Source organism: Thrips palmi, unplaced genomic scaffold, assembly GCF_012932325.1.
Source record: "Thrips palmi isolate BJ-2018 unplaced genomic scaffold, TpBJ-2018v1 HiC_scaffold_12, whole genome shotgun sequence".
NCBI classification, from domain to species: Eukaryota; Metazoa; Arthropoda; class Insecta; order Thysanoptera; family Thripidae; genus Thrips; species Thrips palmi.
The window spans coordinates 4,600,450-4,656,450 of NW_023144623.1; the positions used below are offsets into that span (position 1 = coordinate 4,600,450).

A 56,001-nucleotide genomic window follows, 5' to 3' on the forward strand; every position below is an offset into this window, starting at 1 on the left:
TCAATTTAGCGGATTGATTTTCTTTTTGTTGTTTTTTTTTTCTCTCATCGGGGGCACTTTCTGCTTTATCAATGTCTCCACTCTCAGACTCATATTGACTTTTTTCTCTCCATTATTGACATTTTGTCCTTTGCTTACGTAGTTTTTTAAGCAGCAATAATATGTAGTATTTCCTTTGTAACCATGTACAATATTGTTCACTATAAAGACTAAATTGTCAGCAATTATTGACTATTTTTAAAGTCAATTGCGTATTGACTCTTTGTCAATAGCAAATTGACTTTATGTCAATAAAATGAACAAAATCCTACATAAATATTGAGGAAATAGTACTTTTTATTGCTGTGTAAAATACTCTTTAACAAAGGACAAAAAGTCAATAACAGTCTGAGAGTGTCTATTTCGTAAAGCTATACGTATTTTGCTTCCTGAAACGATTTTTTTTTTTGCCGTTCTCTATCAGCGCACGCAGCGTGGCTGTGTGGCTGGCGATAATGCATGCGATTCATGGGCCCGGGAATCTCAATGGGCCGAGACGGGGAGTCTTTTACGACGCAACGCAGCACCGCGCTGCACGCCTTGCCCTCTTGGCACCGTCCGTCCGTCCGTCTGTGTGTGTGTGTGTGTGTGTGTGTGTGTGTGTGTGTGTGTGTGTGTGTGCGCGCGCGCGCGCGTGCGTGTCTGTGTCAGCACATCGGACCAAATACCCCTTTGAATGGGGACGGTGTGTGCGTACAACTCGCGCGTTCACGAACACACACACACACTCTCTCCCTCTCTCTCTCTCTCTCTCTCTCTCTCTCTCTCTCTCTCTCTCTCTCTCTCTCTCTCACACACACACACACACATTTCGCAGAACAAAACAGCCCTCGCGGAAAATGAAAAGTTGCAGAGACCGTCGGCTCGCTGGCCACGGACCTCCGTTGTTTAGAGCAGCAGAAAATAAAACACGAAGCGCGGGCCGCTCTCTGCAGTCTGCAGTTTTGCGATAGTATTGCGATAGTATGCAAAACGAAATCGGCGAGGCGGACGGGATTGTTATTAGCAATATTGTTGCCAGAACTAAGTTTTTGGAGGTGCGGTTATTCTGTCTCTCTCGCTCTCTCGGCCGCTCGGAGCGGAAGGCGGTGATGGTAAACTCCTTGTTGCACGTGTGTGTGGCACACTGTGTGGCAGGCCTGCCGGGCCCTGCGGCTGCGAGGCTCTGCGGCGGCCGACTGATTCCGCTCAGCGCTTCGTCGCTCTGTCTCTCTCGCACCCCGACGGGCCGGCCCGCGAGTGCGAGAGAGACAGAGAGACTGTTTGGAATCGGGCCGTGCCACAGGCCGTGCCACAGAGGCCGGCACCGTCTTTGACCTACATCTCGATGCAGATGCTTGTCGCTTGTTTGCTTGACCTTCCCCCGAACGTCGGCTTCAGGTGGATAATCTGCTGCAAAGCTCGCAAAGCCCTTTCCTTCTCGGCCGGAAGACCGGCAAACACACTGTCGGTGTCACTCTCTGTCCATTTTGCACCTCAAAGTATTGTAATCAATTTTTGTTTTAATTTAAAAAAAAATAGCATTTTTCTTTTACAAAAAAAAATCTTTGGCCGCTCTGCAAACTGAAGTGTGTACATAGTACACTCTTATTAGAGCATGCTTCCAAGCACACTCTTATTTACAGCATACTTGCTAGGCGCACGATAGAAAAGAGTGTACATTGCATGTACACGCTTAATAAGAGTGTACCTGGCAAGTACACTTAAACTGGCCCATGCTTTTAGCTAGGACTAATCGAGTGTATATAAGCGTGTACTTGCAAGGTACACTCTTATTTAGCGTGTACATGCCAGGCACACTCTACTTTAGTGTGTGCCTGGCAATTATGCTGTAAATAAGATTGTGCTTGGAAGCATGCTCTAATAAGAGTGTACTATGTACACACTTCAGTTTGCAGAGCGTTTCAACGAACGTGGACATCTTGAGTGATCTCTACCACACTGCAGATCACATCCTCATTACAGTACCTAACTTAAACGTGCAACAAGTCTTGAAACTCTTCGTTAATTTTCCTAATTTTATTTAAAAAGAAAATATTTTCGTACTGTTGGTACCGGCGGCCGCCACTGCGTCTGGAGCGGCCGAATTTCGGCACCATTAGGAATGTGTTAAGTTGCGTCACGGTGGTGTGGTGGTTCGGACCGCAGTTATCGCGCACGGGCCATCTCGTGGGGAACTCCGCCGTGTCCGGACCGGCCAACTGTCGAAAAAAAATGTATAAAAAAGTTTACCGCAGAAATCTTGTGGCCGACGAAACTCAGCCCTGTTACTAACATGGGGGAAATAAGAGCACTGAATTCGTCCCGAGGGGGCAACCACTCCATAAGTCCTGTGTCCCCTGGAGCCCTAGAAATCTGTGGAAAATCTGAAATCTTTCCCGTAAAAGGCCAAAAACAGGCAGATTTTAGGCTTAAAATGGACAAAATCCGACGAAATTTCTTGATCTAAGAAACCTTGTGTCCCAAAACATCGTACGTGGTTGCCCCCTCAATTCGTCCGAATTCCGTATTGTAGCTTGGCAGTAAAGAGGTGTTTGATTTGTTTGTTTTGCTTTATTTCTGTCGCGTTGGTGTTGGAACAAGTTCCAATCCATTCACCCGATGTAACCGAGCGTCCCTTGCCAGGCGCGTTAATGATGTCCCCGGCTGCTTTTCGACCGGATTGTTGTTTTTGTTATTCTGGCCGTGAAGTGGCGCGCAAAGAAAATAGAAAATTAATAAGCGGGTGACTCACGTGGCCGGCGCGCCACGGCGTGCCAGAGACACCCCCGTTCCATTCCCTGGGTCGGAGCCAGGGCCGCGTCGTCAGAGGTGCTCCTTAAACCATCAAGGTTGCCGTTGTTTCTTAGAGGAAGGGAAAAGAGCACTGTGAGAAAAAAGTACGGAAAAAGTACGGAACATCTCTGGTCAATAATTTGCCTGGACCGTCCGTACTTGCCAACTACGGAACGTTCCGTACTTTTTTTACGTACCCATTTACATGTGTTCACATGGAGCAAGTACGGAACGTTCCGTACTTTTCTCTGTACTAAATTTTTCTGTACCATTTCCGTACAAAAGTACGGAATTTTTTACAGTGAGGGGAGACAAACTCGCCGAACTTAAACGTGCGGCACGCATTCTTGTCACAATGTCCTATTGAATTTTTGCAGGCATTATTGCGTGCAATACCGTCCGCATACAGCTTTGTCTAAATGCACGCTCCGCCAAAAAGACAAGAGTAAAAAGGGAGTTCCTCCCTCGTGTTGTTATTGTTTTTTTTTGGCTGCGAGGTGTGGCGTTGGTCCCGCATAATTGGAGCCTTTTTGACGACCCTTGTTAGTGTGACACGCAACCTTGGGGCCGCGCCATGCCGGCCGGGTCGGGCTAATCCAATGCCAGACAGGTGTCGGAACAGCTGTCGCTGGAAAGGCAGTGCAAGACAAGACGACGCCAAGCCGCAGGTGAGACTGGCGGGCCAAAGCCGCCCAACTGTTTATTTGGACGGCTAGTGCAGCACAGTAGGCCGGAAGACCGGTGGAGGCGGCCAAAACTCTAGACGCGTTTTGAACTCCAGAGTCGCTGAACAGGCCTCGAACCAAACATGTGACCCCACCAATGGATCCCTCGTTCGGAGAGGAATCCATTGGTGGAGTCACACGTTCGGTTCGGGTCCCATTTAGCGTCTCTGGAGCTCAAAACACGGACGGGATTTTGACCGCCTCCACCGGTCTTGGCCCACTGTTTTGAGCCAGCGGACCGATCCCGAGCGTCGTCTTCGTCGCTCTGTCTCTCTCGCACTCACGGCGCGGCCCGTACAGGTGCGAGAGAGACAGAGCGAAATGAGCCTCCTGGCTCGGCTCAAGTGGAAAGGAACAAATGGGACAAATCGGGCGGTATCGGGGCGCTGCTCTGGTGGCCGTCCTGGCCGTCTCGGAGCAAGGCCTTCGTCGCACCGTCGCTCCGCCACACCGTCGGGGCCATCGGGCCGCTGCACCGTCCAGGTGGAACGTTCTGCCCACTGGGCTGCGAGCTGCACCACTTTTGAACGACGTCAGCGACGTCAACACTGTGCAAGGTGGAAAGTCACATCGGCACTCTTCGTGCATTTTTGCGCGAGATCCGCACATTTTTTTAGCAGATGATACCTTTACTACTTCAATACATACTTAGAACAATACAAAGACACCACCGGAAACTTCTTGTACGACTTTGTTAAAGGCCGTGAGTTGGCGACGAATTTATTTTTTTCGGCCACAATTGTGTTGTTGTGTAGGATAAGTAAAGCCAAGAACGATTTTTTACTGCACTTGAAGTGTCGCCAGGTGCCCCACAACACTGAACCATGCGGCATTTTTCCGCCACACCTTGAGAGCCCGTTTCTGGACCCATAAGCGCAGACCGCCATGAACAACGCCATGAACAACAACTAGCCCTACTGTGGGTCAGAAGACAGGTGGAGGCGGTCAAAATCCCTTCCGTGTTTTGAGCTCCAGAGTCGCTAAATGGGACTCGAACCGAACGTGTGACCCCACTAATGGAAAGCTCTCCGAACGAGGAATCCATTGGTGGGATCACACACTCGGTTCGAGTCCTGTTCAGCGACTCTGGAGCTCAAAACGCGTCTAGAGTTTTGCCCGCCTCCACCGGTCTTCCGGCAAAGCCACTGCGCTCCGCTTCGTCTCTTTCCCGCTTCATCTTCGCTGATGTAGCGGCTAATTCGCGCCCTGTATTTTTCATGCTGGCGCATTGCGTGCTTCATTTGTCTCTCGACCGCCAGCCAGCCAGCCAGCCAGCCAGCCAGCCAGCCGGGCAGGTGAGGGAGGCGCCCAGAGACCCTGCAGGCCGATCCCGAGCCGTCCGTCTCCCTCGCACCCCCGCGAAACGCAGCCGCGAGTGCGAGGGAGACGGGGCGAGGCCGTTCGGAACGACTCTCCTGCCGCTGTCGGCGCCGCGACGGTTTAAAATACCGCCACCATAAATTTGCAGGCCGGGCCAGGCCGGGCCGGCCCGACAGCATACGGGGATGTCACAATCGCGACGGGTCACCGTCGCAAAAGTCGCACTCTGGCGGAAAACCTCGGATAGTTGACGTCACTTTTTGAAAAAGCCGCCCGAGAGAAACTCACTGCCCGAGTTTTTATCTAGCGCAGGCCGCCGGTTCGTGTGTCGTGATGTGACGTCCGCGGGGCTGTTTGGAGCCTCCAGCCAGCGGGCCGAGGCTGGCCGAGGCTGGCCCTCATTCGAACCTTGGTTCCAACAGCGGCGGCTCGCAGCGCGGCGCGCAACCTCGACGACCGTCTCTTCTTCCCTGGTGGAACGCGTCGTGTCTGCGATTGTGTGACGTTCGCGAAGAAAGAAAGAGAAGATCGTTTGTGCGTGCGCGCGAGCGGCGGATTGTATTCGCGTGCGTTTACGAGTGTCTGTTCGTGTGAGTGTGTCTGTGTGTGTGCGTCCGCGCGAGATGCACATTCAGACACACCCCTCGCGCCCTGACCTGCACGCCCGCACGCCCACTGCGTTACATAATGACACAGCTGGCCGCCTCGCCCCGCCCGGCCCCGCCCTCGTCGCGGAGGCCGCGCACTCTGTCTCCCCCCCTCTCTCTCTCTCTCCCTCTCCCTCTCTCCCTCTCTCTCTCTCCCTCTCTCTCTCTCCCTCTCTCTCTCCCTCTCTCTCTCTCTCTCTCTCTCTCTCTCTCTCTCTCTCTCTCTCTCTCTCTCTCTCTCTCTCTCTCTCTCTGTCTGTCTGTCTTCCCGGCCTCGACGGTGACATTGTCTCGCTGTCATTTGTTGGCGACGGTGGCGCTGCCGGCGGCTCTCGTTATAAGCTTTTGGCAGTGGCGCGGTCGCCGCGGATTTCAATCATTCAGTCTTTTCACCGCGAAACGAAAACAACAACCGAGTTGACGATGAAAGAAGGTGGGTGCGTGCGCGTGCCGCCGCCGTGCCTCCGTCGTGCCTCCGTGACCCGTTGGGTCGTCACGACGTCTCGGTGTGGCGTGACGCGGGCGTGACGCGGGCGTGACAGTCTGGGCGTGACGCGGGAGTGACGCGGGCGTGACGTGGTCGTGATGAGGGCGTGACGCCGGCGTGACGCGGGCGTGACAGTCTGGGCGTGACGGGCGTGCCCAGCAGTCCATTCATTGTCTTGCTCCCAGCTCAATTTTATCGTCTGCAGGCAAAAGCAGAAGCAGCGCCGGGGCCGCGCTGCTGGGTGGATGGATATACCGCCGCGTTAGCGCTCTAGCAAAAAAATGAACTTCAAAAAAATAGCATAAAAAATGACGAGTCTGCTATGAATTTTAGTTTTCTCCGGAATCTATCGACGGGAGTATGTATGCGATGCTGCCGCTACGCCGTCCCGTCGTCGCCGCCGCTCCACTGCGAGGAAGACAAAATCAACAAAATCGACGCGCGCGGAAATATGGGAAAGCTCCGGGAGAAAAAACAAAAACTAAAATAAGCTGACAGCGCCTCGTCGTGCGCGTCGCGCGTGTCGACGGTGATACAGTGTGCGAGGGATTTGGCGCGAAAAAGTCGAACGACGTCGAACGACGCGGATGTCGAGGGGAAAGGGGAAGGAGGGGGGTCTTGGTGTCGTGTGTCGTCACTTGTTGGCGCGGTGCTCGGCTGAAGGGAAAAGGGGGGGGGGGGCGAAGGCCGCTGCTACTCGCGGTGCGTTCACTTGCGGCCCGCTGCGTGCGGTGCATCGCGAGGGATCCTGAGGGATGCGTGAGCTGGTATTTGTCTTGTTTGCGGCCCTGGCCCGGTGGCCTGCTCTCGCGGCATGTGTGTGTGTGTGTGTGTGTGTGTGTGTGTGTGTGTGCGCGCGTGTGTAAGTGAGTGTGTGTGCCGTGTTGTTGATGACCGACGTTACTTGCACCGCGAGCTTACACAGGCCATTTTTTTGTGCGGTGGCAGGGCCCAGGGCCGTCGCAGACAGTGCGGTTCAGGACTGCTACACGCTAAAATTTTCAACTTAAATCAAACTCTCCCAAAAAAATATCTCATTTTGAGACTAAATTTTAGCTGTAATTTAAAATTGTTTGTGTTGCGTGTAGAGCGAGGACCACCACTGTCCTCTTCAGACATTATTCCTGAAATGCTCTGATTTGGTGTGGCGCGTGGGAGTCTGAGGCTGGTGCGACACTGCGAAAACGGCAGCAGCGACAATAACAACCTTTGCTGCGCTGCGCCCCTTATAGTCGGATTCGCGCCACGGCACTGACAGCCTCTCTCTCTCTCTCTCTCTCTCTCTCTCTCTCTCTCTCTCTCTCTCTCTCTCTCTCTCTCTCTCTCTCTCTCTCTCTCTCCCCCTCTGTCTCTCTCTCTCTCCGTCGCCCGGCGGCGACACTGACGCCCTGCGGCTGGCATTCCCCTGAAGACGTCGCGCATTCCGACGGATTTTCTCGCGCTGGAATTAAGGCTCTGGATGAAGCGTTTTTGGGGGTTTAATTTTGGTTGGCTGGTCCCGTTTAAATTGCAGCGTTTTACTTTAATTGGAGCTTCCCCCTTTTGTTGGAGCCGCTGGAGGCCAAATTTCTAGTTGGGATCGGCATTCCGAGAAACATGATGATTTTTGACAAATTTAAAATTGAACCTGCACATCCCCAACTACTGGCTTATAATTATTTAGCTTGATTAAACCCCCGTTGGGGGGGGGATTAACTTTAACAACTCTTGGGGTCTTGTTAAGTTTAGTTCGGTGTTTAATTTGAGTTTTGTTACGGATGTTCCTAAATTAAAGACTTCTTTGATTAAAGTGTACACTTGGCCTGGATTAAGTTAACGGATTATGTTATGATCTAATTTAATCATGTCAATAAGTTTAGAGGCTTGTCTTCGTGAACAGCGTGAATTGAACGGGACAAAAGCGAGGAAAGGGACTAGCTTCCATTAATTGAGCATCGACATCAAGCACGCGCTTTTCAAGGCAATACATACGATAGTGTTAAGTCAGTCCTATGAATGCAAGATTTAATTAAATTTAATAAAAACTTGTATGCCGCTAGATGGCGCTGCCGTCTACTTCAATCCCTTAGCTCGCGGAGTTTACTAGCATAGCCGCTAGCATAAGGTGCGAAGGCGGATCCTTCTTAACCAGTCGCGCTCAGAGGAGTCCGATCTCCTAATTTTTGACTTGGTTCCTCTAGGCAGGTGTCTAGGGGATCTGACCTGGTCTGAGGGTCTCTGTCGAACATCCATCCGAAATTATCGAACCAGTTCAAACGTTGCCCGATTTTAATCAAAACTTCTTTAATTAAATTACTTTAACTTTAACTAGGGATTTTATTAAAAGATTTTAATTAAAACCAAAAAATTGAATTAAAACTTGTTAATTTTAACAATATTTAACTAGTTTTTGTGAACGGAAAGAGCCTATGACGTGCTACCTGGATACATTATTGGCCTTATTAACGGGCCCTTAACAAAAGTCAATAAGAAACTTCGTTAAAGTTAATTAAATTTTATAAAACTGGTATTTGTTAAATATTAATGAAAACTTAATAAAGATTTAATATAACATTTATTAAATTTAATTAAGGCCATTTTACGAGGGGGATTTTCTCGCGCCTGGAATCTGGAAGGCTCTGGAGCGGCGCTGGAGAGCGTTGCTTTGGAGAGCGTTGCATCTTTCGGTGGCTGGTCTGGTTATCTGCGCAGCGTCTCTGGAGCTGTCGCTTTTGGAGCTCTCCCCTCTGGACCAGCTTGCCTCTGGAGCGCCGCTGGAGGCCCAGGTTGTCTAGTTGGCCGCCACGGTGCGGCGGCATGGCGCCCTGGCGCGGAGAGACGGACTGGACTGATAAGGACAAATTGGATGCAAACTTGCAGCGGGCGCGCCATGGCGCTGCGCACCTGCGCGGGGCCGAACTACTGGCTCTATTAATTATTTAGCCGATAGCAGGGACCGCCTGGGCGTGGCGGGGCGGGGCGTGGCGGGGCGGGGCGGGGCTGTCTGGCTGCGGGTCGGTGACCCTCTCTGGGGTGCCCCACCTTCACCGTGAGCGCTGGAGCACGGTCGCTGTGTTCCAAATTCTGTTTCTGGTCGGCGGTACTGCAGTTCAACGCAATCAAAAGTATCTTGGCTTAAATGATGATGGATGATGATGGATGATGATGGATGATGATGGAGATGATGGAGATGCTGGATGATGGTGATTATGATGGATGGTGATTTTGATGATGATGCTGATTTTGATGATGATGGTGATTTTGATGATGATGGTGATTATGATGGATGGTGATTTTGATGATGATGGTGATTTTGATGATGATGGTGATTTTGATGATGATGGTGATTTTGATGATGATGGTGATTTTGATGATGATGGTGATTTTGATGATGATGGTGATTTTGATGATGATGGTGATTTTGATGATGATGGTGATTCTGGTGATGATGTTGGTGATTTTGATGGTGATGGTGATTTGGATAGTGATGGTGATTTGGATAGTGATGGTGATTTGGATAGTGATCTTGATGATGACGATGATGACAATGATGATGATGATGATGATGATGATGATGATGACGATGATGACGATGATGACGATGATGACGATGATGACGATGATGACGATGATGACGATGATGACGATGATGATGATGATGATGATGATGATGATCTCTACACCCTAAAAAGGCGTTTCTTGAACCAAGATTTGCCATAAGTAAATTTACTTGACGCATCCAAGAAAATTCACATGTCAAGTATATTATCTAGGTTCAAGAAACGCCTTTTTTGGGTGCATTTTAAAGTAGGATTTCCATCAAACACTTGACTTTTCGCGTCTACAACAACCACAACGTTCGAACACGGACTTTTCGCGCCGCTCACTAAATCGCGACGGGCTTTGTGCGCGGCTCGTTCGCGATCGTCGTTCGGTCCTTATCGAGGCGATTCTGTCCGGACAAAAGCCGCGGCCAAGTGACGACGCCTCGTACGCACCGCACTGCTAACGCCACTGCTAACGCCACTGCTAACGCCACGCCACTGCCAACGCGTCGTTTGTTTTTCAGCACCGTATAAATCGCGTTATCGGATGGTTTACCTCGGCCAGGAGCGCGCCGTGCGGCGCCGTGCCTCGACTCTAATGCGCCTGTCTCACTCGCACTCGCGGCGCGTCCCGCTGCGGTGCGAGAGAGACAGACAGACCCTCTTTCTTTTTCCCACGCTCTGACGCCATTGTGTTTTGTGATTGCAGGTGAGTGCGGAGCGCGGCGGTGCACCGGGCGACTGCGTGAGTGTGAGTCAGGCGGAGCGGGACAGACGGGCTCGTCCTCACGGCAGCAGGAATTGACGGGACGAAGAGAGAGAGAGAGAGAGAGAGAGAGAGAGAGAGAGAGAGAGAGAGAGAGAGAGAGAGAGAGAGAGAGAGGAGCGAATCGGGTCCCCCGAAGGAAGGCCGCAGAGTGGTCCTTAATTACCCAGCACTTAGGGTGTCCCAGAAAGCGTAACCGCCGTGGCGGGCACAGCATCGCCCTGGCATCGCCCTGGCGTCGCCACGCCACTGGCAGGGCTAGGCAGGGCGAGGGGGCCCTCCCCGCTCCCGATATCACCCCGCCACATGCTGGCCCCCGCCGCCCCCGCCTCACGGCGCCCCGCCCCGCGCCCCACCGCCACGCCTGCGTCCCGGCCTGGACATGCCCCTCCCCCGGGGCCCCCGCGGGGGCTGCTCTGACGTCATGGCGGGGAAATAGGTCGTGTCTGGGCCCCGCGCTGCCCCGCCCCACCCCGCGCTATCATGTGGAGTGCCCCCTCCAGACGCCGAGCCAGCTTCGCGGTCCAGGCCTTCCAGGCCATCGGCGTACACGTAAAAAAAGAATTTGTTGTGACACGAAAATGTATGTTGTTTTGGGATAGCAAAAAAAAGTTGTTGGGCTACTACCAATTTGTGTCGAACGAACATTTCGTTCTGACAACGAACTATATCGTCAGGAGTACTAAACACAATAAAAGGTGAATGTTTGTACTCCTGACGAATATTTGTCGTGAGAGCAAAGTGTTCGTTCTCACAACAAATTTAGTACGTCTAACAACTGTTTTTTTGCTATCCCAAAATCAACATACATTTTCGTTGTCACAACAAATTCTTTTGTTCCGTGTAGCCATGCTGCCAATACGGCCTCCAGTGGCGTAGCGCGGCGTGCCCCGAGGAAAGGCCTTGAACGCGGTGGCCCACTGTGTGGCGTGGCGGGCGAGGCGCGGCCCCAAACACGGACCGCGTAGCGGCGGAGCGGCGGAGCCCTTTGCTCTGTGGAAAGAGGGAAAACAGGCGATGGCTGCCGCGCTGCCTCGATCCACGCAAAACGGCCCCGCGCGGTCTTTGCCGTAATGATCCTTGTTTGAATTGGATCCAAGTGGCGGCCGCCCCACCGCCCCCGCCGGCCCCGCCGCCGCTGTCCACGCCCTCAAAGGCTGCTCCGCGCCGCTCCACCACGGCGTCGTCGCCCCTTTGCCGCAGTCCCGAGTGTCGTCGGCGAGGTCCTTTTCCTCCTCCCCCCCCCCTCTCCCGTTTGCGGCGGCCGAAGTCCCGGGTCGGGATGGCACGCGCGGTATCGAAGCGGGGCTTACAATAGATTCCCGAAAATTGAAGGTGCGCTCTGAGCCACCCCATCCTCCACGGCATCCTCTACGGCATCCTCTCCGAAGTGGCCGGGCTCGGCGCTGGCACGTCCTAAGCCCCCGTGCGCCCTGGGGCCCTGGGGGCGCGCCCTCGCCCCGCCCCGCCCCGCCCCGCTGCAAGCACGCCGAGACGCACGCCCAGCACCTTTCATTACTGGGGGATTAAGGGGTCGCTCGGGGACCGCCAGTAAAGCAGGACGTCGCCGAGGATTCAGCCGTGGGGACCTGGCTAGCTGGAGCGCCTGCAGTGCTGCGAGCTTTGCCTATCGGCGCCTCGTAGCGAGGGAGGGGCAGCACAGTGGGCCAGAAGACCGGTGGAGGCGGCCAAAACTCTAGACGTGTTTTGAGCTCCAGAGTCGGTAAACAGGACTCGAACCGATCGTGTGACCCCATCAATGGATTCCTCGTTCGGAGAGCAATCCATTGGTGGGGTCACACGTTCGGTTCGAGGCCCATTTAGCGACTCTGGAGCTCAAAACGCGTCTAGAGTTTTGGCCGCCCCCACCGGTCTTCTGGCCCACTGAGGGCAGGGCGCGACACTCCCTGGGGAAAAGACAAGAAGGAGAAGGCCCCTGGCCCGACGGCATGCTGCCTTTGGAAGGCACTCCCCAGCGTGCGTTCGGTTCCGCCATGTTTTGTTTCGGCGGCCAAGCCGCTTCCTGCAGGCACCATGCTGCCGCCCTGAGTCCAACTAACCGTCGTGTTGGACCTTTATTTTCCAGTGGGGCGGATGGGCAGACCCGGCAGACCCTGCGTAGACCCGTCCAAGTCCCGCCAGGGTTGCTCTGCCAGAGGCTGCCGACGGCTCCCTGAGGCGAGTGTGCCCCCTTCCCCGCCCCCAACCCGCCCCCGCTGCCCCCGGGCTGGGGGAGGTCATTAGGGACGCCCGCCCCCACCCCCACCCCGCCGCGGCGAACTGCCGGAGAAAAACTGGGCTGTCTTCGGCGTGCGGAGGATCGGGCGGAAATGGGACACGCACTTGCTCGCCTTGCCGGGGAAGGTGCTCTCCCGCTCCCTCCAGCGGTGCTCCAGGGTCCTGGAACCCTGGAACGGAGTCCTGGAGCGGCCGGGCGGGCGGAGTCTGAAACGCGGGGGGGGGGGGGGGGGGGGGTAAAAAACGGGTCCTGGTTTCGGTGCTCATTTTTCAGCGAGCGATTTATGTACCTGGGTGCGCATGTGTGTCAGACCAGACGCGCGGCTGTTGCGGGTACGGCGCTGCCGTCGGTTGCCGTCGACCTGTGTAGACTAAATGGGACTCCAACCGAACGTGTGACCCTACCAATGGATTGCTCCCCGAACGAGGAATCCATTGGTGGGGTCACACGATCGGTTCGAGTCCCATTTAGCGACTCTGGAGCTCAAAACGCGTCTAGAGTTTTGGCGGCCTGCGCCGGTCCTCTGGCCCACTGCAAGACCGTAGTCCTCGTCAGCGAGCCCACCGGCCCTACCAGCCTCAGCAGTGACGCGGTGACGAGACGCTTCTGCCGTGACACCTCCGCCGTCCGTCCGTCCGTCCGTCCGTCTGGCCGATCGTCAGTGAGCCGTGACGTCGCTCGCTTCGAGTGTCGAATGTCCGCGTGCCTTGGTCGCAAATAGATTTTTGCCGGCCATGCTGCATGAATATTTCGCGCGCTTGCCCCCCCAGGCTTTGCCCTTTCCTCTCTCACTCTCTTCCTCTCTATCTTTCTTTCTTTCTTTCTCTCTCTTTTCTCTCTCCCCTCTCTCTCTCTCTCTCTCTCTCTCTCTCTCTCTCTCTGTTGGAGTGGCGGTGGTGTTGTGTCCGTACTACACGCGCGTAGAATACTAGCGGTGATCATCCCCCACTCTACCTGTTAGCATGTATTGATCCTCGCCCCTCTCTACCCTTTCCCCCTGCCTCTCTCTCTTCCCCCTTCCCCTCCCCGCGGCATCCTTGTCTGGTGCGAGGGCCTGCCGCCCATTCATTGTGGCTGATCGGCCCTTTGATGCCCCCGACAGGGCCGGCAGTCTGCTCCTGTCCTCCAAGACCGTCGCGCTGGTCCAGGTGGCGGCCAGGTGGCCGTCGTCCCCTCTTCCGGGGGCGCTGTTCCCCCTCCCCCTCCCCTTGTATTCACTTGCGCGAAAAGTTGGGGCCGCACGGGCAGGTGGCCGGGCCGCGCGCCGCGCCGCGCTGTCGGGGTGGCTGGGGAGCGCCTTGGGGGAGCCGACAACCTGTCCGTCCGTCAGGCCAGGCGTCAGGCGGCCCCGGCAGCCCCTGGGGTTTGCAGCGGCGCGCCGCGCACAGTGGGCCAGAAAACCGGTGGAGGCCAAAACTCTAGTTGCGTTTCGAGCCCCAATGTCGTTAAATGGGACTCGAACCGAACGTGTGACCCCTCCAATGGACTGCTCTCCGAACGAAGAATCCATTGGTGGGGTCACACGTTCGGTTCGAGGCCTGTTCAGCGACTCTGGAGCTCAAAACGCGTCTAGAGTTTTGGCCGCCTCCACCGGTCTTCTGGCCCACTGTGCCGCGCCACGCCACGCTCTCCCCCGACGCCGTGTCCCCCCTCGGCCAGACCGGCCCGCAAAGTTCCATCAGTGTGAGAGGGGGTTGACCCCATCGGCAGACCCAATAGATGACCGCGGGGCCGCCGCTCAAAGTGACTTTGAGCGTTTCTCTGCGTTAGTGTTGCCAACTTTTGGCCTCGCCCGCCTTGCGGGTCTACCCCGTAAACAATTTGTTTACAATTAGCGCTGCCTTCCAGTGCTCCCAGCACCCTTGAGGCCCTGGGGAGCCTACTCTGTACGCGACCCGCTATCCCACACTGTAGCGCGTAAAATTCGCGTGGCGGGAAACTGGAGGAATTTGGAGCCGCAGACTCGTGTCGCGAACACTCGCGCATGATAAGCTCAGCCCGGGACGTGTAATTAATGGGCGCCCCTCTTGCGCGTTTTAGTTTCAGGTTAGTTGGCTCGCATTTTGAGGATGCGCTCTTTCCCCGCCCAGCTGGTCTCGGACGGGCTTGTTAGCGCGTCTGCGAAATCTCCCTCCCCCCCCCCCCTCCCCCCCTCCCCCTCCCCCCCTCCCCCCCCCCCTCTCTCCCCCTCTCTCCCCTTTTCTCTCCTTCCCCCTCTCTCTCCTCTCTCTCTCTCTCTCCTCCCCTCTCTCTCTCTCTCTCTCTCTCTTCTCTCTCTCTCTTGTTGTTTCTTTCCGAATGGCGCTCTGGCTCTGGCGCATGCCATCGCTGCCGACCCGAGCGAAATGCGAGTGTCGGGGCGGATCTTAATTGTCGTCGGATTTATAAGCATAAATTAATTGGGAGGGGCACGACGCGGCTCGCGGTCTGTTGCAGCGCGCGTGCTTTTGTGTGTGTGTGTGTGTGTGTGTGTGTGTGTGTGTGTGTGTGAAAGAGAGAGAGAGAGAGAGAGGAGAGAGAGAGAGAGAGGAAAAGAAAGAGACGTGCGTGCGAGTGTGTGTGTGTGGGAGGGTGACAGGGCGTGACTGCGAGGCCAGGCGGGTGCGACGGGCTGGCTAATTGCCGGTATATTCGTATCTCGGCTCTCGCAGTCCGTCGCTTTCTCTCAATCTCCGCGCAGCCTCTCTCTCTCTCTCTCTCTCTCTCTCTCTCTCCCTCTCTCTTTCTCTCTCTCTCTCGCCCATCGTGGCGCGCAGGGTGTTGCCGTGGACTGGGCGTGCCACAGTGGGCCAGAAGACAGGTGGAGGCGGTCAAAACTCTAAACGCGTTTTGAGCTCCAGAGTCGGTCAACAGGACTCGAACCGAACGTGTGACCCGACCAATGGATTCCTCGGTCGGAGAGCAATCCATTGGTGGGGTCACACGTTCGGTTCGAGTCCTATTTAGCGACTTTGGACCTCGAAACGCGTCTAGAATTTTGGCCGCCACCACCGGTCTTCTGGCCCACTGTGCGTGCGCTGGGCGTGCGCCGCGGAAGGAGAAGTCGCCCATTTGCATTTAGTGTGCACCGTGCCCGCGTACTGGGCGGCGTCCTTTTTCGGGACCTCGTCGTCCTGGCCGCCGCCCTGGCCGCAGAAACTGAATTTCATTAGGCAGCTTGTGTCCCCAGCACTCCGGCAGGCTGATTCCGAGCAGCGCACAGTGGGCCAGAAGACCGTTGGAGGCGGCCAAAAGTCGAGACGCGTTTTGAGCTCTAAAATCGCTAAATGGGGCTCAAACCGAACGTGTGACCCCACCAATGGATTGCTCTCCGAACGAGGAATCCGTTGGTGGGGTCACACGTTCGGTTCGAGTCCCATTTAGCGACTCTGGAGCTCAAAACGCGTCTCGACTTTTGGCCGCCTCCAACGGTCTTCTGGCCCACTGTGCAGCGCTTCGGTCGGCGCTCCTTCTCGCTCTACCCTTACGGGACGCACCGTGAGTGTGGGAGAGACGGAGGAGGGGCGAAGACACCACCCTTCGGAATCAGCCTGCCGACGCCCTAATCCGAGGGGTACCTCACTTCGAAAACAGGTGTACACTGACTGGTGACTATACTCAATTTCCACTTTGACTAGACTGAAAATATCACGAAATGCGTTGCAAAAATACTAAAATTGGGACAAATTTACGTGGTTTTGCCGACTTTTTCAGTGACTAGACTGAAACAAGGCAGTGACTGGAGTCAGGGGTGTACACTGACTAGACGAAGTGAGGTACCCCTCGCCCTAATCTCTTTTGCGTTATGTTGGCCGGGCGGCGCCGCTGCTGCAGAGCGCGGCCTGCATCGCCACATCGCCACGGAGGCCGTGAAGGCGATGAGGAATGTCGGAGCCGTGGCTAGCCGCGCTGCGGGCCGGTTCGCACGCACTCACACACACGCACCTAGGCCACGCACACACACGCGCACACACACGTGCACACACACGCGCACACACACGCGCACACACACGTGCACACACACGTGCACACACACGTGCCACGTGCGCGCTCGCACAGAGAGGATCCTTTGATCTATGGCCCCGTTTGGGCGCCAGAGGCCCCAGCCCATGTCGGCCCATGTCGGCTCGTTGGAAGTCTTTTAGTAGCAGCCCAAGCGGCGGCCCGTGCCGTGCGGGCGAGGGGGCGGTGCGGTGCGACCTTTCCAAAATGATGTTCCTGACCACTGATGGCTTTTACCCCCACCCCCAAGCCAATCCGTCCAGCATCCCCCGATGCACTTAATTTCGGCATCTCTCCTCTCCCGGCCGGCTGATGGGGATTTCTGTTTGATTTATAATTCACGATCGGCTGCTTGTTTTTTTACGGCGTGTACCTTGCCCGGTGGCTCCTCCCCACTCCACCCCGATACTAAAACTGAGGCTAATTGTTTGATTTATTTTTATCCCGGCCGAGCGGGCGCGGTGCGCGGCGTCTATTCCGGATTAGCGCGCGTAACGCGTTACCTAAGGGCGCCGAGCCGTTTCGGCCATTTCGGCCATTTCGGCCATTTTAATTACGGAATGTTGGCGTGTTTTTTGTTGATGTTGCTTTTGTTGTTTTGTTTGTCATGGCGCTGTTGTCTGTTGCAGAGGACGGAGGAGCGGACGGACGGTGGGGTGCTGCTTCGGGTCTCCGCTGGTGAGTCCCCCTTCCTTCCCTCTCTCTTCTCATTGGTTGCCCCGCCCTCCTTTTCCCCTCCACTGAGTTATTTTGTTTGTTTTTCTTTCGCAAATTGGAGGAAAAGGGGAGGAAGATATGAAAGTGGCCAAGTAATAAGGCCGGAGTGTGTTTGTGTGTGAATGTGCGTGTGCCTTTGAAGCGTCGTTTCGTTCGCCTTTTGTCCATCCCCTGTGTTTCGGGCCGGCGTCTCCAGATTGTCTGCGAAATGAGAAAAGTCGGGCCAGCTCGCGCAGTGGGCCAGAAGACCGGTGGAGGCGGCCAGATCTCTAGACGCGTGCAGAGCTCCAGAGTCGCTAAGCACGCCTCGAACCGAACGTGTGACCCCACCAATGGATTCCTCTCTCGCGAATCTCTTTTACAATTTAACTTTGTCTCTGATCCCAAAATTTGAGGCTGCCTGCAACTCAGCGCCATCCATTACCCGCGTCACGTAGCGTGTGCAGAATCTGCATGAAAATATTGCCGTCGGGCGCGGTTTTAAATTGAAGCGGAGACGAGATTTTTTGTGGAAAAGTGGGAGGGGGGGGGCTATTCGCGAGGTGGCGGTGCGGAAGCATTATTGCCGATAAATCCTGACTCCCCCCCCCTTTCACTTCGGGCGCAACCTCGCCCCACCGCGACTGATTACGAGCGGAAGGTCCCGTCGGCGTGTCTCTCTCGCACCCATACACCGTACGCGACGCCCCACAAGTGCGAGAGAGCAGTCCAGGCCCCGGCTTTGCGTGTGCCGTGTGGTGGTGCACTGTAGTGCGTCCCCGCCGATGGGTCGCGCTCTGCCTTTTGCCTCCAGACTTTGCCTTGCCGCCTCAACGGCGGGGAGCGAGGGAGACAGACCCTTCCTTGCCGCCTCATTGGTAGGGAGCGAGAGAGACAGACAGAGAGCGAGAAAAGCAAGTAATTAGTTTTGCCTCTCTCTGCGCGCGCCGTGCCGTGGCGAGTCGCGTACAAAGGGCTGCCCGGGGGATACTTTGAAGGCGGCGGCGCGCCGGCCGGTCGAGGATCCTTGGATTATTAACACCCTGGACCGTAGCGGCCGTGGCGTGCCGTGCCGTGCCGCGCCGTGCCGAGCCCGCCCACTCGACCAGGTCCTCGCCCTGGGCGTCCTAGTCTCCTAGTCCTCGTCGCCTCGCGGGAGCGGAGCGCGCGGAGCGAGCAACCCCGGATTGTGGTCTGCGCGCCGAGCGCTGAGCGCCTGCCTGGACCCGGGTAGGCAACCCGCCCGCAGCCGCGCGCGCCGGGTTGCCTACCCTGGAGTTTGCGGGCGCTCCGCCATACGGTGGGCCAGAAGACTGGTCATCATCATCATCTTCAGCGCTGTTAGGCCTCAGCAGACCTCTGGCGTTCGAGTAAGCAACTACAACAAACACAGGACTCGGACTGCATACCTCAAATGCAAGCTGTGGTGGAGGCGGGCGCTAAACCCCGGACGCGTTTTGAGCTTTAGAGTTGCTAAAGGGGACTGGAACCGAACGTGTTACCCTCTACCAATGGATTCTTCGTTCGAAGAGTTCTCTTGCGCATGGAGTATCGCTCCGCTTTCGGAAAGGATGTCGCGGCGACACTCGGCGACCGAGCAGGCGCCGCTGCGCCACTCGAAACGCCTGCAAATGGGAGGGTAGGCAACCCGGGGCGCGCGGCGGCGGGCGGGTTTGCCTAGCCCGGAGCCGGCAGGGGCCTTGTGTCTCGTGTCAGCGGCAGCGCTGCGATTCAGCCCATCGCTGTCGTCGCTCTGTCTCGCTCGCACGCGTGGGGCGCCTCGCGTAGGTGCGTTTTAGAGAGAGAGAGAGAGAGAGAGAGAGAGAGAGAGTCTGCTTCTGGAGCAGAGGCTGGAGCGCTGGCGCGCTGGGGCCTTGTGGGGCCTCCCCATTGTCTCCAGCATCCAGCCCCTCATCTGGCTTCCAAATGAAGCGACCCACATGCGGGAGCCCCGCCGGCCCCGTCCACCTGTGCGACACACAGTCACACAGTGTAGTCGCCGCCAAACTAGTGCGACATCTCCGAGCGGCTTGCGGTGTTGTCGTCATTGTTGTTGTTGGAGCCTTCCGGGAAAGGGGTGAGCTCCCACGTGCCGTGTGACTCTCTCTCTCTCTCTCTCTCTCTCTCTCTCTCTCTCTCTCTCTCTCTCTCTCTCTCTCTCTCTCTCTCTCTCTCTCTCTCTCTCTCTCTCTCTCTCTCTCTCTCTCTCTCTCTCTCTCTCTCTCTCTCTCGCTCTCTCTCTCTGGCTTGGCCCGCCAATCAGGTGCCGGCGATTTAATTAGCCAAGCAGGTCGACACAGGTCGTGGTCGTGATGTGAACAGACCACTTGAGATGACACGTGCGCGCGTGTGTGTGTGTGTGTGTGAATCGGCGGCGCGCCCGCGTTTTGCAGTGCTCTGAGTCCACGGAGGCGCCGTGCGGAGGTAGGCGAGACGAGACGGTATTTTTGTGAAAGGCCTTTCTAGGATTGGCTTGGTTGGCTGCGCAGTCTCGCCGACCGGGGAAGAGAAAAAGGAGAGAAGAGGTTGCCGGGAAATGACGGGGTGGGCCGAGCTGGAAAAGAGAGAGAGAGAGAGAGAGAGAGAGAGAGAGAGAGAGAGAGAGAGAGAGAGAGAGAGAGAGAGAGAGTCTCTGAGCTCATAAAGAGGCCCTCGGCAAAGATAATGAAGGATTCACGGAGGGAATAAACGGCGATGTCTTTCCTTCATTTCTTTTCATTCATTCATGCATTCATTCATTTCATTCCCTTTGCAAAAGTCGGCCCGCCGCGCGTTTGCCGGCGGCAGGTAGAAACAAAGACTCGGCCGATGAAAGGGGAGAGAGAAATGGGGGACAATTTATACTCCCCAGATACTCCTGTGTTTGTGCCTGGTGTGTCTGCCGCCGCGTCGCCGCGTCGGCGCGCGAGTAAATGTCGGCGCGTCTGTGTGTTTGGGGGTACCTGTTGTGTGTGCCTTGCGAGGGGGCCCCGGGGGGGGGGGGGGGTCCATCGCGTCCCCGCCCGCGTATTTTCCAACCCGCCCCGCTCCCCTCCGCGCGGTGGTGGTGCCCGGTGGTGCCGCACTGTAAAAGGTCCGGCCGGTTAGGCCGGGGAGAGGCCGGTGGCCGACGGCCGGGGTGTGCTCGGTGTTCCCCCAAGTGTAAGTGGTCGTGCAACTTTAATGCGCTGGTGCCCCCCCCCCTTCCCCCTCCTCCCCTGCCGTGTGGCTCTGCGGCTCCGCGGCCCGGTGAGCACGCGGTCCCAATACGTCCACTTCTGGAGACCCGCGTTACGTGGTTATCGGTGCGCGGTCTCTCTCCACCGCTCCACCCCGGTCTTCTGGCCCACTGTGCGGCCCACCGCTGCGCTTGAAAGTCGCACAGGAACGAGAGGCCGCAATTAAAAAAATGTCCCGTCGGCCATTTTGCCGCTGTCGCTCGGAGCTGCAATATAAAACGAATAAAATAGAAAATGCCGCGCTGCCTTCGCCGTCATCCAATTAGGGTGCACAGTGTGGTGGCGGGAAGGGGGGGGGGTGGGGAGTTGATTACAACCGTTCGAAGGAGGCCTCTCAAACTTGTCGACGTCATTTTCAATTATCAATTGCAAAGCGATTTATGTATGCAAGCGTGATTTTTCCCCGACTCCGTTTCTCCTTTTTTTTTGGAAGAGAGCTAGGGGGAATTGGCAGTGATTATATTATCCGAGCCTGCTGCCCCACTTCGGCCGTGATTAATGATCGTATTTTTTCCCTGGATCGGGCTGCCGTTCCAAACGAAATCCTTGTATCCCAGCGACGTATATATCTGGGGCAGTTCGAGAGGGACAGAAACCCGATCCCCGAGGCAACAGCGGCGGCAGCGTTTTGTTTTCTTTTTCAAACTTGGAGTGTGCTGAGCCCACTCTCTTTTCTGTCCCGCAACAACTCGCCCGCTAGCAGCTGGCGGTAGTCTGTACCGCATTACGAGGGAAAAGAGTACAGAAAAAAGTGGGGAGCACGTCTTGGGTTCATTATTTATCCGTACTGCCGTGACAACTACAGGCTCGGTACGCGTTTTCCGTACCAGTTTGCGTGGGATCTTTATGGGGACCACGGAGATCCAGCCACGGGAGGTCCGTCCTTTTCTCCGCTCTCCATTTTCCGGACTCAACCTCGGTGTGTGTGTGTGTGTGTGTGTTTGTTTGTTTACTTGTGTGTGTGTGTGTGTGTGTGTGTGTGTGTGTGAATTTTTTCATTTATTTTTTTAAATTTTTGCAGTGCAGGGGTGCAGGTGGCCCGCTAAGTCCGCGAGTGTCTGAGCTGACGAGTGTCCCCCTCCCTGTTGCAGAGGCTGACGGTGGCGCGGGCGGCGCGGAGGGCGGCGTGGCGGCCACGGCGCGTGTCTCCTCGCTGGACTGGGTGCTGCTGGGCGCGCTGGACACGCGACGCGCGCGGCCGCTGCACACGGGCCGCTTCCTCACCATGCACAAGCGGCGGCGGCGGCGGCCCACGACGCGCAGCCTGCAGCACCACCCCGCCCTGCTGGACGACATCCACCACGGCCTGGTGCAGTGCGTGCTGGACCGCGTGTCCGCCTGGCCCTTCAACGCCTTCGCCCTGGACACGGTCACCGGAGGTGAGTGACGCGCCGCCGGCCGCCAAGACCGCCGCGCAGTGGGCCAGAAGACCGGTGGAGGCGGCCAAAACTCGAGACGCGTTTTGAGCTCCAGAGTCGCTAAACAGGACTCGAACCGGACGTGTGACCCCACCAATGGATTCCTCGTTCGGAGAGCAATCCATTGGTGGGGTCACACGTTCGGTTCGAGTCCCATATGGCGACTCTGGAGCTCAAAACGCGTTCGGGTTTTCGACCGCCTCCACCGGTCTTCTGGCGCACTGTGCGGGGCCCTCTCTGGCGTCCACTGTTGACTCGGCGACGGTTCCCCGCATGCGTGGGAAGGGACGGCGAAGGCGGCCGCATGTCCACTTCCCGGCCGGACCAATCTTTTCCTCATCAAGTTGGCCCCTTGTTTTGACGGGTTGTGTTTGTTTCTCCTTTTCGCTTCGCAGGTCGCTCTCTGCCCGTGCTCTGCGTCCACCTGTTCCACTGGTACGGCCTCATGGACCACTTCAAGCTGGACGTCGTCCGCGTTTGGAAACTTTTCAGTGAGTAATCCTGCCAAGCAGACCGCCAAGCAGAGGGCAGGGCGTGGAAAGGCCGTACAAGTTTCCGAACGGTCCACTGTTCTTTCTGACGGGATATGAGCTTAAATCGTGGCATTCTAGCGGGAAACGTTGCGTGACGGCGCCGCGCGGGTATCCGCACATCCAAGGGGTCAGCTCCAAAGCATTTTCACAGCAAAATTCATCCACACTTGCAAATTTCAGTAAAACTTGTCAAAACGAAACCGTCGAGGCTTTTTTTTCACGAGATAAACTGAGTTTGTTTCATACTGAAATCCTTCGACATTTGGCCCTCGATTCGTCAAAAATGAACTCGTCACTGGAATTTGTCTGCAACTGAAGTGGGTGCACCGTCGGGAGTTATGTGGCCTCGCTGGGGGCGTGCCTGGCCCTGCCTTTCTTAATGGTCCACGCCGCCCCGCCCCGCCCCGCCCCGCCCCGCCCGCCCCGCCCCGCCGCACCCCGCCCCGGCCGCGTCCGGATGGGGATGGCGCGGGCGGGGCTGCGCCGGACTGCGTGGGTCGGGGCTTAGTCGGGGCCGCCGCCCGGCCGCCGCCCCCTCGCGCAGGGGTGCGACAGAGACAGAGCGACTCGAAGCACTGTTGGGAATGATCCCACTGGCCGCCGCGCCGGGCCGGGCGGGGCGGGGCGGGTCCTGGCGATACTCTTTGGCCCCAATTGTCACCCTCACAGAACCGTCGGCCGGGCCCGGCGAGCACAGCGAGCTGGCGGAGCGATCGTGAAGGTCATCGACCACCCCGCGCCTCCACGCCCCCAGCGCCGCCCACGCGGAAGGGACGGACTCTGGCCCTGGCACAGTGGGCCAGAAGACCGGTGGAGGCGGCCAAAACTCTAAACGCGTTTTGAGCTCCAGAGTCGTTAAATGGGACTTGAACCGAACGTCCGACCCCACCATGGATTCCTCGTTCGGAGAGCAATCCATTGGTGGGGTCACACGTTCGGTTCGAGTCCTGTTTACCGACTCTGGAGCTCAAAACGCGTCTAGAGTTTCGACCGCCTCCACCGGTCTTCTGGCCCACTGTGCCCTGGGCCCTGCCGCCCTGCCGGGCCACTGGTAGCGCCACGTATCTCCATGACAATGACCATTGCCGACAACTTTTCCGTGAGGGTCGCTCGCTCGGCGCGGAGGGACTGGGGTTCGAGTACCGCGGCTGCCGCCTCGCTTTTGTTCTTGGCGGGAGCTTAGAGGGAGCAAGTTGGCTTTCCCGCCGCACGCGCGCAGCGGTCTCTCTCCCTCGCCCCTCCGCGGCGCCCCGTGAGTGCGAGAGAGACAGAGTGACGAGGGAATGGAGCTGCTGCGGGCCAGGAGTACAAAGGGGCGTGTCGGCTCCGCTAAAACTGTTGGGCCGCTCTCTCTCTCTCTCTCTCTCTCTCTCTCTCTCTCTCTCTCTCTCTCTCTCTCTCTCTCTCTCTCTCTCTCTCTCTCTCCCCTCTCTCTCCCCCTCCTCTCTCTCTCTCTCTCTCTCTCTCTCTCTCTCTCTCTCTCTCTCTCTCTCTCAGCCTAGGCTGTCTTAGGGACGAGAAGGAGAGAGAGAGAGAGAGAGAGAGAGAATCGGCCCGCAGTGCGACTGACTCGGACGGAGTGGGCCGTGTAGGCGCGGCAGGTGTGGGCGTCGGTTCAATCAGCGGTGTTTGAACCGAACTGTCGAGTGGAGTGGCGCCTCTGCCCCCTGGCGCTTTCGCGAGTGTCTGTCCCGAGTGTCCGTCCGCGCCGCGCTCGCCTGGCTCGGCGCTTTCCCGAAGAAAGCCGCCGACCCCGCCTTGACCACCTCGCCGGGGCTGCCTGCAGGTTCATTCCGAACGGCCTCCCTCGCACTCCTGGGGCGTCCAGTCTGGTCCACTGGGGGCGCGAGAGAGACAGAGCGACGACAGCGAGAGGCTGACCTCTGGACTAGCCTTTGGCTCTGGCCCACCATTTCTATGGCGGGCCTGATTCCTGATTCGTGTGTGGCGGGCTGGCGGGCTGGCCGATGAATGGCCGCGCCAATTTGGCGTCTCTATCCTCTTTCCTCGTATTGGTATATTTCTATCCGCCGCCGCTTTTCCGCTTTCCTGCTGGCCGATGAATGGCCGCGCCAGTTTGGCGTCTCTATCCTCTATCCTCGTATTGGTCTATTTCTATTCGCCGCCGCTTTTCCGCTTTCCCGCTGGCCGCTGGCCGATGAATGGCCGCGCCAATTTGACGTCTCTATCCTCGTATTGGTCTATTTCTATCCGCCACCGCTTCCTCGTATTGGTCTATTTCTATCCGCCGCCGCTTTCCCGCTCGCCGCTTGCCCATTTCCGGGCGGCGCGGTTATCTTCCTGCGCGTCGCCGTCGATGGATCCGTATTGATTATGTCGTGGGCGGGCGGCCCAGGGCGGCCCTCGGCGCGGCAGGACGAGTGGCTGCCTGCCCGCCCGGTTGAAAGTGGCGGGCTTCGCCGCCGCGCCGGAAGCGCTGCTGTGATTGGCTGCCCGGGGCAGGAAGCGCGGCGGGGTGCGGTGGCGCCACAGCGCGACACGACACGGAGCGCGCCGAGCGCGTGGAGCGCGTGGAGCGCGTGGAGCGCGTGGAGCGCCGACCAAAGTGGCGAGAAGAGAGAAGTAAGCCGCCGGGAGTGGGACACGCGGGGGTGAGACACGCCGGGGTGAGACACGCAGGGGTGAGACACGCCGGGGTGAGACACGCAGGGGTGAGACACGCCGGAGGCTGAGAACGCTGGCGGTGAGAGCCGTGGAGGGTGAGACACGGCCGAGGTGAGTACCGCCGGGGTGGACACGCGGGGTGAGACACGCCGGGGTGAGACACGCGGGGGTTGGACCACGACGGAAACGGGAGGCTATGAGGAAATTGTGGCGGCGAAAGCCGAAATGGAAAATGGGATGTTTGTCCGGGCTTACCGTCCGGCTGGCTTGCTGTGGGGTTGGGCCCCCGGGGTTGGCGTTGATGATGATGAGGCAAAAAATAATACTCCTGCCTGTTTTTCGTGTGTGTCGCAGGTCTGGTGGAGGACGGCTATCACGGCAACAACCCTTACCACAACTCGATACACGCCACTGACGTGACGCAAGCGATGCACTGCTTTCTGCAGGAAGAAAAGGTGAGCGACGCCGATTCGACCTTCGATCTTGGATCGATTCTTGGCCTTCCCTTCGCTCACTTTCTCTCACCTTCTGTTTCTCTGGCCGTTCCAGATCCGTAAGTACATGACGCCGCTGGAGATCATGGCGTCGCTGATCGCCGCCGTGACCCACGACCTGGACCACCCCGGCGTCAACCAGCCCTTCCTCATCGCCACCTCGAACCACCTGGCGGCGCTGTACGAGGTAAGACGGCCAGTAAGTACAGGCAAGGGCGAGAGGTAAGCGCGGCCGGCCGCCGGCCAGGGAGCACCCGGGCGGGGCGCACTCGCCCAGGGCTCACTTTGGGTGTGAGGCTGCGGCGTGGCTGAGCCACTGTACTCCACCTCCACCCTGGCCGCGCGGCCGGCCACCCCGTGTGTGCTGCCGTGTGCTACGCCCCCCCCCCTTCCCCCCGACCACCAGCCAGCTTTGCCTGACGGGGCTCCACTAGTGGACTCCTTTCGAATTAGACCGGTTTCGGGTCATGAAGCATAAAGTCTAGTCCAGCAGCCTCCTCTGGCGGATGTCCTATCTCATGTCGTCCCATGGTCCCATGCACACCAGCCCTCTTGTATGCGTTGCCTGAACTGTGATTGTCCGCCCTGCCCAGACTTGTGTTGTCTCTGTGTTTCTTTTCTGTTTATGTCGTTGTTTCGTTTGGATGGACTTTCTGACGGATGACTATCATTTCAGAATACATCGGTTCTGGAGAACCACCACTGGCGCAGTGCTGTGGGCTGTCTGCTGGAAAGCAATCTCGCTGATCAGTTGAAGGATTGTCGTAAAGAAATGGAAGAACAAATAGCATCGCTCATTTTAGCTACTGACATAACTCGACAACAGGAATTCCTTACTAAATTTAAGGTAGCCAACATTACCATTTTTGCTACCGTGCTGTCTTATAGTCGCTGAATTTACTGAAATTTTTGTTTCTTTTCAGAAATATCTTGACGACAAATCTCTTGATATGACCAAGCATGAAGACCGACATTTCATTCTCCAAATAGCCTTGAAATGTGCCGATATTTCAAATCCTTGCCGACCATGGGATGTTAGCCGCAAATGGAGTCAGAAAGTCTGTGAAGAATTTTTCCGACAGGGAGATTATGAGCGCCAGCTTAATTTGCCGATCACTTCTCTATGTGACCGTACAACAAACTCAGTTCCAAAAATACAAGCAGGTACTGTACTGTAGCTTATGAATCAAATTAATTTGGATTCTTTGTTTTGTTTCTCCTAAAAGTATTTTTGTTTCTAGGTTTCTTCAAATTTGTTGTTGCCCCATTGTTTGAGGAGTGGCACAGATTTTTAGACACCCCTCTATCATGTAATATGATAAGTCATCTCCGAAATAATCAAGCCAAATGGGATATTCTTTGCCAGCAAGAAGCTGACCAAGAAATCCGAACAGAGATTTCCGATGCTGAGGTAAGGTCATTTGATATTATGATAATGGTCAGGATTGATGTTGCAGTGACCTCTTGCAGACAGACCAACATAACCTTGCGGTTCCCCTTAATGGTTGCTCAGGTTGCTAATTTTACTTGTCCATTTGATCAGTCACAGGTTGCAGAGGCTGAGAAGCTTTGTGAAGACGCAGATGAAGATGTTGATGACAATGGCAAGGGCAGCCAAGAACATCTTCTTTCAGAATCTCCAAGAAGACCATCTCTCCCTGCAGAATCTTATGAACCAGACCAGTGTACTTCTGGAACTACATCCACCATAGGCCGACGTCACTCAGTTCCTCTAAGCAGATCTTTGCCAAAGACAATTGTCCGAACAGAAGTTGGTGGAATGGTATGTGTTCTCCTGTGCTTTTCTACTTTCAGATGTGCTTGAAGAAGCACACATTGAACACCGCTTAATTTCTTTGCAGTCGTCTGACAGAGGAACAACTAGGCGGTTCACCCTAGTTCCTGTACTTCACTTGGAGGAAGATGAAAATTCGTGTGGCGATGTGGCTTTGGATGACTTCCTTACACATTCACAACTCTCACTTCAGTCGTCCTGCTCTTCATCCATGGGAGCCGATCGAAGTGGGGAGAGGCCAGTAAGCGCTGAAAACCTTCTTCCAGAGCCAAGCATTGCATCAATAACAACCAGCACAGAGGCCAGCAGACTGTCCACTGTAAGTCCCCAGCACAACCTTAGCACATGAGCCAAGTTCATTCTAGTTCGTAGAAATGTAAGCCACTGATAAATCAATTTTTAGGTGCTCCATGGAGGAAATGGTAGTGCAACTTCTCCTGGTACATTAGCTCCTCCTCGCAGTCTAACAAGGCAACAGACCTTCCCACCAGTTCAGCCCTATGTACGAGCAAGATACATGTCCACCACCGTTGAGATGTCAACGTGTCCTGAAGGAGTTGCAAACACTACTAGTAGTTCATCCAGTTCAAGTAGAACAGAACTTACAGGCACCGCGCTTCCTAAACAGGATGGATCACCGGTCAGTGCCTAGCCGTTTGCTCCCCTTGTTCTATTCTTGTCAAATGCCAAAATCTAGCTCAATCCAATATCTCCTCACCTTATGCTTCTTTCTTTTCTTTACAAGTTCCTCTATCTTTTGAGTTTATGTCTCTCTGTCTTTAAGAGTGAAAGTCTCAGAAAGTTGCTACTGCTTCAACAAATTCTTAGCAAAGTTGGATGCATCAAATTAAAACTCTCCCAGAAACTTCCAACTAAATTTTGATTGAATGCAATATCCCTTACAGCTCTGTAGGATTTGATCTATTCTTGTTTAAATATTAGCATATGTAAAAATAGCCTTTTCGTGACCTTTTGAGGAGTTGCCTGTCTCTGTTTCTTTGTACTCCTGAAACTACAACACCTACCATCTGCTTGTGTTAAAGCAACTTGCATATGAAGCACAAAAAGGGCCTCGACTGCATGATATCATTTCAATTTTGAGATTTTTTTCTGTTTTTTGTTTTGTTCACACTGCACATATTTTGTCTGGTGTTCTAGCACAAGTGTGTACTGGACTCTGAATTATCCCGTCTCTAATCTGCCTCATTTTGTGTTGTTTTTTTGCTGAACAAGTACCCTTTGGTTGTGATCTTGTGTACAGTGAATGCATTTGCCTGTAGGAGGAAACACATCCTTTATGTGATACTTCCTGCTCTTTATTTTACTGCCTGTATTTTTTTACTGAATGTTATCTTTTTCAATGTGGTTGATTCATATCAATTGTTTCTCTGCTTCTTTTAAAGTGTGGCCACAATGGATGCAACACTCCACCCACCCAATGGACAAAGTCACTTCGTACGAATAATGCACAAACGTCCTCAGCAGTGGACCCAAGCTTACAATCTGCTGTCAAGCGGTCAGAGCCTGCAGAACAATCAAGTGACCACAAAGCAAAGGCTAGCAAAGTTGCAAGATTATCCCTCTCAGACCCTAATGCAGCAGAGAAGATATCTTTGGCGGCAGCTGCTCTACGACTTCAACACAAGGAAAATGTTGATCCTCAATGTGATATTGTGAGCAGTACTTCGGGTACAGCCGCCAGTGTGAGCAGTGTTCGTAGAAATGTTCCTCAGGTGGGTAGTGTTGTTTGTTTTATGAGCCTTTGTTCACATTTTCAATAGATTGTTATCTAAAGCTTTACCTTTCATTGCTCTGATCAGGGTCTTGTGCTAAGAAGAGGTTCAGCCCCAGTGACTTTGAGCCCCCGAGAAGATGTGCCACCTGGTGTGTCTATTAACCTGAGACCTGGAACGGAAAGATTCTCTCGAAGGGGTTCTGTTCCAATCGACATCTCCCGTCAAAGTAGGAACTGTTCCAGTTTAAGTAGAGCACTGTTGTTTGCTGGTGGTGGTGGAGAAGGACTTGTGCGACCTATAGTGCAATAGTATTTATTTCTTGCCAAATAAGTGGACTGGCTCAGAGGACATGAGTTATTTGAGATAGAAAGAAAACAATCTTGGGAGGGGAGAAAGTAATTATTCAGACATTCGAGGCATATTTTTAGAAGAAATGGAAGTATCTGCGGATACATCTGTTTTTTGCTCTCTCAATAAGCAGAAATGGTTGTGCCAGTGCCTGTATTCTGATGCCACTTGATGTGTTTTTCTGTTTACTGGAAATGATGCTCTCCTACCATCCTAAAACGTCCTAAAGTCTTGAGACCTCTTGTTCTTTACAGTGCCTTTTTTTCCCCTCCAGTGTATCACTGGTTGGATTTTGCCATGTACTGTGTGTAGATAGTTATGTAGTTTCAGTATCAATGTGTGATGGTTTGTGCTGAATTATTGGACAAACATTTGTTGTACATAATCATACTTACACCTTCCTGGCCCAAGTCTTGTCCAAGTAGTATGGGCAAAAGCTAAAAGCTGCCATCCTATCCTGCCATCATGATATGTGTATCTTGCTCTTGCATTCCCATTGCACCACTCTGCATTCTGGTGTTAGTATAATTGCCGTGAATTCGCAAATTTCAAATGCATCTGTGAATTCGTTTTCTCTTTTTGTTCAGAGTTTTCATTTTTGCACATGAGTTTGATTTTTTGCTTCCTAGCACTTCTTGAGCCCTTTCATCTGGTTGTAATTTTCTAAACAATTTTGATTTCTGTGTTAAACATTATAATTTCATAACTTGATAGTCTTAATTTTGTTTTGGAAGCGCCTATTGTTGGTCATCATATAAAAATCCTTAATAATTCAACATTAAGCACATTTCTAAATTTTAATTAGCACCCAACATGTTCTTTCCAATTTTCTGTCTAACTTAATACAATAATTTTTAACACATTCCGATTAATATGTCTATGAAGTTTGAACTAATACTAATACTTTCGACTGTCCTATCACACTTCCTTCCAACTTCGGGCTTATACCAATTTATTTTTCTTCTCATTAAATCGTTAATGGGTTATCCTCTGCAATGTCCTCCAATGGTGTTCCCCCAGTCCCCAAATTGTTACATTGCTGAAATAATAACTATGCAGCGGGCAAGATATCACTTGTGGAGAATTTCATTGTGTATTATTGTAGTCAGTCCAGCATGCAATGGTTTGTTAGTACGTACTTATATCAACTTCTGTTTTTTCCTTGTTATTGCCATATTTATTTATTATCATCATTCACTTGTGATCACAATTGTATAGGAACAGCCATCCTCCCATCTTTTTCAACTGTTTATCTGTTCATTTTTTATAATAAAATTAAGTAACGTTTATATTGCCTATGTCAACACGGGCGACATCTCATTCAATTTTATTTACTCACAACAACAGAGCTTGTTCTCTTAACACCTCATGAATTTGCATAGGCAGAAAATCTTAATTCAGCTTTCTTGCATAGGCATACATGGCAAAAACACACCACGAAAACCCGTAAGGCAGATTGCACGCATTTTATTCTTGTCAGATGCCATTCTTCACACACTCTAAAAATGTTCTTTGTAATGTTGATCTGAAAGTTATTCCTTTTCCTCCAAAATAGAGTTAAACTTCTTTGGTTGCATGTCTAAGTAGTTATTTTTACAAGTATTTTGTATGTTTTAACTAAATGGTGCATGTTAATTGCTACTTCAACGGTAACTGATGGTGGAGAGTATCTTTTCCTGAGATGGATGAACATCATTTTTCTGTGTTTTCCAGAATATTGAGGTCAAAATACCATGGAGGGAATGTAATGCATGCAACCTGCCCTTGTGATCATGTGACTGATAATTATTATTATTTGTTTTTTAAAGAAGCTTGATATAGTTTGAGAAGAACAGAATTACCTTTCTCTATGTTAGAGCTGTTCTCATTCTGGTGGAAGTGTCCAGTTTCAAATTCACACTTTCTCCTTTTTTTCATATGAGGATTAATATGGTATAGTTCGACTTGCTCATCTTTTTATTTACGGTTTTATCAAACATTAACCATTATTATTGCTTCATACTGCTTCATAGCATTAGTTCTTGAAGCTCAAATGATGCAAACACTGTTAGTTTGTGTTCAGATTGTTTCTGTTGTCTTATTTAATTTATACACACAGCTCTTTGCTCCAATGCATTCGTAAAGAAATTATATCAAAACTCATCTTTAGGAGTAGGCAGATCAACCCACCTGCATCCATCAACTAGTTGACGTGACTGACAACCAGTCAAACAACTTGCATGGACTTTGGTTTTTGTTTGTCATTAACTAAATTTCCTCCCATTTAAAAAAATTAATTGCGATAATTACAGATAATATGGACAATTTTTCATACTTAAATTTCCTGCTGTGCTATTGGATCTAATTAAAAGGCAAACTAAAACTGTGCCTCTTTCTTTACTCACTAATGTACAGTACATGAACGTTAATAATTTTTGACTCGCTCTGATGTGATTTTTCATGCTAGATTGCTAATTTGCTGTTAATATTAGTTGTGTTGCTGTCTGGCTTCGCTTATGCAGGTGTTTTAAGACCTCTGGCTTCCAAAGAGAATCTTGGCTGCTTCTCCCCCCCTGCTCAGCCACTACAAACAGCCACCACATCGCTCAATCAATCTACATCCAGCAATACAATACCACGGCAGTCCTCTCTGCCTCATGATCTTGCCAGGCAGTCGCAAGGTCTGCCAGCCTCATCCAGCCCAGCCAGCACTCCTGTAACAGCCCCAGCAGGCAAGTTACTTATTCACAGTGCACTCATTCAACACTGCTGAACTTAATTTAATTAATTCGGTTGTGACTTCCAGGATTTGGATTGAAGGACAGTGAGGGAAACTGTCAGAAAAGTGTGTTTTGGGATCCAGTTGGAGGGATTTTACTATGGCCACAAGAAAAATCCAAGTTGCCATCTAATTACTCATTTAGTGCTGACTTAATTCATCGTCTCGCTGCACCTGACAAGAAAGTTCGTTCTCCTGCGTCTACTTCTGTGTCAGTTGGTGCACCATGGGTGAGTCGAGGCTACCAAAGATGCAACCATAAGTGTTTTACCTTCATTTTCTGGGTTACAATTTTTTGGTTTGTTTCTCAATTGTAGGTGAATAGGCAGTTGCATTACTTGGATGTGCGTCGTAGTTCCGTTCCAACGGATATCAGCTTGGAACTGTTGCGCCGACTGACAGAGCAGCCTTCCGGACCAGGGCGCTCATCAAGCAACAATACCAACAACAATAACAACAATAACAGTAATGGTAAATCCAGAAACAGCCGGGTCAAGAAAGTTCTGCGCAGGTATGTGATCAAGGCAACGCTGGAAATCAAAATGTGCATCCAACGGAGCCGTTGGTGGATCATGACTCATGTGGTTGCTGTTTCCAGGCGCAGTTCTGGAGGCCCCGAGCTGTTTCTGACCGACTGCACTGTAGATAGCAGCACCTGGCAGCGCTGGCGCCGCGAGGTGCTCCTCGTCCAACGCATGGGGGTGGCGGACCCAGCCCCTGTGCTTGAACCCCTACTGGCTCGAAGGAGAGGTTCCCTGCCTGTAGAAATGTTGGCAGCCACTCAATCAGGTGTGTTAAAGAGCAGCTCGTTATATTCTGTTCTTGTTTCCTAGTAGTATTTTCGGAGAAACATTCTGAAATTGGTTTAGTCAAATGTTTGTTTCTGAAATTAATGTAACGTTTGGTTTGCTTGTCCAGGACCGCGTTCACCAGAGGAGGTCTAATTTCTGCAACCCCTTGCAAGCAAGTGTTCATTGACAATTTACCCCAAGTCAACCCTTGTTCAAGAATCCACCAAAACTTTATGAAACTGTTGTTGAAGTGAAACCTTCATAAACTTCTAGGACTCCTGTTTATGGGTGTTAGTGGTTTTGAGTTAATCTTCCAGATTATTCCATTGGAGGAAATAGACTGTGAAGTTCAATAAATAATAATAAAAATAATAATATTGACGCTAAGGGAAAGATCACTTCCAAACTGCCAACAAGTGTATGTTGTAAAATTCAAAATCAAACAATAATGTGTCCTATAATTGTAGATACAGATTAAGTGTTTTCCTTTGTATGTTCTTTTCATGTTGTTGTTTGTATGTGTTTGTTCTGTTCTATTTATTAACAAATGTGGCGTTTTTAGAAATGATGGACCGAATGTTGTATTACGTGAATTCAGGATTAGATGAATATGTGATGAGACATCGGTTATAGTTGTTAACATTTGTGTTGGACCTGTACATCTTGTTATTGTACATCATTTGGAGTTCATGTACTTTGAATGGTATTTTCATGCTCAAGATCAGAGATTTACAGGTCTAAGCCTTTTTTACAGCCCATTTTAAGATACTTGGTGGGCAAAGCCTTAAAGTCACTTATGACGATTTGCCTGGCAAAATTTTGGCTTTGTTTTCGATTTTCTGTTTTTTGGTCTTGGTATTGTGCATCAATCTGCACTTCATTTTGATGACAACATGATGCTGTTAAATGAGTAACAATTCTATTTGGTTTCTTTGTTTGTTTAAACTATTTATGACATTATTTTAATGTTAGCCATAGTCAAAAGAACCTCTACTTTTAAATCTCTAAATGTTGTAACTGTGACTACACAAAGCCACCACTTTTTCTTTTCTTTTTTTGCTCAATTGAAAAAAGGATTTGGTTGTGTTATCTGAGGGTCATGAGATCTCGCAATACTAACATAATACTTCTATTCATCATAGAGCGCCATTGGATGATCAGCGCGGTCTATTTTATGGGCTAGTGACATTGCACAAAACAAATCTTTCATCTACTTTTTCCTCTATCTTTAAAACGATGCTCGTGTATTTTTTTTTGTATTTATAATGTGCGTTTTTTTTCTCTTATGTTGTGCAATTCTATAAAGGGCCATCTGAACCTATCCTCTTTCCCCATCGTCTCCATTTGAAAAAATTTCTGACACACCATGGTCCTTTTTCCATCTGTTATTCTTTTAAACTGAGAACATAGATTTGACTAAGTGATCTTGTGTGGTGTGATGGAAAGAGAAAAGTTCAAGAGTGTTTACCAGAGTACCTGTTTACTAGCCGAAAGTAACAAACAAACAAAAAAGAGAGCTCAAAAATGTTCTTGATGCTTTATCATGTTTCTCCTGTAATAAGATGATCATTGAATGAGTCGACATCAATACAATGAATCATGATACATATTGTATGGGGACCAGATCATCACATTTTTCTTTTTTTAAACTTCTTCATTCATTGTCACCATTATATGTTTTTTCCCTGCTGTTCCTTCAAGTGGTATTTTTTCTGCAGTTCAGACCATGTGTGTTCTTTGTGTTTGCCTCAGACAATCGAAGAAACAAATGAGGAAATCATCTCCTTGATGCGACCATCAATGTTATGTTATTACTTTCCTATAAAATTTCCAATTTATTTTCTATGACTTTTGTGTCTCTAAAAATGCAATAATTCTTGTGGACTAGCTACTTGACAATTCTATACCTATCTTAATGTATGTTGTGACTGTAAAACCAGTGTTTTGGCTATGGATGACATGAGTTATGTAACTTTGCAAAGGCTAGAAAATTGAATTTTCTATCCCAGAATATCTTATTTACTTGTTGGTCAAAATTGTTCATGAAGAAGCAACTTGAAGGAATTTTTGGAGAGCTCAGACATCACTATCAAACTGTATAATTTTAAGTTTGTTATCCTTGTAGTATCTTTGCAATAGTAGAAATGTTGGACAGAGCGAGGCCAAACCCAGAAATTAGTCTGTTGTTGTCTTACCCGACTGAAATTTTCAAGTAAACTTACTGCCTTCAGCCATTGTAATTGCCCTTCACTATTTGCTCTCTGTGGTAAAGACGTGTTATTACTTTACTTCTCTTGTATGCATCTTTATTTCTTTAACAGCTTTTATCAGTGTTATTTTTATTTCAGTCCTATGCCAAAAATTACCTTGTATTGTTCAAAATCTTCCTAGTCAATTTTGTTTAGTAAATACTGATTTTTGAACTGTTGTTGAACTTACATCTGGTGCGTATTATGACTACCAAATGTAAGGTTTCAAGTGTTTATGAGATTTTTTTGTTCCCATTTTTGCAGTGATATATTTGCATGGACTCTTTAGCCCTTGCTTTATAAGTTGTTTAAAAGATTAAATTCACTCAGCTATCTTGAGTTTGAGATCGTGTTTCGTTATTGTTGTGAATATTTTACCTCTATGATTTGTTTTGGGGATATCATTAGGTGGCTGAAGTGAAACTGCAAAGGTTACTCTCTCACCACATTTCTCCCCCAATGTTCCCTATTCATGTGATACAATCTGCTAACGGTAGTGTTCTCTGCTGCCACTTGTCCGGTATGAAAGTGCAAAAATTTAATTCTACCTTATCAATTGTTATGTTTTAATAATTGTAGAATTTAAGCCACCATTGTGCCAAATATTGGCTTGACTGGTTTGCCATTATCTTCTCTTTTGTTTCCTTGGTTTGGCAATACAAATTCTCCTTTCATTTTTTATTTTACCTCAAGAGTTCTTGTTGTACTCAGTGAAAAACTCTTTCAACAAGACCTTTTTAGGTCATTGTGTTAACTATTCCGCTTTGGTTACAAGTGTTTGAGAATAAAGAGGCAGTGGCAGTCTTTCAGTATTACTGTAAAGGTTTTATTTTAGGACTACCATATCTTACTGTGTTCAGTGTTGTTAATGCATATGCAGTTTTCTCAGTGCTAATGTATACTTTATACTTGAAGTGGGAAGAGATGTTTAGTTATATATCCCCACTAGAACTGGCAGACTCCTCTTATTGAATGATGGTGATGTGTCAGTTTGCAACTTGTGTGTTAGCTGTTTGCGACTTCTATCGTTCACTCTCATGTAACTTTATGTGATTTTGTTTTCTTAAATGTATAAATGAAAGCATGCAATTTTCTTAATACAGTCAATAGTCTTTATCAATGAGATGTCTGAGTCTTGCAATTTTTCGGCTGACGTAGTCCTGGTCAAGTCCTTTATTAATTACATCAGTTTACACCCCACTTCCAAAGCTCCATCTTTTTTCTTTTCTTTCTGTATTCTGAAAAAAATATTGTCTTAAATTTAAAATGAACCAAAAACGTGTGTCAGAATGCACAAATTCTGCCACAAGAGTATATTTTGAGATTGTACCTGATCTTCTCAGTGTGTATTCTTCCTCTTTTTTAAGTGCACATGTTTAGGCTTTTTAAATTTTTTTTATATTGACTGTGACTGTTAAGTTGTGTCTGAGCTGAGGAATTATTCAAATTATTTGAGAGCCACTTTTTTTTAACCCCAACAATCTTTAATTTGAACCTTGTTAAGTTCATCAAGTGTTGTAAAATCAACCAACCAAAATTCTCATCTTCAAAATCCGATGCCATTCCTGAGTCAATTTTGTGTCTCCCATTCATATTTACCTAGACTCAGTGGCGTTTGCAATCATTGAGGTAGAGCTAAACTTGTGTGTATCATTGCACATTCTAAGCAAAATTATTTCTTTCTTCGGCCAGTCCAACAGCACTGTTGCGGGCTGCATGCGTGGCATACCTTCTGTTTCTCTATCTTGGTTTGATGTATTTATTGTAAGGATTGAATTTTGTGGAAATGGACTTTTTGACAAGGTATTAAGTATCATGTTTCGATTGTTGAGTGGAAGGGAGTCGTATGCTGAAACCAAAAAAAAATATTGGGTGCTAACATCAGTTTGTTAACTTGGCAAAATAATGTGGAGAAACACTCCACCGACATTAAAGTGTGTTTATCATCAAAGTTTCTGAGTACATCTTCTCTTCCTTCTTCCTTCTTACACATTTCTCGCGCTGGATTTAAAAATTTGACGTAAAAAATTATTAACACAGAGCTGAAACATAAGTCAGTTGTCCACTGAACAGTGAGAAAATGAACAACTACACGGCGACGAACTGATCGGCAGCCAATAGCAATAGCTAGCGCCTGATAGGCAGTTATTGCTGTTGATATAGCTACAGTTTATTCGCTATAGCTATTGCTATAGTTATTGCTATTGCTATTGCTAAAAGGGCGCATTTGAAGCGTTTTTGCATGACCGCAACCTTGTTTTCGTGACCACAAACTGGGAGTCTGATTGCCAACAAAGCTTTGTCGCTCTGTCTCGCACCCAGACGGCGCACCTCATGAATGCGAGAGAGGCAGAGCGACGAAAACAATTCTCGAAATCGGCCTTCTAGCTGGGCCACCGGCAAGTTTGCATATTCCTCGGGTAGTCTGCCTGGGCGCGAAGCGCGCACGACAGGAGATTGGTTTCGGGGCCTCGCTGCACTCGTGCCAAGGGCGGCGGGGGCGGCCCCACTCGCTCGGTGTCAGGATGTGTCAGGAGGATAGGTGGTTTCATGACGTGACATGGAATCAGGAGGTGTCAGCAGTGAGAAGCTTAGGTGATGCCAGGGGGGCAGTCAGAGTAAAATCTTGGTGTCAGAGGAGTTGTCATAAGTGGAGTCGAGGTGCCAGGACGAGTCAGGAAGTTCCAGGAGGTGTCAGTGGGTATGAGGGTGGGCGGTGTCAGGTGTAGTGTCGTTGAAGGTGTGTGGAGGTGTTGTTGGGGGTGCCTGGAGGTGTTGTTGGGGGTGTCGGGAGGTGTCAGGCGGGAATGAGGCGCAGCAAAAGAGTGCGATAATAACCCCGAGACATGGAAAGGAGCCCATGAGCCCATCGACCCGACCCCACCTCCGAGCCAAGAACCTCGCCACGAAGAGGGGCAGGCTGACGGGCCGCCGGCGCCGCTGGCCGCGTGCGATGTGTGAAATGAACCTCTTCGTGGTTCAATATCAGTTGGCCAGGCCGCCAGGGCTGCGGGCTGCGGCCGGGTAACCCCGTGGGCCCCACCAGGGGGCACCAGGGGGCACCTGGGGGCACCTGGGGGCACTAGAGGGCAGGAGGGGGAGGCTCGCCCTGCCTGGCCCTGCCAGCCACTCGGGCCACTCGGGGGCTCAGTCAGTTCGGCACCATGCTCTGCGCCCCCGTTATCACGGTGGACGCGACCACGAACGAGGAGGAGGCCCCGCAGAGCCCGCTGCAGGTGAGCGCATCGCGGACCTTGGCGGCTGCGGCACTCCGCACAGTGGACCGGAAGACCGGTAGAGGCGGTCAAAGTCCCGGACGCGTTCTGAGCTCCAGAGACGCTAAATGGGACTCTGGCCCACTGTGCGCCTCTCAAGTGCGAGAGACACAGAGCGATGGCAGCGATGCACGGAGGCGGTCCCTTAGGCATGTCCTTTCGTTCCAGGACGCCACCGACGATGAGGACGAGGAGAGCGTCAAGGACATCGGGCAGTGCAAGCTGGCCGACCTGGCACGGCGGTCGCTGCGCATCCGGCGCCGCGTGCACCTGCAGCTTCACCGCCAGCGCCGCCGCCAGCAGCTGCAGCAGCTGCAGGAGGCCAAGCAGATCGAGCGCCTGCGCAGGGACAAGGACATCCTCACCAACTTCATGCGACTGCGGCTGTACGGTGCGTGGAAACTAGGCGGCTGCCGACATATTTCGGGAGTCGTTTTCGTCGCTCTGTCTCTTACGCACTCAAAGCGCCCCCCTTATAAATAGGTACGAGGGAGACAGAGCGACGAAACCGACTCTCGGAATCAGTCTGAAGGGCGGTTGAATGAACGCGGCGGAGGAGCTCTTGATCACGCGGTGCTTGCAGAGACCCAGTCGTCCTTCTCGGGGTCCGAAGTGGCGAGCAGCGGCGGCGCGGACCGCGGTTCGGACAGCGACCGGCAGCGAGGTGGCCAGGGCCTTGGCCAGGGCTCGGTCCAGGGCGCCGCCGGCGCGGCCCCCGCGGCGGAGTCGGAGCCGACAGGTACAGGTACGTTAGTACCCGCTGCCCGCACCCGTCGCTCCGTCTCTCTCGCGCTCACGGCATGTGTCGTAGGGAGCGAGAGAGACAGCGAAGAGCAGTGGGTTCGCCGAGGCCTTGTCGTGGCGGTCGCGCTCAGAGAGTCCTTCTCCAGCGGAGGACGGGCGCCGCGACGCGGGCTCGGTGTCCGGCATGTCGGCGTCGACACGCGGCGGCGCGGCCGGCGGGGAGTCGACGGCGAGGTCCCGGCGCCGCGAGGACCTGCTGCGCAACATCCTGCGCCAGCGCCGCCACCGCCGACGCCTCATGCTGCTGAGCTGCGGCGAGGGCGGCGTGGAGCAGTACACCGACAAGACGCGCAACGCGGCCGTCGTCATGGGCGAGAAGGACATCAAGCTGAGCCTCAAGCAGCAGCGCCGCGCCCTCGCCGCCGCCAGGGGCTTCAGCCTGCCCGCCTGCGCGCAGCCCTCGGGCCTCACCGCCATGGCGCGCGCGCACCGCCGGGCCGGCCAGCCGCGCGCCGCCCTGCAGCTCACCGAGCAGGTGGGGCACAGTGGGGCGGTCAGAATCCCGGACGCGTTTTGAGCCTTAGAGTCCCTGAGTGGGACTCGAACCGAACGTGTGACCCCGCCAATGGATTGCTCTTCGAACGAGGAATCCATCGTTGGGTTCATACGTCCTGTTCGAGTCTAGAGTCTAGAGTTTTGGCCGCCGGCGCCGGTCTTCTGGCCCACTGTGTGGGACCATTCCCCGATTCACTCATTTTGTTCATCGAAGATAGAAGGTTTGTGTCGAAATTCCTTGAATTAAATCTTTGAACCTCTGTTCGCCTCTGTTCCAGGCGCTGCTCCTGGACCCCGTGAGCAAGGCGGCTCTGCTGGAGCGCAGCCAGTGCTACCAGGAGCTGGGCCAGCCCCGCCTCGCCCTGCTGGACGCTGAGGACGCCCTGGACTTGGACACGACTGACAACGCTGGTGGGTGTAGGGCGGTGCACAGTGGGCCAGAAGACCGACGGAGACGGCCAAAGCTCTAGAGGCGTTTTTGAGCTCCAGTCGCTAAACAGAGCTCGAACCGAACTTGTGACCCCACCAATAGACTGCTCTCCGAACGAGGAATCCATTGGTGGGGCCACACGTCCGGTTCGAGTCTTGTTCAGCGACTCTGGAGCTCAAAACGCGTCTAGAGTTTTGGCCGCCACCACCGGTCTTCTGGCCCACTGTGCGGTGCTCTTCTTCACAAGCATTCGTTGTTGCAACTGGCGGTGTTGGCAGCGTTCCTGCACAAGGCGCACGCGCTGTACTCGATGGGGCACTTCGAGAAGGCGCTGGTCATGTTCCACCGCGGCAGCCGCCTGCGCCCCGAGAACTCGGCCTTGCGCGCCGGCATCCAGCGCTCCAGGGAGGCCATCATGAACATCATCGGCTGCCTGCCGAGGGACTTCGCGCTGTCGTCGTGCGAGCGGCTGCTCCGCGGCGGCGTCTGGGCCGACGAGGACAGCAGCCTGGGCTCGGCGCGCAGGGAGGCCGAGCTGCGGATGGGCGCCATAGGCGCGCTCGGAGTCCTGGGGCCGGCCGGCGACGCCGTCAAGACCGTCATGGCGTGGAACAACCAGTGGGCGCAGGGCGACGAGGGCTCCGACCAGGAGCAGGAGCGTTCGCTGGTACGCAGTGTCAGCAGTGTTGACTTCACTTAAAACACGGAGCAAATCGGTTGTTGTTGTTCTTGCGCTGTGCTCTTCTGTGCTTAAAATGTTTGTAAAAAATTTGTAGAGTGATGCTGTCCCACAGGCTTCCGGTATTTGCGAGAGCTGCAACACGGCGCACCAGTGCGCGGACGCGTCGTGCCGGTCGCCGACGCCGTCCCTGTCGCTGCCGGGGGTGCCGGGGGTGGCGGCAGAGGCGGCCGGGGCGGCTGCGACGTCCGGGGTGTGCGGCGGGGTGGAGGAGGAGGCGCGCCAGATCGCCCTCATCCTGAGCGTGACCAACGCGCACGACGGCCGCAACAAGCACCTCCGCGAGAAGCTGATGGTGCTGTCGCCCAGCCCGGCCGGCAGCAGGCCGTCGTCGCCGCCGCGCCGCGCTCTGCACCTGCCGCGGCGCCGCCCCAAGCGCCACGACGGCAGCAGCGGCGACAGCGGCGCGGGCCGGCCGCAGCCCCTCGACGCCGTGGCCACGCTGCGGCCCGGCACGGACAGGCTGCCGCCCTCGCTCGGCCGCGACGCCGCCTTCCTGCAGCAGATCGCGCGCGACCCCAGTGAGTGACCACAGTGGGCCAGAGGACCGGCATCCGTGGCTAAAACTCCAGACGCGTTATGAGCTCCAGAGTCGCTAAACAGTACTCGAACTAAACGTGTGACCCCACCAATGGATTCCTCGTTCGGAGAGCAATTCATTGATGGGGTCACACGCTCGGTTCGAGCCCCATTTAGCGACTCTGGAGCTCAAACTGCGTTTAGGATTTTGGCCGCCTCCACCGGTCTTCCGTGCGAAGCCTCGTCGCTCTGTCTCTCTCGCACTCATGGGGTGGCTATCGTAGGTTCGAAAGACGCATGGCGCGTTGGCACGGGGTGCGGGAGAGACAGAGCGAGGCAGGAAGCAGCGCAGCAAAGACTGAGAGTGCGAGAGTGAGAGTGCCTTTCCCCGCTTCCAGGACTCAAGGGGCAGCAGGTGCGCGGGCTGGCCGAGGAGGCCGTGCGCTACCTCAAGGGCCGCCAGGTGTTCTGGCAGCGACGCGGACCCATCGCGCCGGGGCGGCCGCGGCGGGGCAAGCCGGTGTGAGGTTATAGATCCACCCACCCTGGAAAAAGCACCGGGGGTGACTTTACCACGGGATAAAACCACCCCCCCAGGCTGATTCCTCAGGGGGGTGGTTTCAACCCGTGGTGAAGTCACCCCCCTGATCCGTGTAGGGGGTGGTTTTATCCCGTGGTAGAACCACCCCCCTAGCTGGCTCAGAGGGGTGCATTTATCACGGGATAGAACCACCGGGGGGTGGTTTCATCCCGTGATTAAAGCACCCCCCTGAAAATGGTGGGTCATTTCATCTCGTGATGAAACAACCCCCCATATTTCGCATATTTTACGGGAGAGCGTCCCGGTCATCTTTACGCTTTTTTCCGTCTCCAGAAGATTGTACACCCAAAATCGGGGCGCATACTTGAAAGCTTGCAAACGAAAGTGCTTTGGAAACGTAATATTCACCAGCTTTGTATTGCAAACACCTTCGCGATTTTTTGTTTGCATTCTACACACCAAATTACTACTATGAAGGTTTTTCTGCGCGCCGATGCAAGAAATTAAACATGCACTTCGTAACGCACGAATTTGTGCGCGACAATGCACGATTTTCTGCATATTCACGCACGAAATCGTTTCTTGTCGCGCACAAATTCGTGCGTTACGAAGTGCATGTTTAATTTCGTGCATTGGCGCGCAGAAAAAACTACATAGTAATTAATTAGTGTGAGGCTTTCGTTTTATCGTGTGGTGAGAAGTGCTGTTAAAACCCGTCAAATATGCAAATTTGGGGGTGGTTTCATCCCGTGATAAAGTAACTCCCCGTCTTTGGGGGGTGGTTTTATCCCGTGATAGATGCACCCCCCTGAGCCAGCTAGGGGGGTGGTTCTACCACGGGATAGAACCACTCCCCAGGACCAGCAGGGGGGTGACTTTACCTCGGTATAAAACCACCCCTTCTCAGGAGTCAGCCAAGGGCGGTGGTTTTATCCCGCGGTAAAGTCACCCCCGGTTCTTTTACCAGGGGGGTGGATCTATTGCCGTACACCTGCCACGATCACCTCCGCGGGCAGTGAATGAAATGAAAAGGCGTCATCGCTTTTGTTTGGTTTATTTGTCATTCAAGTTCAGTTAGGGGTGCAAACTCGCAGCCTGGGGTTGACGTCACATCCGTCACTGGGATGGCGGCTGCGAGTCCACTCGCTGGACCGCCGGGCAGGAGGGGTGGGCGCGCTAGCCTGCTCTAGCCGTCGGCGGGCTGGCCGTCGGGCACCTCGTAGAGGGTGGTGCGGAGGAACTGGTGCACCATCTCGTGGGCGGCCTTGATCTCGTCGGAGTCCGAAGTGTCGTCCGGGTAGTCCATGTCAGCGCAGTGGGATCCGCCTGCAGGAGGAGAACAAGGCCATCAACTCGGTGAAAAAACAAAACAAATAAAATAGAAATGTGGTAAAACTTGGACTGACCGTCCACGACGAAGGCCGGGGCCTTGGTGGCGCTGACGTTGCGCAGGATGCCGAGTGCGTGCCAGGGGTCGACGTTGCCGTTGATGTACAGGACGTTGGTGACGTCGGGCGAGCGGTCACCGAACACCAGGTTCGAGCGCTCCACCGCGCCGGTGATGAGTTTCTCGTCGAAGCTGTGCACCGAGACTCGCGTCAGGTTAAAGGTTCAGGGTTCATGGCTCAGGGTTCAGGGTTCAAGGTTCGAGGTTCAGGGTTCAGGATTCACGATTCAGGGTTCAAGGTTCGGGGTTCAAGGTTTAGGATTCACGATTCAGGGTTCTAGGTTCGGGGTTCAAGGTTCAGGGTTCAGGGTTCAACGATGAGGGTTCAAGGTTCGGGGTTCAAGGATGGAGATGGACTTTCAACAGACAACTCTGTCAAGCAAGAGGCTCCGTGGTAAAATAAACGCTCTAAATAAAAGTGTGCTTACTCATCCCCGAATAGATCCTTGCAAGTCTGGTAACTGTACTGAATGTCGTTGTAGCCGGAGGGGAACGGGATGTCCTTCCCGGAGAAGGTCTGGTAGTATCCGAACTCAGTGCACGTCTGGTAAATCCATTGGCGATCTACGACCCAATATCGAAAGTGGCACTCAATGATTTCAGAGAAAACTTTAACGAGGGAAAATTTCTTCAGGTACTCACCCGAGCTGAATTCGCCTGACTTGTCCTGCACGTACTCGGTCCTCTGGTACTGCTTGATGCTGGACTTGTAGGACCAGTCGAACGTCTTGTTGGGGTCCGCGGGCTCGCCGAGCACCAGTTTGGACAGCTTGCTCATGGCCTCGTCCGGCGTCAGGTCGTCTCCGGCCATGAAGCTGCAGATGTACTTGATGCTGTAGACGCTTTTCGGCGGGTGGTCGCGGTTGTACTGGACGGCGCCGGCGAACGGGCTGCTCAGGGTCTCGAAGAAGGCGTCCAGGTCCAGCTTGTCCTTGAGCTCGGTGGACATGCTGCGGGCAACGCAGGGGGCAGGCGTGAGGCACGGGGGCGGTGGCGGATCCAGGAGGGGGCAGCAGTACCTTTTGCGCACTGACAGGGACACAGTGTTGCTATTTGCCTAACTTACAGGCCTAGGGGCCAAAGGCCCTTTCCCCCCTTTTCTGGGTCCACGCTTTACGGGGAGCAGAGGCGGGGTGGAAGGGATGAGGGGGTCAGGCCGACTTACCGGAAGACCTTCTTCACAGTGGCGTAGCCCTCGGTCGTCTTGAGGAGCTCCACGACCCTGTCCGTGGCCTTCTTAATGTTGTTGAAGCAGAACTCGCCTGCCACTCTGTTCAGGGAACGACCGACCACTTCCATGTACTCTGCAATAAGGAAATAAATGGAATGTAGGAAAATGCAGTCAGTACACAACTGGGCGTATAAGTTATATCGTTGATAAGTTTTTGCTACGATTTCAGTCGCAAAGCCATCATCGCCGAGGAGGGGACCCACATTCATTATTGCAAGACATGGGCACATTCCGCAATCAGGCTTCAAAAATAGCCTGTAACTACCCTCCAAATACGAAACCACCTGGCAAATACTGCAGAAATCTTTCACATGCCAGTTCATTCCCACAATCACGGCACACAAAATGGCACAGTGGGCCACCCGAGGGGCCACCCCTGGATCGTCGCGCACCTACGAAGTCGGCCTTGGCGTGCACGGGGGCGCTGGAGGAGATGGCCGTCTTGATGAGGTGGGGGTACTTCTGGCGCGCCCAGGCCGCCAGGTTGCCCGGGTACGAGCCGCCGAACACGGCCACGGGCTGCCCGTCCTCGATCTCGCCGCTCTTCTTGAGGAACTCGATGAAGTAGGCCAGGTCGGCCAGGGCCTGGTCGGCCGACAGGTACTGCAGGCTGGCGGTGGTCAGGTCTCTGCGGACATATGCCATCAACGAGGTGTTAGAACCATGGTGTGTGTGTGTGTGTGTGTGTGTGTCTGTCTGTCTGTATGATATATATCTGTATGTATGTATGTATGTATGTATGTATTGTATGTATGTATGTATGTATGTATGTATGTATGTATGTATGTCTGTCTGTCTGTCTGTCTGTCAGTCGGTCTGTGGGTGAGTGCAGATAAGGGGTTCTCAAACCCTGGATCGTGGCAGTGAGGGAAGTCTTACGGGAGCGGGTGGCTCTTGCCGTAGTAGCGGTGCTCCAGGGAGTAGGTCTTGGCCCGGAGCAGCTGCGCCATGTAGGTCAAATACAGGCCGAAGTCCGCCAGGCGGGATGCGCCCTCCTGACTCTCGCCGCCGATGTAGATGAAGACCGGGCCGCCGTCCTCGTACATGTCGGTCCGCTTGAAGTAGCGCTGGAACACCACGTTCAGATCTATCACGATCCGGGAGGCTAGCCAGGGGGCCAAAGACCCAAAGGAGGATCCAACGCACTGAGAAAACCTTACAAACTATTTTGGGCCTTACAAAGAAAAGTAGTTTGTATAACAAAGTATTTTGAGCATACGTAAGCTTACAAAGAAAATACTTCCTAATTTACGAACTATTTCTTCGTATAACAAAGTATTTTAGTTTGTTATATGAATGCTCAAAATACTTCGTAAGGTTTTAAGAGTGCGGGAAGGGATGGGATATTTCCCTCCCTTTCCCGTCTAGAGCCCCCAGACAGATAGCCCGCGGAACGTAGAGGCGAAACACAACACATTGCCCCTGGAAGTCAGCAGAGTGCTACTTTGCCCCCACTGTCTCAGGCAGACTCAGGATCCGCCGGTCGGGTGCCCTATTGGCTGCGCCTCCGTCGGCCACCCACCTGCTGCCAGGTCCTCTTGTCCGTGACGGTGAAGTGGTCCAGGATCTGCTCCACGTACAGCTCCTCCACGGGGCTGGCGCGGAGCATGCGTCCGGGCCTCGGCGGCGGCGGCAGGTACCCCAGCCTGCGGTACTGGAAGCGGTTCTTGACGGCGTCCAGGACGGGCGCCTGGGCGCTGGACTGCTTGAGGTCCTCGGGCACGGCGGCCGGCTGGCACAGGGCCACGCCCAGCAGCAGCAGCGCGGCTGCCTGGAGGGCGAGCATGTTGGACCCGTGCTGCAACGCGTTCAAGAATCCCTTATTTTGGGCATAATCGAGGGTGCATCCACTTTTCATGATTGGGGACACCAGAGAAGAGACTTCTTCTTCGCAATATTTCGTGTAATTTTCCGCGTAAAATTTGCTTGTTTTTTGCCTATTGGGGAAAGATTTCCGAAGATTTCGGATTTCCAGAGATTTCGAGAGCTCTAGGGTACGCAGGATTTCTCGAGAGGTTGCCCCCTTGGTGTCCTCAAGACTCCTTACGGACGGACAACATGTAGCCGTCATACAGACAATTCGTGAAAATATAATTACGGATGGAGTTTGCTTGTACTACTAGTGACTTTTCCCGCAATGCAATCGTTTTCGTGTGCGTAACGAACTTTAACAAAATTATCCGTAAGGTGCGGACGAAGAAATATTTGTGGTGACATCACCCGTTGTGCCACGCTAAATCCATTCGTTTTTTTACAGAGTGGTCTGTGCGTGATATACGTGGGTACACGTAAAAAGTTTACAGCGTGTCTTAGTTTCGTTTAAAAAATAGAGTCAGTGCCCCCCCCCCCCCCCCCCCCCCCGTGACGCCAGGCGCCAGGATTTCGGGACTCACCTCTTACAGGTGTTAGTTCCTTGCACGGCGCTACCGAACTGATTGAGAGCCGATGAGCCGCGTTGAGTGAGGGTTTATCATGACAAATTGTTGCCTGATAGCAATTGGCACGGCAGGCGGCCACTACACTGTGCGCAACAAGCCTCCCCGCCCGCAGAAACGCAGTGACGTCGGCAGGGCGAATCTTGGCGGGCTTTTTGGAGCGAATGGAACTCCTTTTTTTGGAGGATGACCTTTTTTACCCCAGCTCGTGCACGCAGTGCACATCATTGTAAATTGCGAAGGTCCCAATTGTAGGGCACGACATGTGGCAGAATGGTAGCTTGTTTGATTTGCGATAGGGACCCAATCAGGGAGATTATGTTCCAAGGAGTGCTCGCGTCATAGATACAGTGTCGGGGTGCAATGCGCGAACGAGTCGCTAGTGTGAGTGAGCTTGTTTTTATTCAGATGTTGCACACTTGTGACATTTTTGCGATGAATACATGCTGCCTCGGCAGCGACAGTCTCTTGTCTCGGAATTGGGGGTTTGGCTTTTGTTTCTTGCTGCGCGCACTGCGCGGTCTGCGCGGTCAGGGGCTGATGGTGGGGTTGTCGCTGTCGGGGCTCTCGTACAGGGCGTCGATGAGGAACTCGCGGATGCGCTCCCGGGCTTGCCTCAGCTCGTCGCTGTCCGCGTACTGGTTGGGGTACATGTCGTAGCAGTGGGAGGTAGCTGTGGGGAAGACATCGGCGGTCAGCACTCAGTGGGCCAGAATACCGATCGAGACGCCGAAAATTCTAGACGCGTTTTGAGCTCCACAGTCGCTAAACAGGACTCGAACCGAACGTGTGACCCCACCAATGGATTCCTCGCTCCAAGAGCGATCAAATGGTGGGGTCACACGTTCCATTCGAGCTCCATTCAGCGTCTCTGGAGTTCGAAACGCGTCTGGAGTTTTGGCGGCGGTCTTCTGGCCGTGCATCTGTCTCTCTCTATGTGCCGTTCCCCGGTGCGAGAGAGAGACAGAGTGACGAAATGACGGGACTCACTGGAGATGAGCACGGCGGGGGACTCGGCGTTGAGGGGCTCCACGACGCCCAGCGCGTGCCAGGGGTCGATCTCGCCGTTGACGAACATGACGTGCTCCACGTCGGGCTTGAGGGCGCCGTAGACGACGTTGGTGCGCGTCACGCCCTTCTGGTTCAGCTTTTCGGCGAAGCTGTACCGAGGGTTGCAACATCAGTGAGGTTTACGTTTAGGTAGATAGGCTTAGGTTAGGTGTTTGGTTGTTAAGGTTAGGTTAGGTTGTCAAGGTTAGGTTAGGTTGTTAAGGTTAGGTTAGGTTGTTAAGGTTAGATTAGGTTAGGTGAGGTTAGGTTGGGTTGTTAAGGTAAGGTTGGGTTGTTAAGGTTAGGTTAGATTGTTAAGGTTAGGTTAGGTGAGGTTAGGTCAGGTTAAAAACATGCCTAGCGAAAACGGAAATAAATAAACGTACTTCTCGCCGAAGGCGTCCGTGCACTGCTGAAGGAAGTAGTCGAGGCCGAAGTATCCCTTGGGGAAGATGGTGTCACCGTCCGGCGTCTGGTAGTAGCCGAAGCTGGTGCACGTCATGTACACCCACTGGCGGTCTGGAGGACAACGGATCATCACCGCGTTCAACACCCTCTCCTACACTGTAAACCCTGTGGCAAGTTTGCTCGCCACAAAATTGGCAAGCCGATTTCAATGCCGAAAATTGGCAAGCTTTGGCCCGAAATCCTCATTAGCTTGCCAATATTTGGCTAGCAAGGGAGTGGAGTATGCCAGGGTCGGGCTTTGCCAATTTTCGGCACTCAAAGCGGCTTGCCAATTTTGTGGCAAGTATACTTTGCTCCCGGATTTGCAGTGTACTTACTGAGGCAAAATGTGTGGCCTTTTGCCTTAGGGGCTGTTCCCACCCATACTGGATCAGTGCCAGTTCAGTTTCACCAGTGTCTCCACGCTACACGCCGCCACGCCGCCACGCACCTGCGCCCTTGTACTCGATGGACCTCAAGCTCTCGGTGTTGGCCTTGTAGGTCCAGTCGATGCAGCCGATGATGAAGTACTGGCTGGCCACGAACACGTCGGCGAGCGCGGCCGCGGCGTCGTCGTCCGTCTTCTTGTCCTTCATGTATTTGCACTGGGACTTGATGCTGTACTTAGCCCCACTGTTGTCGCGGTTGTACTGCGTCGCCGTGGCGAACGGGTTGGACAGGATGTTGAAGAACATGTCCATGTCCAGCTTGTTGCTCGTGTCCAGGGGATCGCACATGCTGCGCAAACAGAGAGTGTGAAAACAATAGCAGGGTTGGACAGGATGAATCATGATGAATCATGTGAATTCATTTTCAGGTTCGATTATCGAACAAACCCCTGCACAGTGTGCATGGCACAGTGGGTCAGAAGACCGATGGAGGCGGTCAAAATCCCGGATGGGTTTTGAGCTCCAGAGTCGCTAAACAGCACTCGAACGAGGAATCCATTGGTAGGGTCACACGTTTGGTTCGAGTGCTGTTTAGCGACTCTGGAGCTCAAACCGCGTCAAGAGTTTAGGCCGCCTGGGCCGGTCTTCTGGCCCACCGTGCATCGCCGAGACGGCCGAGACGTACTAGAACCACTTCTGGATCTGCTTGAGGCCGTCCGTGGTCATGGCCAGCTTCCTCAGCCGCTCGAGTCCCCTCTGCACGTTGTCGGCGCACTCGTCGCCGTCCACGCTGCGGATGGACCGGGTCACCACCTCCATGTATTCTGGGGGAGAAAAAATTGAACTTTCAGCGCCTTTTCTCCACACGGCTTGGCTGGCCAGCAGACTGATTCCGAGAGTCGTTTTTCGTCGCTCTGTCTTCCTCGCACTCATGACCGCGTCCCGTATAGGTGCGAGAGAGACAGAGCGACGAAAGCGACTCTCGGAATGAGTCTGCTGGCGGCGGGCCGGCGGCCTCCTCACCGGGGAAGTTGAGCTTGGCGCGGACGGGGGCGCTGGAGGCGACGGCGGCGTTGATGAGGTGGGGGAACTTGTATCGGGACCAGGCGGCCAGGTTGCCCGGGTAGGAGCCGCCGAACACGGCCACCTTCTGGCCCTCCTTCATCTCGCCCTGGTCGATGAGGTACTCGATGAACCGCGCCAGGTCGGCGATGGCCTGGTCGGGGGTGAGCCACAGCAGGTTCTCGGTCGTGATGTTCCTGTTGCGGCCGGTGGGGCGTTAGGGAAACAGACCATGCGTACTCTTCTTGCGAGCACTGGCAGTCAGCGCACAGTGGGCCAGAAGACCTATGGAGGCGGCCAAAATTCTGAACGAATTTCGAACTCCGGTTTCTCTAAATGGAACTCGAATCAAACGTGTGACCCCACCAATGGACTCCTCGTTCGGAGAGCAACCCATTGGTGGGGTCACACGTTCGGTTTGAGACCCATTTAGCGACTCTGGAGCTCAAAACGCGTCTAGAGGTTTGGCCGCCTCCACTCCGGCCTTCTGGCCTAAAGCGGTGTAGTACTTACGGGAAGGGCCTGCTCTTGCCAAAGTACCGGTGCTCCAGCACGTACATCTTGGCCTTCAACTCCTCGGCCAGCGAGTACATGAAGCTGCCACCTTCGGCGATCCAGCCCGACTGGGCCTCACCTTCGCCCTCGATGAAGATGAAGATGGGGCCGCCCTCCTCGTAGAGGCTGGGGTTGGCGAAGTAGCGCTGAACACAGGCGGACGTCAGCAGTGCCATTCCGACCATCGTGCCTCACCGTCTCACAGGGGGCTAGAAGACCGGAGGAGGCGGCCAAAACTCTAGACGCGTTTTGAGCCCAAGAGTCGCGAAATGGGACTCAACCCCACCAATGGATTCCTCGTTCGGAGAGCAATCCATTGGTGGGGTCACACGTTAGGTTCGAGTCCCATTAAGTGACTCTAGAGCTCAAAACTCTTCTAGAACTTTGACCGCCTCCACCGGTCTTCTGGCCCTCTGTGCGTCTCTCTCGCAGTCACGGGGCTCACTGGAGTCTCGCACAGGTGCGAGAGAGACAGAATCGCTCACCTGGCTCCAGCGGGCGTCGTTGGTGACGTCGTAGTGGTCCAGCAGCTGGGTGGGGTACCAGTGCGTCGTCACGGCGTCGTCGCCGAGCCTGTTGCCGCGGCGCGGGGGCGGCGGGGGCAGGCGGCGCCGCCCGACCAGCGACCCCTTGAGAAGCTGCCGCTGGCCGGACACACTGGCGGACTCCACCTGGGCGGCCTGGAGCAGCGCCAGGCACACCAGGGCGACGGCGCCAACGGCGCACAGCACTTGCATGGCTGCTGTGGACCTGGATCGCGCCCTGGCCCGGGTGGAACACGAATGGCACGACGATGCGTCAGGATGACGTCAGGATGACGTCACATTGACCGATTTTAGTCGAGAACGGGTCAAGGAGGCGCAGCGCCCTTCGGTGAAGCCACTCCGCAAACGCGAGTGTGTGCATGGCACACATTTTCAAATATGCACACACATGCGTTTGCAGAGAGCGAGGGGTGAACCACCAGCGTACTCGTGCTATGGGTTGGCGTGTACTGCGATTTGCCTATCATCCCCCAGCCTTCAATTTTCCTCGCAGTGTAGGGAGGAGTCCGTCTTTGTCCACCCCTCCCTACAGAGACCTCCTCAAGGCACGCAAACCACGTTCACCTTTTCTTTCAAATTTCAAAATTCTTGGATGTTTTCTCCCTTTCAAATAATGACTGTTTTTCTTGAGCCGAACGTAGCTCGACGCTTGCGTGAAATCCCGGCACTCACCTCGGTACTGAAAAGCAAGGCAGCTCCACGGGAACTGTCCCCTCGTGGCGCCAGATAGCCTCCCGTGTTGGGCTTTTTCGTTATCGCCAGTAAGCCTGGAGATCAATCGATCTATCTTTCTGTTCAGAGGATTACTAAAACTATGCAGCTCCTTCATGTCACGTCATTATCGACTTGCGATTACTTTGTACAATTTTTTGGGGGGTGGCGTTCTTATGTCCTGTCTCCCGCCGATTTGTCGCGTAAGTGGCGCTGCTGTGGTTCTGCACGGCTCACTTCGGTCCGACTCGGTGGCCGAAGAGACAGCAGCACAGTGGGCCAGAGGACCGGTGGAGGCGGTCAAAATCCCGGACGCGTTTTGAGCTCCAGAGTCGGTATGGGACTCAAACCGAACGTGTGACCCCACCAATGGATTGCTCTCCGAACGAGGGATCCATTGGTGGGGTCACACGCTCGGTTCGAGTCCTCTTTGGCGACTCCGGAGCTCAAAAAGTGTCCCGAGTTTAGGCCGCCTGCGCCCACAGGAAACAGTGCAGCAGCGAATGGCGCGGAGAGAGGGGCTGAGAGCGCCTTGCAGTGTAGGCCAGCCCGCCGCGCTGCCGTGCACGCTGGTCCCGTAAGTTGCCTACCTCGCAGGCGCTCCCCGGGGGGAGGCCGCGATCTCTCCGCCGAGCCAACCCCGATCTCGAACACCGGCCAACGGATTCCGCATCGGGCTGACGTCGCTCTGTCTCTCTCGCACTCGTGGGGCGTACCGGGGCGTCCTGTGAGAGAGACAGAGTGACGAAGCACCGTGCGGGAATCAGTCCACTCCACACAGCTGTCTGGTGCACTCTTAAAACCTTACGAAGTATTTTGAGCATACATATAACAAACTAAAATACTTTGTTATACGAAGAAATAGTTCGTAAATTACAAAGTATTTTCTTTGTAAGCTTACGTATGCTCAAAATACTTTGTTTTACAAACTACTTTTCTTTGTAAGGCCCAAAATAGTTTATTCTCAGTGTGGGACGTGTAAGCTGGAATCCATCTTCCACGAAGTCTAAGGTGCCTCACGAAGGGTCGGATAGAGGCAGCGGGAGAAAACTTGAACTTATATTTCAACAAATGAGGTGCGGAATAATGCCACACATTTCGTGATTGACAGAAGATTGTAGCGAGGATTAAGGAAGTAGAAAAAAAAAACACAACAAAAAACAGTCTGACCGCGCTGACAAGTGTCCTCTTTACTGCACTGCGACCCACTGCAGGCTGAATTTGAACTGTGCTTTCATCGCTCTGTCTCTCTCGCACTCACGGCGGCGTCCCTTCAGGGTGCGAGAGAGACAGAGTGGCGTCAACGCTGTTCGGAATCAGCCTGCGGCCGTCACGTGACGTGTCACTCTCTAACACGGACATGAGTCACGCTGTCGGTCACGCCGGCTGTCACACTGTTAGTCACGCCGGCTGTCACACTGTTAGTCACGCCGTCTGTCACACTGTTAGTCACGCCGGCTGTCACACTGTTAGTCACGCCGGCTGTGACACTGTTGGTCACGCCGTCTGTCACACTGTTAGTCACGCCGGCTTGTCACACTGTTGGTCACGCCGGCTGTCACACTGTTGGTCACGGCGGCTGTCACACTGTTAGTCGCGCCTGCTGTCACACTGTTGGAAGTCATCGGTGCGACGCGTCACTCGCGCTGCCTGGCCCTCGGACCAGGGGCGGGGGCCGTCAGGAGGAGGGGTCGGCGACGCTCGCTACAACCAGTGCGGTGCCGGTGCCGCGGTGCCGGAGCTGCGCCAGGAAGGGGCGGCTCGCTGTGAACACCTCGGGGTACACCTCCTGCACCAGCAGCGACTTGAGCACCACGTCAATACCTGCGGCAGAGGAAGGGACCACCCCTGAACTGCGTCGCTCTGTCTCTCTCGCACTCGTGGAGCGTCCCGTAACGGTGCGAGAGAGACAGACGGGATAAGCCTGCCGGCCCGCGCCTTCAGGGTTTCACCACACATTTTGCCCACTTTCAGGCGTTTACTGTTTTATAATACCTGACGAGATCCCAGTGTAGTAGCGTTCCGCCCTCCATGCTGTGCTCCACAAGCTCCCTTCGATCATGCGAGAGTGAAGAGGGTTTCAATGACAAAACAACGATCGAGGCATGTTTCAATGATACGTATTTATTTTTGAGTATTTTGAGTAGTTCACACAGTTGCTGAAAAATTGATTGGGTATTTTGGCGCGTTGTAGGTGACCCTGCACTGTGAGTTGCTTTCCAACCCCCATGCCATGGCATGCCCCGCAAGCCTCCTCGACCATGCTCGCGAGAAAAGGGTTTGGATAATGGACAACGTGATCGGTTCGTGCGATGGCCAAGGTTTTTATTATTTTCAGGGGAGTGCCCCTGCCGGGTTCCCTTTACAGGCCCGACGGGTTGCTGATGGAAACGGAGTGCTCCTGTCGGCATCCGTTCACGGGTCCGCGAGGCTGCCGATGAAAAGCGAGGCGACCTGGACCTGGCCCTGCCCCTGGCCGGACCGTGGCAGGCGGGCGGTGAGCCTCAGGACACAGGGGCGGTCCACCTCGAAGGAGGGAGGAGCTGGCGGCTCGACGAACGACGTCAGCATAAATTCAACGGCTGAAAAATGGAAAATGAAAAAAAAAAAAAATAATCGGTGATTCAATTTAAGGCGATTTAATTTTGCTTGTCTGGTTGGACCCGAATACTTTTAATGAATCGACAATTTGTTGTGAAATGCGCGTAAATTGACTTAAACAAATATGTTCAAAAACACGAGAGGAGCTTGTAGCATGGTAACGACCTCAAATCGAATTTTTTTTCAGTCCCAGCAAAATTTTAACATTTTCGCTGAGACTCCAATTCTTCATGAGACGAAGCCCCACCTATGCACGTATTCAAAATTTTCTACTTAACAGTTTACATTCTCAGGCACAGGCATGCTCCAGGTAAAGGCGAAGGTTATGCCAAGCATGCTCCAGGCATGCTGCGTACTCTTGCGAGTCTGAAGTTTAGCTCAATCGATTTTGATTCATTCCAAGAATGCGTTTTCTGCGTGTCTTTTTTTCACGATTCATGAACGCAATGGCGATTTGTGAGGAGAAATGTGTGAAAGAGGGATTTGAATAATGAACAAAGGCAATCGGTTTGAAAGAGAGAGAGCGAGCGAAGCTTTATTTGGAGCCAACAGTGGAGAGGCTGCCGACGAAGAGGGTGGCGGCTTGGCCGGACGGAGGCAGCCGGACGACGAGCCGCAAGACACAGGGGTGGTGCACCTTGAAGGGGATGACAGGCGGCGGCCGCGACGCCGACATGCACCGCAACATCACCATGGCTGCAAAACGGGAAACGGAAATGAAAATGAAGACGGACGTTTAGTTCGTTTCTGTCTCTTTCCGGTGAAGCGTCTCTGCGATTTTGCACATTTACTCCTGCATCCTCGTCATTTGATGACCTAGTTTTTAAAAATGCCCATGTTTTAAACTGAAATGTTGAAAAAAATAAAATAAACACAAAACATTTTTTTACTGACCAAAGAGTCAGTGCCTGAAATATTGTTCATGCGACCTAATGCCCTAGCCATACAATGAAATTTCAAAAAAAAAAAGACAAAAGAGTTAAACGAGCATACGGGTTTGTTGTGAGTTTATTATAGCAAAAAACAAAAATGTCCAATTTTTTTTAAGAGTTTGGGTCTAAGTTAGACTAGAAACTAAAGGGAACACCTCTACTATATCATTTCGTTCGAGCCTGTCGCGTGGCTAGATTTTCCGAATTTTTCTGTGACATGCACGACACATGCTGCATCCCAAGAGTCCTTAGACGACCATGCGATTGAATGCAGTGCTGCCACATAAAAAGGCGAAAAATTCCACGACGCGCCAGTGACGATAGGGTTGCCAACGTCAGCCTGCTTGCTAGGCAATATCCATTCTTTGCTCTCGAGTGGTTGCCGCGAAGGCAGGCTGAAGATGGCAACCCTATCGACTGGCACCGCGGAAATGTTTTGTTGGCAACACTGTGTGATGGGGGTTTCAGTGAGGAACTCGGTGTTGGCGCGGAAGGCTTTATTCTCCAGCGAGGCGACGTAGAGGCGGGGGGCGGCCTCTACACTGTGGACACGCTGCCGATGAACATGCATACAGGCCGCGGGTTGGACTTGAAGCGCGCGCCCAGCACCACGATGAAGGGGTGGTCCA

At 53.3% G+C, this 56,001-nt stretch overlaps 3 protein-coding genes across 7 annotated transcripts; 1 reads left to right on the forward strand and 2 right to left on the reverse strand.

The window, feature by feature from the left end:
• The first annotated feature begins 21,627 nt into the window (after positions 1–21,627).
• Positions 21,628–37,115, forward strand: LOC117639963. Of its 4 annotated transcripts, none has more exons than XM_034376071.1 (17): positions 21,628–21,796; positions 22,231–22,326; positions 25,348–25,448; positions 25,543–25,686; positions 26,164–26,334; positions 26,411–26,651; positions 26,729–26,898; positions 27,031–27,270; positions 27,350–27,601; positions 27,686–27,922; positions 28,686–29,015; positions 29,103–29,244; positions 31,868–32,077; positions 32,152–32,354; positions 32,442–32,635; positions 32,723–32,913; positions 33,043–37,115. In XM_034376071.1, the coding sequence occupies exons 1-17, from the start codon at positions 21,643–21,645 to the stop codon at positions 33,066–33,068; spliced, it is 3,102 nt and encodes a 1,033-aa protein (XP_034231962.1). In that variant the 5' UTR covers positions 21,628–21,642; the 3' UTR covers positions 33,069–37,115. The 4 variants fall into 4 exon arrangements, with proteins under 4 accessions (XP_034231962.1, XP_034231963.1, XP_034231964.1 ...); XM_034376072.1 differs by having other exon boundaries at positions 27,037–27,270; XM_034376073.1 differs by having other exon boundaries at positions 25,543–25,674.
• A 5,890-nt stretch (positions 37,116–43,005) lies between these two features.
• Positions 43,006–47,126, reverse strand: LOC117640169 (putative serine protease K12H4.7). Its single transcript, XM_034376451.1, has 9 exons — positions 47,039–47,126; positions 46,168–46,443; positions 45,525–45,712; positions 45,038–45,273; positions 44,580–44,718; positions 44,057–44,364; positions 43,843–43,978; positions 43,374–43,546; positions 43,006–43,293 (listed from the first exon to the last, which is right to left on the reverse strand). Exons 2-9 carry the CDS (start codon positions 46,429–46,431, stop codon positions 43,154–43,156), a joined length of 1,584 nt encoding a protein of 527 aa, XP_034232342.1. The 5' UTR covers positions 46,432–46,443; positions 47,039–47,126; the 3' UTR covers positions 43,006–43,153.
• Positions 47,127–47,460: 334 nt separating this feature from the next.
• LOC117640170 (putative serine protease K12H4.7) lies at positions 47,461–51,896 on the reverse strand. 2 transcript variants are annotated; one of them, XM_034376452.1, is made up of 9 exons: positions 51,801–51,896; positions 51,069–51,345; positions 50,542–50,729; positions 49,990–50,225; positions 49,652–49,790; positions 49,029–49,315; positions 48,517–48,649; positions 48,071–48,240; positions 47,461–47,753 (listed from the first exon to the last, which is right to left on the reverse strand). In XM_034376452.1, the coding sequence occupies exons 2-9, from the start codon at positions 51,318–51,320 to the stop codon at positions 47,611–47,613; spliced, it is 1,548 nt and encodes a 515-aa protein (XP_034232343.1). In that variant the 5' UTR covers positions 51,321–51,345; positions 51,801–51,896; the 3' UTR covers positions 47,461–47,610. The 2 variants fall into 2 exon arrangements, with proteins under 2 accessions (XP_034232343.1, XP_034232344.1); XM_034376453.1 differs by lacking the exon at positions 51,801–51,896 and adding an exon at positions 51,693–51,796.
• Between the last annotated feature and the right edge of the window lie 4,105 nt (positions 51,897–56,001).

Excerpts from the sequence above, each read along its gene's own strand:
- LOC117639963 (XM_034376071.1), top strand. The coding sequence starts at position 21,643 with ATGCACAAGCGGCGGCGGCGGCGGCCCACGACGCGCAGCCTGCAGCAC. Across the intron at positions 26,899-27,030 it reads CAGAGATTTCCGATGCTGAG|TCACAGGTTGCAGAGGCTGA; the intron begins GTAAGGTCATTT and ends CCATTTGATCAG. Across the intron at positions 27,271-27,349 it reads GAACAGAAGTTGGTGGAATG|TCGTCTGACAGAGGAACAAC; the intron begins GTATGTGTTCTC and ends ATTTCTTTGCAG.
- LOC117640169 (XM_034376451.1), bottom strand. The coding sequence starts at position 46,431 with ATGCTCGCCCTCCAGGCAGCCGCGCTGCTGCTGCTGGGCGTGGCCCTG. Across the intron at positions 45,274-45,524 it reads GGCAAGAGCCACCCGCTCCC|AGACCTGACCACCGCCAGCC; the intron begins GTAAGACTTCCC and ends ATATGTCCGCAG. Across the intron at positions 44,719-45,037 it reads CGCCAAGGCCGACTTCGTAG|AGTACATGGAAGTGGTCGGT; the intron begins GTGCGCGACGAT and ends TCCTTATTGCAG.
- LOC117640170 (XM_034376452.1), bottom strand. The coding sequence starts at position 51,320 with ATGCAAGTGCTGTGCGCCGTTGGCGCCGTCGCCCTGGTGTGCCTGGCG. Across the intron at positions 49,791-49,989 it reads CGCCAAGCTCAACTTCCCCG|AATACATGGAGGTGGTGACC; the intron begins GTGAGGAGGCCG and ends TTTCTCCCCCAG. Across the intron at positions 47,754-48,070 it reads CCCCGCCGTGCTCATCTCCA|CTACCTCCCACTGCTACGAC; the intron begins GTGAGTCCCGTC and ends TCTTCCCCACAG.